The sequence below is a fragment of the Carassius carassius genome, chromosome 8 (genome assembly GCF_963082965.1).
Source record: "Carassius carassius chromosome 8, fCarCar2.1, whole genome shotgun sequence".
NCBI lineage: Eukaryota > Metazoa > Chordata > Actinopteri > Cypriniformes > Cyprinidae > Carassius > Carassius carassius.
The window spans coordinates 23,899,441-23,954,966 of NC_081762.1; the positions used below are offsets into that span (position 1 = coordinate 23,899,441).

The 55,526-nt window shown below is 37.8% G+C and overlaps 2 protein-coding genes across 2 annotated transcripts; both read left to right on the forward strand.

Annotated features, from left to right (window-relative positions):
- The first annotated feature begins 1,851 nt into the window (after positions 1–1,851).
- On the forward strand, positions 1,852–42,616 carry LOC132145594 (partitioning defective 6 homolog gamma-like). Its single transcript, XM_059556723.1, has 3 exons — positions 1,852–2,162; positions 10,912–11,134; positions 39,609–42,616. Exons 1-3 carry the CDS (start codon positions 2,091–2,093, stop codon positions 40,616–40,618), a joined length of 1,305 nt encoding a protein of 434 aa, XP_059412706.1. The 5' UTR covers positions 1,852–2,090; the 3' UTR covers positions 40,619–42,616.
- Positions 42,617–43,332: 716 nt separating this feature from the next.
- Positions 43,333–51,284, forward strand: LOC132145595 (biogenesis of lysosome-related organelles complex 1 subunit 4-like). Its single transcript, XM_059556724.1, has 5 exons — positions 43,333–43,674; positions 49,758–49,829; positions 50,064–50,165; positions 50,249–50,383; positions 50,911–51,284. Exons 1-5 carry the CDS (start codon positions 43,384–43,386, stop codon positions 51,004–51,006), a joined length of 696 nt encoding a protein of 231 aa, XP_059412707.1. The 5' UTR covers positions 43,333–43,383; the 3' UTR covers positions 51,007–51,284.
- Positions 51,285–55,526: the final 4,242 nt, after the last annotated feature.

A 55,526-nucleotide genomic window follows, 5' to 3' on the forward strand; every position in this document is an offset into this window, starting at 1 on the left:
TTTTTTTGGAGGATCACGTGTCACTGATTAAAATATATATTAAACAAATTATTTGATCATTTTTTTACATTTATAATTGTTTATCTCCCACTCACTGTACATTGTTTTTGAACATTAACAAACAAATAAATAAATACATGCATAAATACATATCCACTTCCCTGGTTCTCAAAAGCTGAGGTCATCATAGTTGGGAAATTTACTATTTTCTAAACCACAAAAAATATAATTTGTTGCCCCAATAGCAAAAGAAAAAATCCACAACAGCATTTTTTTTTTACTTTCTAAAAAAAAAAAATGAAAAAAAAAAAAATATATATATATGTACTACAAAATAGTAGTTCACTTGTTTAAAAACCACACAAGAAATAAGACAAAAGACACTGAATGACATAATAATCTAAAAGAACCATAACAGTAGATGACCATTCTTAGAAAAAGAAAAGGTACAAAAGCTGTCAATGGGGTCATACCTTTTCAAAATACAGTGCACCTTTGTATGACCCACCTAAGGGTGCATATTAGTACCTGAAAAGTACAGTACATAGGCTATTACTAAAGTGAATATGTGGCACATATAAGTACCTTTTGATGAGTAGCTTTTTTATAGATGTACAACTTTTAACAGATAAAAAAACAACTTTAGCCACTTTTAAACAATGAATTGTTTGAGAGGGAAACAGCTACACCCGGACCATGTCAAATCTGGGTTAAGACAGTCTTACTGCATTATCAGTGATTTCACTGAGTGAAAGAGAAAATGACCCGCGAGAACACAGCAGGAATGGAGTATAAATAGCAAAGCGCTAATGTGTGTAATTAGTGCGTCTGTCTGTACCTTTAATTCAGTAAACGTCCGCTGCTCGGTTGACCGCGAGGCAGGTTTATTGTGCAGCAGTGACATCTAGCGGTCAACAAGAGAACAGTCAGGAAACATCGGATCGCTCACAGGAGAGGATTCAGTGAATTCCTGTCAGAGCTCCCGCATGGAGAGGGATCTGTAAGATAAAGGCCAGCTGATTCCTTTGATTAAACGTACAAATATCGGCAGTGATGAAGGCTGTAAAAGTTTATTTACGAAGTACAGTCTTCATTGCTACTTTTATAGTGACCTCACTGTCCCAGGATGTTTAAGGTAGTTGTGAGATCACGGACAAACATAAACGTGTCTTTTTTATTGGCCTGTGGTATGTTTGCCTGAGAAGTTGCTAAAAAAACAGTCCTGAGAAGAGCAGCTGTCGCTTCCCTGCAATGCCACACATCCAAACATTAGCATGAATATAATATTAACCAGCTTCTTTAAAAGACGAGTGCTCTAATAGTTCCTTAACTGTATGTATTATTGAAATCCACTTTTATATGCGATAGCTAGTCGGGCTACTATGGCTAGCTCATTAATATTTATAAAGTCTTGCTAAAGTTGCTTGGTAACCTTTTTTCTAGCATCACATGACGTGTTTAATTAATATTCATGAGTCAAGCCTTCGGGGGGGGGGGGGGTAATTGAAAGGACTCCCCACTTTCTGAAAACAGCTCCTGACTTTCTATTACATTTCTATGGATGGGTGGGGAATGGGGATGATGAGGAATTTAAGTTTTAGTTTTAAAATGTTAATTTTTTATAACAAAAAATAAAAAATAATAATAATAATAATAAAATAATAATGCCTTAACGTTTTGTGTTTAACTGAACATTCACTTAAACCTCACCCCGCCTACTTCTTAGCGTTCGGTTTTCAGCCAATCAGTTAGTTCTACAGTAATAGCGTCACGTTACGTTTAATATTCATAAGCCAATTCTTCGCCATAGTAGCACCAATGGACTCGTCGGAGAGGGCTCGATGATGTCATTTGTGAAAACTTAGCCCACTCCCCCAGTGAGAGGCGCTGATTTGTCTTTCACATCATTTTTCTGAATAAGTTTTGTGAAGTGAGCGAGACACAGCGCGACAGCAAGTTAAGAAAAACTGTCACACAGCCTCCGAGGACTAACTTTTCCTCATTTTGAGAGATTGGACGTTCATTAACGGGACAGGCTTATAAATCGAGCCCATCATCCTGGACGTGCTGAAAAGTTTCAAGCCAGCGAAATGAACCGGAGCTTTAACAAATCGCAATCTTTGCGTAGCTTGAACATGAACGCGGTGGAAGTGAAAAGCAAGGTGAGTTGTGTGAAATGCATACTTGAAAATATTTTACGAGAATAACTTCGCTGCAGTTACACGATGCTGTTTTTAGATGAGAAAAGTAGGAATGGCTAACTTTGGTTAGCCCATGTCAAATCATATTATGCCATGTAAGAACTAGTCTGATACTTTTGAGAATTGCGTTTGGTTTCATCAGCGGGTTTTGCTTCACTTTAGTCGTCTCCAGTAAAATGAGTTACAGCACAACCGTTTTGGCGCTTGAGCTGTCACATTAATAGAAAGTGTTTAGAATTTTCATGACTTTACTTTGCATCTCCAAAAGAATAAAAAGATGCAAATGATCCAGCACAAGCCTCTCTCAGGACTGTGTTTGTGTAACGTTAGTCTGCTGCAGCATGTGGCTCTCAGATGGGAGATCTCTGCTCTCGGAAGATTCATTGTGTGTTTGTAATCATCTTCACATCAGGTCAAGTCAAATACTGTCCTCATTCCCAGCTGTCCGAAAATAGTATCCAAACAACATGCGGACATATTTACACATTTGACAACAGCAAACCTGAGAGCTGATTCATTGGGATGGGCTCTATTATTTGTCAGTTGGACAAAGTGAAACATTTTTTTTCTTTCTTGTATTACTCACCAAGTACATACACCAGCGGTTAATATGGGTACTTTATTAATCTAACAGGGAAATGGGATTAGTCTATCTATCTATCTATCTATCTATCTATCTATCTATCTATCTATCTATCTATCTGTCTGTCTGTCTGTCTGTCTGTCTGTCTGTCTGTCTATCTAGGGCTGCACGTTTAATTGAACGCGATTAATCGAACTCGAACGCAATTAATCGCGATTGTCGTGCGCATTTAGTCAGTAAAGCCGGTTCTGTGATAAGCAGTAAATCTCCATTACCTACTGTCAGGAGGAGCAGCATTTTTCTACACCAAGCCGTAGTTCTCTGACAAACTATGCAACATTGCGTCCATAATCACAGACGATATAATTGTAGGATTATGAAATCGTTTGCGATAATGACTACTGATTGTGTATCTTCTCTGTGAACTATGGCTCTGTGTAGTAAATGCTGCTCCATCTGAGAGCACCTGAAAATACCACATTTAATAACATGTTTTAACTCTAAATTCACTTCATAACATTAGTCGAGTGTTTAAAATAACTAAATTTGTAAGATGATGTGGCTTCTTAGAATAATTAAGGCACACACAATTTCATAGTATTCTAAGCAGTGAAAAAGACTATGTCGATTAGCATTTCATGATAGATATACTTTATTATGATGAAAATTATAATAAGAAGAACTCCGATAAACCATGTATTCCCGTAGTCGTGTGTTAATTAGTCGCGTTGAATCAACAAAAGCAGTCAAATATTCTGTTTATTCATCTATCTGTCTGTCTGTCTGTCTGACATCTATTTATCTGTCTGTGTCATCCATCCATCCATCGATCCATTCATGTTTGTGTCTGACATTCTATTGTGATAGTTCTCTTGAAGAATAGCACGAGTTTCATTTATATAATGATGATAGATTTATTATCACTCAAAGTGGAGTCGTACAGACCTTTCATGTACAGTAATTGTTCAGTTTGCCTGGGGAAATGCCTGACAAAGCTTCAACCAACCCTTCACAAATAGAAGTAACTCTATATTTGTCACCGCTCGTGCTAATGGTGCTGTGGACTATACGTCTGTTGCAGCCAAGCTGATGGAGACAGTATCTGTCAAAGTGCTGTCACTGAGACCCATTGGACCTGGATGATTCATTACATGCCTCTGCTTTTCTATTTGAGTCGTCTGTCACTTCATTCATTCTATATTAAAGAGTGGCTGAAAAAACAAACAAACTCCGCTTTCTTTTTGACTAGGCTTTGGCTGGAGAAACTTTAATAATGTGGTTGCGGATGTGATGGTCCTAATTGCTGGAATGCATGGGCGATGTGCCCAGATCCAGACTCCATTGTCTGTTAATTCGCCTCTTTTATTCAGCTGTGCTCTAATTCATAACAGGGGCTAAAAAGATCTGCTACTGTTGTCAATAAAAGGAGCCACTGTTTGGGGTCTGTAAAGACAAGAGTGCCCCATTACATTTCTCCTCTCTTGGAAGAGCCAAATACCTCCATATGAATGTTGAAGTGGTGCGGATTAACCCACTCTCCCACTGAAACCTGGAAGAACTAATACTCGCCCCAAAAACAAAAGCATCAATGAAAGGATGTGTGAAACCACAACCTGCGAGGCAAGAATGCTGATGAAGCTGGTATCTAAGATCTTTCTACTATGATGTTTGGAACATTGTGTATCAACCACATCTGTGTCAACATTGCAAAGGATGCATTACTCACCAGTCATGCGATAATCATCGTTGTGATGTCATTGATCTCTCAGTATCACACGTAGTGCTCTTTATGATGTCATCACCCAGTTCCTTACATCTCAATCAGGAAAGGCTTGTTTGGAGAGGAACTCTGCTGGTGATAAGAGTGCATGTGGGGGTTTCTATTCCTTCGTAAGGAGCTGTTTTTTTTCTCCCAGTGCTTTATATCTAAAGAAACCCCACTAATGTGTCTAAGGCTTTGTACACATTCCAGAAACACTCCCCCGACTGCTCTTTCACTGCTGTTTTCAACTGATCTAGCTGGATCTCAGTTGGAAATGTACTTTTTGGAACGCTATACTGACATTTGATAAGATTGGGTTTTGGATACTGTTTAATGTCACAGGAGTATTTAACACAAAGAGCTGTTTATAGCACTGTGTTTCGACTTGCCTGAACCTGTCGGGGTTGGAGGACTGATCGAGATTTTTTGCTGTTCTCATATTACTCATGATTTGATGTTAGAACTTGGGCAGGTTGGGCTCTGTTTAGGCTTGTATTCTCAATGATTTGAGGTCATGTTATTGTTTTTGGTCTTGAGTTTGCACATGGATGACAACGGAGTTGTTAAGCATGGATTCAGATTTGCACTGTGTCCAAACCATACACGATAGGATCACAGAGCGTTTGTCTGTAGACACCAGACGTGATAAGACCACAAGATTTGTCAAGTCTATCACAAATCCCCACCAATCAGACAAACACTTGCACTTGAAACAAAAATATAAAGAACGGTTTAATCAAATAAGCAAATATTTAACCATTTTAACATTATCAAATATACAGACTCATTGACTGATACACTATTTGTAATGGGAAAACACTTGTCACTGGTTCCCTTAAGTTTTCATGATCTGATGTAAATTATCAGTTGTTACTGTTATTACGACACTTAAAGGGATAGTTAAGTGCATTTACTAACGCTCAAGTTTTTCCAAACTTGTATTAATTTCTTTTACCTGTTGGACACGAGAAGATGTTTTAAAGAATGTTGTTAACCAAACAGTTGATGGTAGCCGTTGACTTCTATAGTATGGAGAAAAATCCAATGGAAGTCAATGGGTACCATCAACTGTTTGGTTTCCCACATTCGTCTGGAGATGATGAATGGGTTAAATCCTCATACTTAGGTTGTGGGGTGGATGTAGGGCTGGACGATTAATTGAAAAGTAATCGAAACTGAAATTTAGACCCTCTAACCAACGTAATTTTCCCATGTCAGTTATTTCGGTTATTTCCTGTTAATAATTCCCCCTTAAAATCGTGTGTAGCCACATGATTCTGCCAGTCAGTGGCATAAAAGCAAAACACGGAGGTGAACGCTGGTTCAACACATAGTGATGTCGCGTGAGCCTAGAGTCTTTACTAAACTTTTGTCAGTTGTATTTGTTTTATGGTTTGGACGTTTAAGCGATTAGACGATCGGATGTGTATTATATCGAGCTACCATGTTCACGCAGCTTCATTGTGGCACGAAAACTCATAGCTGTGAAGATCGCGCGCACAGAGGAACGCAGTTGTCAGTGCTGTCCTGTGATTTATCACTAAAGTATCTTAGAATCTCAAATCTTATTATAGCATATTTTTCTACTTTTGAAGGAACTAGGCTATTTACAACCCCCAGCTTCACAGTAATATAGAGACAGTATGACTAATTCACACACGCAATCACTCATACTGGTACTGTTTACCTTTCATCTTTATTTATCTCTTACACCGAGCAATAATATGTAAGAAATGTTAAGAACATAGATAAAATAACTGCTGATAGTGAGCTATGATCGTTCTTTCAATAGGAAAAAATATCCCATCTTTAATAGTTGATCTCAACCGTCTGGCTGAGGCCAGTCTAAAAAGACGCTCAGGACAGTTGACAGAACGCTGCTGCGTGTCGAAACGAAAGCTTATCATTTTCACGTGTTATTAAGCCTTGCCACTTGCAATGTAGTTATGTCTTAAGTTAAAGTAAACAAAAAAAAGAGAAAAAAATTGTATGTGTTGTGTATTATATTGGATGCATTCATTGTCTCTTAAAGTGGCCGCGCCTAATAGGGCTTAATCGTTCATTAATCGTAATCGAGGTAAAATGCTCAATTAATCGAGGTTTTGACTTTAGGCCAGGGGTCTCCAACCTTTTTGTGAGTGAGGGCTCCCTGAAGGGATAAAATAGTCTTGAGGGCTACTTGTTTGATATAGGCACACACACGCGCACACGCACACACACACACACACACACACACAGTTTCAAGTTTTGAAAAATACAACAACAAACAGTAATATTGTTAAATATTATGACTATTGAATATATAATTACCGTTTATACCCGAATATAAGACAAGTTTTTTTGTCCTAAAAATAGGCGTTTTTGTCCTAAAAAATGTGGGGTCGTCGCGATATAGACAAAATCACGGGGGGAAAGGGAGAAAGAACAACGGCATAAATATGAAATAGTGACTGAATTATATACTTTACATACTTGTATGTAAAATTAGAAAAGCAACATAATATCTGTGTTTAACTAAATTAAAACGCTGCTCCTCTGCCGCGCGATACGCAGAGAGAACAAGAGAGGTGCGCGCACGAGACGCAGAGCGAGAGAGAGAGAGAGAGAGACAACAGAGAGACAGAGAGGTGCGCGCGCGCGCGCGAGACGAAGAGCGAGCGAGCGAGCGAGAGAGCGAGAGAGACGTGCAGATTCCAAATATTTTAAATTATTATTTAAATTATATTTTATTATGTTTTAATGGTATATGAAATGTCACCAATAGTTATTTTCTCATTTTATAAAATTATCATAAAAAAAAAATGAAAGATTACAATTCAGGCTATTTATAGAACGTGCTCGGCGGGCGACTCAGAGACTCCACCCCGTGGGCACCACGTTGGAGACCACTGCTTTAGGCCATAATCGTCCAGCCCTAGGTGGATGTTTGCATATGTGTATACCATTGAGTGCATTTTCACAAGTAGTCAACTTGATCACACACCTGCCACCACAGAGGCCCTCCGAGTGTATTTCTGCTGCTTCACATATATATTTCATGTGCTAATGACAGGTTGCCATTGGCTAATGTGGCACTCTCATCTTAGAGGCATAATTACACAGAGCAGCATAGTCCACGAGTGAATGCTGGGATGCTGCAGCCCAGACCATTGTTGTGAAAGACAAAGCGAGGCCTGTGTTTTTCAAGCTGGACCCACGCATTGAGTCAAGACTCACATCTGCATGGTAGTCACATGATCTGAGACATAACCTCAGCTTGACCCTGTTAGTGATGGTGATATGCCTCCAACGGACAATTTCCTCGTTCTGTATTTGAGGGCAGAGTGTGTCTCAAGGAATTTGTTTTGGTTGGACAGAAGAAATACTTAATATGTTTCTAGATTAAAGCAACACTGATCGCAGTTTTATGTCTTAAGATAAACGCTTCTAAAGCAGTGCAGGGGACACAGTAACGTGTCCTGCGGAAACGGACCTTGGTGTGTGTTCTGAGAGAGGAGATCTGTAGGGTCCTAGGATTCCTGCGATGTGGAAAATGTGGACCGAATTGCAGAATTCAGTCATAAAAATGGAATTTACTGTATAATGTGGAAAGTCACAGAATTTGCTAAATTTTGGATGAATAGATCAAAAGTAGGTCAGTACACTTATATCAAAACACGATATGGACTAGTGTCTGTGAATATTAAGCCGCAAAATTATATTTAAAATATGAATCCTGCATGTTTTTGTGTGTCTCTGTATGAATGGATGGAACAGACATTTCGTTTTTCGGTTTTGTTTACATACTGAACTTTTAATACATAGCTTTTAAATTGTAAAAGTTTCATGAACTGTCACTCACATTTTTGAACATAGACTTTATAGTGCACGATCCAAACTTAAATTTTAATAATTCATGAATGAAAACATTTTGTAACATGATATTGATGTACCATTTACATGGTAATGCAATGTCTGATTTTAAAATGGGTTTTAAAGGATGAATTTTGAGATTTTAAGTTTTCAGTCGATATATAATTTCTGATGATTTCTAAAATGTGATAGAGAAAAACGCAACGAAGAAGTCTTTTTTTAAACAAAGGTCAGAACAGAACTGTTATGATGTAGATTTTTGAGGGTGCACTCTTGTCATAAATTAATCTATTACTTTTCCTACATAATTTTTTACAAAAAACATTGGTAAAATATATATTTGGGAGCCTTAGACCTTTCCAACGATATATAGTTTGTCATGATTATATTATATTTAATTGTAATATAGTGAAGTAAATGTAGGCGTCCCATATACGGGCAGGGTGATGGTTTTTGGTTAGTTACATTTAATTGAACCAAATCTTTAAAGAGAAAAAAAAATGAAATCCAGAAAAATAAATGAATTTGGAAAAAAAAAATAAAGCTGATTTCATAAGTCCCTAGATTTGTTGGATTTGTCCATCTGCTGCGTGGCTCAGCTGCAGTGACGGGGTGACATCCGTTCCTGTGTGTTGTTGTGGAGGTTTGTGCTTACTCATCACCCTGCATTGTGTGTCTCTCTATTGTGTCTCAGGTCCCTGTTTGCCTCCATTTCCTCATTACAAACAGCAGAGCTGCCAAGACAGCCGAATAGACAGTTAGAGGCCTGCTGAAAACACCCTTTATCTCTCAGTGTCAGTGTTTTGTGATTCCTGACACGTCTGAAGGCTAAGTAGATTAATTGGAGACTAGTAAGTAAAAATAGGAGAAATAAGTCTGCAGTTATGATTAGGAGGTGAGATGTATTATGTCTACCTCGAGTTGCAAGTTGAAACTGGATAGGATGAGGATGGTGTGGTTTAACCTTGAGATTTATAGCTTTGGTTCCCATGGTCATGGGAGAAGTTTTCCAAGACTGAAAAAGTCATGGAAATTTCTGTAGTGAACCTCCAATTTTTCTAGTAATGCTTTGGTCAAAAGTTCTTTTTTATCATCTAAATGTTGTGGTGAAGTGGTTTACATTAATTTCAAATCGTTTATGCATTGTTTTGTATTCATCTTCCTTTCCTATCAAAATGCTTACTACGGATGGGAAAATGCAGAAAGTCGAGCCTGATCCAATTTTTTTTTTATGACAACGAAAGTTTTTGAGGCAGTGTGTAAACGTGATTGACACCGCGTGAGGTTGTATTTATTTTTTAACGTGCGAGAATTTCGGACGAAAATTGTGTGCATGATCTTTACCCCAGAAACCTAGCAATCAAAATAACTTTCTGTTTCTGAAAGGCGTTTAAATTATTTAAACAGCCATTCAGATGTGTGTTTGCTATGGTGTTCATCACTGTGCCAAATATTTAGATTTAAGCCTATTTATCTTCAGACTTATTTTTTACATTTTAATCTGGACTACAACATGCCCTATATATTGTTTTTGAGTGTTCTGAGTCTTTATTGTTCGGACAAATTTTACATTAGTTAACATAAACTGCTTAACATAAATTCTTCTAAACATTCATTAGGTTATTCCAATATTAAATAACACATTAAGTTCAAAAGATGCAAATGTTTATCAATACCGTGCTAAAAGCATTATCAATTATTCGCAACATGAAAGTTTGATACCGGCATATCCCTATTCACGAATGTGATTCATACATACACGTGTTTTGTAGAAATTAAGCACGAAGGTTCACCCCTAAACCTAACTGTCAGTTGGGCGTAAGATGATTGTTTGACGATGTATAAATAAGATTGCACAAATTCGTACAAATTAGCCACCAGTCGCCAAAACGTAAAATAGTTACGAATTGCCAGAGTGTGTTGGGTTGAAGCATAAAGACTTTTTATTCTCATGTTCTTAATCATGTTAATGTATGTGTTAATGTTCATGTAATTTGTGCTTTTTACATTCTTACAAATTTGTAAAAAATCATTTTAGATTTATTTTTGTTTCAGTTTAAGATTTTTACTAATAATTATAAATTCTTGAACTAAAAATTTTTTTTTACGAAAATTGAGGAAAAATAAATTTTGTAACAAACTGAAATAATTTAAAATTTTTCCATCTAAAACTTGTTTATTTCCACTATATATCAGATAACAAATATTTTTCTCATGTTCTTATGCAGGCTACAGATTCACACTTCAGTGGATTTAATTTGCTAAAGGTTGCGCATTTTGTGGAATTAAATATTCATTAACTGCATATCTGCCAAATTCCAAAGGTGTACGATTGGAAAAGGAAAGAAAGAAAAATAGTTAGGAATATATCAGCTTTGGTGATATATTGGTCACCGCTAATCCTCATCTAGTAACAAATGTCTAGAAAGATCATTCAGAAGTTTCAGAGCTTTATTAATATCAGTGTAGCATTGTTTTGTACCAGCATGCTGACTTCTGCATTTCTTTTGCAGTATGGAGCAGAGTTCCGGAGATTTTCAGTGGATCGATTAAAACCTGGCAAATTTGAGGAATTCTACAAACTCATCATGACCATCCACCGGATTGCAAACATGGAGGTGATGATTGGATATGCTGACGTTCACGGAGACCTCCTCCCCATCAATAATGATGAGAACTTCAGCAAGGCGGTGTCGACTGCACACCCCCTGCTTCGAATCTTTATCCAGAGACAAGGTACAAGCTCCCTCTCACTTCCCACCCACATCCCTTTATTCTGTGTTCCAGTTCTTTCTCGCTCTGTTTGTTTTTTCGAGGTGAATGTTCCTGCTTCGCATTGTCTGGTGACTCGTCTTGGATTGCCGGAAGATCTAGTCGAGTAATCAGACTCAGGGATACCTTGCATAGTAAAATGGGTTTCAAATTCCCCTGACCCCAACAGAGAATAGGTCAGTTAGGGGTTAAAACCAGCAGAATGTAGAGTATGAATTTAGCACATACTTGCATAGCGAAGCAGGGATATTCAGCCCAACATTTCTGTGGAGAGTCGAAAATACGGGGTAAACAGGATCAAGTTGAAGCACACTGTACCAAACGTGGCCCCGTGTGCAGCTATTATGTTGTCAGTGTTTCCCTTGCGTGGGCCGTACACACTGATGTGTGTGTGATAGAGCCACTGCGGTCTGAAGATAGCTTTCTACAGGAAAGGCTGCTGGTTTTGATGGTAGTGAAGAGAGTGACAGTTCTTTCCTGTGGAGAGACTCAGACTCTTCCTGTAAATCCCAATGGACCCTTAAAGACAAATCAGCATCCTGTTGAATGTGTGTTGGATACTTTTTCCTTTCAGTATCTGAGAATGTGTGTTCAGTTGCAGAAACCGCTCTCTTAAATGATTGGTATTAGTGATAGGATGATATATGTAGTCTTAATTTTGAGATTGGCTATGGATATTTGCGTCTCCTTGAATTAGTTTTAGTTTTGCCACTTTGCCATTAAAAAAAAATATTGTAGATATTTCATGGTTTCTGTTTGTAAAGTCAACATTAATTGCCCCCCATAATTTGACCAATTTCTGAGTTAAATCATATATTCAACAGGATAAAATGTTTTTTTTTTTTAATTGACCCTAGGAGTTTGATTGACATGTGATCTGACCAATCATATTGCTGAATCAGCCATTTTGTCTGACAAACAAACCAGACAGGAGATTAGATTAACAGCGGTGAACTTGGTACTGGCGTATTGAAACACCACAAGATGAAGATACCTTCTGATGTTCATTCATGTTTATTCTGCACTATAACTAGTAAAGAGGAAGAGATGATAGATTCATGTGCAGCTTGAACTGAGGTGCTACAGCAATCTATTACAACACATTAAAGATCCACAAAACGTTTTTTGAGAGCACCATGGCTCGTTGGATGTAGCAAAAGTGACCAAGGGGGTCACAGTTACAGTCTTTGCAAAGGGTCAATTGGGGATTGATTGATTGATTGATTGATTAAAAAGTGGGCACAACAAATCAAAACAAACTGGTTGTGTTTGCCAAAACAATTTGCTGTTTGGCGTTTGCTAACATTTGTTAAGTGACATCTCTTTAGAAGATCAAAAGTATATATACTAGAGCTGAAACAACGAATCGATTTAATCGATTAAAATCGATTATTAAAATAGTTGTCAACTAATTTAGTCATCGATTCGTTGCTAAATAACTTTTATTTGCCGTAAGCGGCTCATTTCGTGCATATTTCAAATCTGCGGTGACCAAAGTGTGGCAGTAATGAGCCACCGGAGGTTTTACTCAGCCAGTACAACAGGAGAAGTAGCGAATAGCCAATAGCTGGCCTTGTTTTATGTCACGTGCTTCCCGAGCAGCGTCTCTGCAGCCATAGACATCATATGATGTCTATGTCTGCAGCATTCAGCGTGATGTGGGAGTACTTTACATTGAGCCTTTAAAAAAGAAGAGTAACCTGTAAACTCTGCACTACTGCACTGTTTAAGGGGACGTTCACATATCGCGTCTTTTGCGCGCTCAAGTTCGTTATTTCCAACACTGCACCGCATCGAGTTAAAAACATTTAAACTTTTCAGAATGCCGCAACCGCACCGCGGGTCATGTGACAAGAACTAACCAATCAGCTTCATCCTTTCCCGTAACAACGTTAAAAGCTCAGTCAAGATGAAAGGAACAGCTGATCATAGTTGTATATGGATTTCCATTTTGAAATAAATTTAGTAGCAGAGCTACTGCAAGCGATTTTTTTGAGCTGCAAATCCATTTATCCTTTGCTGAAATTTCCGCGTCTTCAAGGAGAGAGCACGTCATGGTTGCTTATCAAAGGCAGACGCCTCAGGGGCGCTTTGGAAAGAAGGAGAAAGCGGCGCGCCTAGCGTTTTCCACGCGTTTTTAGGCGCGATATGTGAACGGCCCCTAAGACTTTCATTTGTGCAGATTCTCCAGTACAATGTTGTTTGCAAATGTTTAGTCGTAAAAGCTGATAACATTGCTTTTTAATTTTAACAGTTAACATTTAAAGCTTTACAAACATGTTCTGTGATCAGTTTGTCGTTTACCAGTTCAAAATTCAGTCGTGCTGCCTAATTATGACTGAATGAGAGAGGTAAATGTAGATATTTGAAATGCACTTTTTTTTCTAAGTATTCACTGCTCTTCTTCACACAGCAGGTTTTTTGTGTGTGTCCTATTTTTTTTTCTGGACAACCTTCTGATGGATTTTACTTTAAATTGTGAGTTCCATTCAGGTTTCATGCCATTGGCACTTTTTTTGAAGGATTGTTTACAATTTCACAGCATAAGCTATAAAGCTGTTTCCCAGTAAATAATAAAATACAATGCACTGCAATTTTATTCTGTTTTATCCTTATTCTTCGTGAAAATATGTTCTGAAAGATTCCTTAATAAGCTTTGTTCGGGATGTTAAACTACTTTAGGAGCTCTAAGGACTGCCATGGTGAAAACACTATTTGAAATCTCCTTGTAAAATTTGCTAGAGTATGGGTCAGTGTTTTGATTGCAGAAGAGTTCGACAAAGGATTACTAACACAATAAAACAACTCCAGGTATATTTTTAATGAGGATATGACAATGCAAAATGGTTAAAATCTCTTAAATCTATGCTGAATGATAAAGACCATTTATTAATAATTTACTTGGGGAAAAAATGGAAAAAACTAAAATATAAGTACATAAACCGATTAATCGATTAATCGTAAAAATAATCGACAGATTAATCGATTATCAAAATAATCGTTAGTTGCAGCCCTAATATATACACACTACCTTTCAGAAATTTTTAGGTCTGTAAGATTTTATTTACCATTAAATTAATTTAACATTAAATACAGAAAATCTGGAGTCTCTAACTCAAATCCTCTAGCACCACCAACAGCTCAAATCTGTGCTAATGTTTATGCTAATAACATTGCAGAAGGATAGGATCATTCTATTTTGCCCTGATCCCTTGGCTCATGCTGAATCAGAAATGCTGAAATACATACTTTTTTTTTTTTTTTTTGGTAAACTGGGCTTTACTGTTCATTTGAGTGTTCAGATCAGTCTGTTCTCAGAGGAACTGCAGCCTATAGAAAGCAGGTCACAGTCTGCTGGTATGGAGGGCATGTCAAAAAGACAAAAGAACCACGTGAAAAGAGACATCTCAGCAGGCTGGGTCTTGCTTAACTTTCCACATCCACAGATAGGACGCTTCTCTCACCCTGCTTTAAAGGTATGAACCCTGCACTGCAATTGCATACTTCACATCTCTGTAGTTGCACAACCGTAGTCCAGTAATGCCTGCAAGGAAGACGCTATGTATAGTTAAACGCCAAGAACAACCTTCAAGCTGTTTTCATTCTTTGACAGCTTTTGCAGGTATTAAGGCTTCTCACACTTATTCATTTTTTTTTTTGTGATCAGATTTACAAAGTAGAATACAGAATACAGGCTGTTTATGACACCTACATAAACAGTGATTTAGTAGTTTATGTAGAAGGATTTAACATTTAGCAGTTCTTGCTTTGGTGAAATGCCTTGAATGTGGTCAAACCGTTCATGTGTGTAAAGTGTTACTCCTCTTGACGGCTTGGCTTCCAGTGTGGCTTACGTAAGTCGTGTTTTCTTGCGACAACACAAGCTTTTAAGTGGTCAGCAGGATTTGTACTATTATGCTAATTAGTCTCTTTACTCATAGCTGTGAGTGCCATTCAGCGCTCATAGTGACCATTGTGAATGTCGAACAATGAGGTGCTTTCTCATGGTTTGGCCATCTTCTAACCTGAGCGTGAGTAAGCCCTTAATATGCCCGATGTACCGGAGAGTCCCAGCATTCCCGTCACCCATGTGCTCCTGACATAGACATGGTCACATAGATAGACGGTGAGTCAGTGTGAACGAGAGGTTATCCAAAGCAGGGACACTCAACTTTAGCTTTGAAATGCATCATCACATTCTTGTGAAAGGGGTCCATAGTTCACCCAAAAATGCAAATTCTACCATTTGTTTATTTACCCTCATGTTGTTTAAAACTGATTTGACTTGGATTTGACACTTGATTCATATGAATTACTTTTGTGATCTCTTTATGAACTTTTGGGAGCATCAACATTTTCCTAGAATGGATTTCAGTGGATGGACCGAAATCTCTCAGGTTTCATTAAAAATATCTTCATTTGTATTTTGAAGACAAATCTTATGGGTTTGGAACAACATGAGGGTGAAGAAGAAGCCAGAATTTTCAGTTTTGGGTGAACTATCCCTTACACTATCAAGTCTTAAAAGCCTTCAGAAGAGCATAATAGAGTTAATTGTACGTGATGTATAACCAACTATCTGTTTGATTTTACTAAAAAAGCACTGGTTGATAAGTCATTCATTAAGGAATCATTTGGACTACATGAGTTGTGCATTAAGTCCTTTAATCACTAAAAGAACTGAGTCATTTATCTCTGGAATCAGACTTCACTGGTTGTGCAAGGCATGTTGCAGTAAATCATAAAAAACAAAACTGTTCCTAACTCTAGTCTCTCTCTTTAACTTTACTAGGCTACAGAATAAAGACTGATGGGCCATGTGTGTTAAGAACAGCAATGTACTTAACATACATGGACAAAACGGTTTCTTTTAACTGCCCCCTGGAGCTCTGAGAACTCACAAACTTTATATTTCTCTTTTCTTCTTTTCTTTTTCCACTCTCTTTCACTCAGAGAGGTCACCAGTGGAGGCTTCCTTTATTTAAATGCACTATAAAGATGAGAGAAAAGCAGCGCAGTCAGTCTTGAGTTCAGTCAGACTGGACTTGATCTGAGGTAGCAGACACTGACTCGGGACGCTCTAAATCTCAGTTAAGTCCTAGAAGGAGATCTCCCCCCTGCTGAGACAGACACTGGGGACCACTCCAGAGCACTGCACCTGTACCTGCACCTGTCCTGAACTGTGATTGGCAAAAGGCATAGTAACGCTCCCCAGAACACTTCCAAAATGAATTCAACGGGTCATCTTGTTAATGCTATAAATTCATTACAGCAATAAAAGAAAATTTCATCATAAACAAGAACATGAACAATATCACATTAGTCCACAGAAATGCCAAAATGACATTTCCCTTACATTCAACTTCCAAAAGTTCATTCATCTTTGCTATGTTACATCCATTTAGTTGACTAGTGCTGTGTACTGTATTAACAAAAACATAAAAGGCATTAATAAAAACACAAATATTGACAAGCTACGCAATATCGCGTTCTTAATCATATCAGTAATGAACGCGATACAGTGTAACTTGTCAGTGATGGATGGCTCTGTGTATTAAATGCATCTGAATAATTTCCATCTGAAAGCACATGATGGAGATTTACCGGTACTATTGATCACAGAACTGGCTTTACTGACGAGATGTGCATGACAGTCACATGCAATTTATCATGCAGTCCTTGTTTGTTGTGGAGTCCTAAGATGTGGAGTGTATTCAGAGCTCTGCCATTACTGTCTAGAGTGCGTGGAATGATGCGCTGTGATTGGTTGTTACTGTTTACGGTGCGTGGAATTGTGCGCTGTGATTGGTTGTTACGGTTTACAGTGCATGGAATTGTGCGCTGTGATTGGTTGTTACGGTTTACGGTGCGTGGAATTGTGCGCTGTGATTGGTTGTTACTGTTTACAGTGCGTGGAATTGTGCGCTGTGATTGGTTGAGCGGATATATCACATTCTGCAAAAAAGAGAGAATGGCGTTTGTTGCGGTTTGGGGAAAAAAAGGAGAAAACATGATCTAATAACTCAACGAATATCACATTTTGAATAAAATTAACCAAACTATTCATATATGTAATTAGCTAATTTTAGCTAAGTTGCTTCAAATACATTAACAATATCTTTAAGGAGACACTCTTTTCTCTCCTCTGATTGGAGGATTGTTTTTAGTTTATATGTAATAGTAATTATACGGAATGGAAATGAGTAAGATGCAGGAGTGTGGGAACATGACCTAGAAGTTTTATTTCCTTATGTAATTCACGCCATCATATCTGGAGCAAAACTTTGCTGTCTTGTTTTGACGTTTTTGACTTCAGTCAGTTCATCTTTGTCAAGCAGCATCTGTCGCTTACAGAATCATTTGAATCTAAAGTATATCTTTTTTTCTTTTCTTTTTTTCATTACAGTGAAAGTTTAGAGAATAAAAACACAGACACATGTTCTTTGTTTATTCAAGCCCAAATTAGAAAGGGAGTTGATTGAGAACACATGTCCTGTCGGAAGTCTTCCTAGCGTGCTACGACTTTATGATCAATGATACTTTATCTTATTTAGACTGAACATATGAAGACTATGAATGCAGTTCACTCTGTTATTGTTTACTTGTGAGTTATTTTTGTGGTTTTTATTTCTGCTGGTCAATCATAACCATAATTGACCAATCATGCTAACATCTTAGAAAGTTAAAGGTTAAGCTCAATGGCATGCTGTTGACGACCACAGACAGTAATTTTAACTTCAGTCCCTGCGTTTGTAAAAACTAACAAACTGTTTTGTTGAAGTGGTCTAAATCAGTGCTGGGTGGATGAACTTCTGGTTGTGTCACAGACGTTATTCCTGCGGGTGCACAGTTCTCTATGTAAACAACTTCTTTCTTTTTTTCTGGTATGTTTGTGCAGTTTATGTGAAAGTTACAGAGTTTGCAAGTCATGACAGGCGTTGCCAAATTGGAAGTAACTTTGTTTGTGTGATATTTGTCTTATGGCTAAACTTTGTATATGTTGCTGTTTCTTATATCGTAGATTTCCTCTTTAATTTAAAATTGCTGTTCATGTTAATGCGAAAATATGACTCCATGTCTTGACATTACTCATAGAACATTGTATTAAAAAAAACCTTGTAATTTGATACTACTAGTCAGTTTGTTATTGGTTTGTTTAATTCACACTTCTTTATCAGTGTCCGTTCAAATTTATATGTAAATTAAGAAAACTGATGGCACTGTAATTATGCAAATAGAAGAATTAGAAAGTGCAATGTCTTCAAACTCACTAGTGAACCAGCATAAACGATTTTTATGTCATGATAGTAGGGGCCTAGGAATTATTATATTTATTATTATTTTTTCCAAATTCTACTTTTTTATTTGTTTGTTTGTTTTTTGTGTGGGAATTTATCTGTTTTAATGGTTTGATTACATTTCAACAATCAAAATGGTTTTACCAAGAGAATTTTTTTTAAACTTAAAAACTTATTAATTTGTTAAAATCAACATATCATTTGTTAAAATTTGCAATTTATTTACTTATTCAGAAATTGTGTTGTCACTTAAGTCTTCTGCATTGTGTCTTATGACTTATGATATATTAATCTTTTAAAATGTCGTGGCCTAGTGGTTAGAGAGTTTGACTCCTAACCCTAGGGTTGTGGGTTCAAATCTCGGGGCTGGCAATACCACGACCCTTGAGCAAGGCACTGAACCCCCAACTGCTCCGGGTGTGTGTTCACAGTGTGTGTGTGTGTTCACTGCTCTGTGTGTGTGCACTTTGTATGGGTTAAATGCAGAGCACGAATTCTGAGTATGGGTCACCATACTTGGCTGAATGTCACGTCACAAATAAAATTAGAACTTTTTTTGCAAGCAAAGCTATATGAAAGAGGTTCCGTTTTTACACATAAATTGTGATTTTGTGAATTTTTATTTTCCTTAAATGTTTTAAACTGTAGTATAATTATTGGTGCTATTAATAACATGCGAACTTCATATTTCAATGAGTCATTTTGTGCTATAATATTCACAGACACTAGTCCATATTGTGATTTGATTCATCGCACATCCATAATTAATTTTGCCAATTCTGTGACTTTCCTTTTTTGTATTTTAAAGTAAATTCTAGGGATGCACCGAATATTCGGCCACCGAAGATTTTCGGCCGAAAATGGCCCAAAAGAGCATTTTTGGTTTTTGGCCGAAAGACTTTTATCACCGAAACAACACGGCCGAAATGTTGTGATGATGACGCAAACAGAAACCGCGACCTGAACGTGCACCTGCATAGCGCAGACCACGAGCTCCCCGCGTCATTCACTTCACACCAGTGAGAACATTCTCTCTCTTCTTATTCCTTTATTCGCAGCACTAAAGCGTCTCCTAACAAAGAGATTGAGACGGACCACGAAGTGAGAACAAAGAAAGGTACAGTCTTATAGAGTCTGTTAGCACACGTCTCACTGAGATCTTTTCGGATCCTCTGCACTTCATCGCGAATGTGCTTGATCCGCGTTATAAAGATCATTACTTGGATGCGGAAATAAGGCAGCGCGCACGAGAAATGATCCAGGCCGCGCTGGATGCGGAGAACCCGCGTGGAGACGGAGAAGCGCCAAGCGCAGGAGACAGATCAGAGCGCGGAAAAAAGACTCGTCTCTTGGCATTCACCCTCGTTGTCTGATATTTTCAGTGAAATTCTGCAAGAAAGTGCCTCAAATAATAATACATTGGCTATTGTTCTAGTTCTTAGGCTACTATATATGTGACATTTTATTTACAGTAGCCTATATATATATATATATATATATACACACACACACACACACACATATATATATACATATACATACATAATATCAGATTGTAGCCATATTTCTGCTAGATTTCTGCTTTAATTTGATAAAACAAATTATTTATGCCCTGCCCCTATTTAAATACACTCTCTCAAATATTTCTCAAATGTCAGGCAGATGACAAGCTCAACTGCTCAACAGCTAGATGGTTATCTGTCTGAAGTCCCCATCCCCAGAAGTGATAACAGTCTTGCCTACTGGAGAAGTAATGCACTTTCTAGTCCTACAGAGAACAATTTCAAATGCACTTGACCTAAATGCACTTTGTTTTTATGAGAGAACAGTTCATTTTAAAACCTTTCTGCAGGCCAGTAGGCCTGTACATTATTATTTAATATTCACATGAGTGGGATACATTTTTAGTTTGAATTTTATTTTATACTGTGCATTGTTGCAATGTGCTTAATAAATATTGCATAATTTGTAATTATGTATTTTTATGTTTTTTTATAATTTATGTAATTGTAATTATCTTTGAAACTTTAATATTAATTTATGCAATTGCAATGTCTTAATTTTAGTAAAGTTAGTACATGGTCATAGCAATAAATGCAATGGAATAATTGGCATAATTTCTTTCGGTGTTTCGGTTTCGGTTTTCGGCCTTGGTTTTCTCTTTTTCGGTTTTCGGTTTCGGCCAAGAATTTTCATTTCGGTGCATCACTAGTAAATTCCATTTTTTTTAAGACTGATTTCTTGTGATTCCATCTGCATCACGGAAGTCATATAGCCTTATGATAGTTTAACGGTCTGTATGAATGAGGTTATTCAAGTTCACAGTGACATACAGCAGATACATCAGGGCAAAGACTAAATACAGGACACGCAGAACTTCAACAAACAAGAGCCTTTCCTATCTCTGGCTTGTTCCTGCTGTTTTTGGAGACACACAGGCTAAACTAGACTGAGCCTCTCAGACAAACAGAAAGCTAAGATTGAGGGAAATGTAGATAATGGTGAAGGAAATGTGGGTCATGCTCTTTTAAACAGGGTTTTGTGTTGCCAACCCAGGATCACCTGAAAAAACTGACTTGTCTTAATGGAGAAACCACATAGTTTCTGCATATAGCTTCTAAATTGTGCAACTTTATTTTATATATGCCTATAGTTTGACATTTTTAATAGCATAAAGTCACTTTCTGACTCCTAAAAATCTCAAACAATGAGCTATTGTGGTATTCTTTCATGGCCAAAAATGAATGGCATTTTGACAGCATGGCAGTGCATTTGTCTGTGCTTGTTAAAGAGGGTAAAAGCGTCTTTCTTTGCATGCACTTGTAAATCTGCCTTTTAATCTATACTGGAATAATCTTCAAAGTCTGCCCGCTAAAACGGCAGGAAATTGCTTTTCAAGGCATTCTCTGGCATTGCTAGTTTTGAGCACTTTTACTGGCTAATTTTAGAAGAGAAGCACTTTTTACATTTCTTCCAAAGAGGGGGAGCTGAAAACAGTCCATGAGGGAGGACTTAGACAGTGAATAGTACAGAGGTGTCAAGGAATATGAGTCATGGAATATGTTAATGATAATAGTTTTAAAGTATTTGGTCACTCTGTGAGGGCATTGTATGGAAAAGAGCAGCTTGGAGATTATGTAATTTTCCATTTTAATGTTACATTTACCACTCATTGTGCTTTCACACAGGACGTGTTTGCAGTCCAGTACTGATCCGCGACTGTTTAGTCCACAAACACAACATTTGTTCATTGTTTTGATTTCGTATCATGTAAAAAAATATATATATAATTATTATTATTTTTTCAGCATCGTAAGTCTTTTATCACAGAACAATCTTTCATATAGACATTAGTTTAAACTCAATAAATATAAACAACGCATTATTCATGCATTTTACTTCTAGGTTTGTATAATAAGCTGCTCAAGCAAGTGGCAAAACATTTAAATAATAATTAGCCTACTTGTTCAAATATTTAAAATTAAAACACCACAGACAGAAATAGTCTTGTGCATTTTGCATTTAAATCTTTATAGACTCAGTACGTTAACAATCGCTGCACTGCTGCAGACGATGCACCGCTCCTTGAACACCCTGACCACAACCTCGTGCAGCTGGAATCCATTAATACGCACAGCAGACGGACTGTGTGAAACAGGCGTTATAACGTAACACCAGAGTACTACTGTGTTTACCCTCACCACATCTCGCAGTCGCTGTTTAGAAGTGCAACATTGTAAAGGGTCCGTCTGAAACATTGTGCCGCGGCGCAGCATAACGTTCGTTCCGAACGCTGAGTTATTAAATACACCGGTATGGTGGTATATTCAAAATTAACATCATAACGAAAATATACAGCGGTTTTCGGTATGAACCGGTTTACCGCCCAGCACTAGTTATATTAAATTGCATTCTTTTTCTTTTTTTGATCTTGTCTATCTGACTAATAATTGCAGAAATTTTGATTTCAGGTTTCACATATCTGTAACAAAAGAAAATATCTCCGTAGCTGTGAAGAATTTCGCTTTTAAACTCAGTGTGTAAATCTTCCATTAAATTGGTGTTCACACAGTCTAAACTCTTCCTCCTCTCTCTCTTCTGTGTGTAATTGTTACTTTTTTTGAGGAGAGTGAAGGGCAACCCACTTTAAACTAATTTCAGTAGCATTTAGATGGTCATTGTTTCGCACCCAGGTCTCAAATATCCTGCTCGAAGTGTTAGTTGTCATCCATGTATCCATAAATGAGTTAGTTTTCCTGATGTTCCATAAGTGAATCCCTTAAATAGTGGTGCTTTCTACAGCGTAAGGGATAATAAATCCTTCTAGAAGGTTCTGCTGTGTTTTTCTTCTGTTTCTGCAGCGGCAGCCAATCGCGGGGAACCGTTTGCACATCTGGCTGGTCCAGGCAGTGGAGCCCAGGGGCTTCTGGGAACTCTGTAATGAGAGAGTGCCTGGCCGTCCGTGCACACACACACACACACACACACACACACACACACACACAGAGCTCACCCACAGCTGTTTGTTCTCTCCGTGTGCCGCCACCACCATGAGCAGGCCTGAAAATCACTGAACTCACATCTCAGGAGTAGAGATTAATCTCCCCTCGCTGTGAGATTATATGACATCCATGATTCTTTGATATGCTGTTTATTTGTGCCAAAAATCATGCTGTGACTCTTACATAAGGACAGCATTGGATTATGCAATTCACGTGCTGCTGGCGAGCGAAGGCCCTGGTCAGAGGGCCGGTCCTGCTGAGATTATTTTTGGCTTTTGTGGAGCACGAGCAGGATTGTGTGCTGTCTCTTTCATATGGGGGAAAATAAATAAATAATAAAATGCCACTAGAGGTTGAGTTCTTCATATGCTGGCTGAGTTTAAAGCCTTGGTCACAGTAGCACGGCTTCACTTCTTTTGTGTGCCGTTACTCTGGATAACGTGCTGCTTTTGTCTGCACAGTGGAGAGGAGCCTGAGGCGGTGCCATTGACAGCAACGTTTCTCGGAAACATTATACAATAAATGTTATTCAGAGATTGCCTTTATTTATTTTTTAAGGGAGACAGCAGCTGTTTAGCCACTCTGTGATACAGCAGTGTCTCTGTCTGTCTTTCGAGTAAAAATGCCGACCTCTCCAAAGCACTATTCATAGCATCGGGGTCCGACCCCCCAATTTTGTTTATGCTGAGCATTAAGTAAATTTGTTTGGGATAAAATTTTATCTCGTGTGAAGAGAAATACTTTTTAATGAAAATGTTATTTATTTTAATATCTACATTCATTTATTCATGCATTTTAATATAAATGTAAAGCGTGTAATTTCTGCGTCACTAACGTGTGACAACACTGATAATACCGATATCAACGTGGGGGCGGGAGCATTTTCCTCGCTTTCCTTCGCTTTTAAATTTTACACTTTTTAAACTTTTTACTTTTTACATTTTTATGCTTTTAAATTTAAACCTTTTACTTTCACTTTCAAATAACGTCAATTCGGCATATAGCAATTGTTAATTTTTAGTTTGTTTGATTTTTCCCTCTTGACATTGGTTTCATTCGCTTTTAAATAGCTTAAATTCTAATTAGCGGCAGTTTGGCGTCAATTGCTTGAATACAACAACAAAATTCAACGTTAAACTTACTTTAGCCTATATGTAAAACATAGAACTTTTATTAACAAAACAAATAAAAACACTATGTTTTAGGGCAGGCTATGCCTAATATAAAATAACAAATAACTTGCATAAAGTTTAAATAGGAATGTAAACCTGTATAATATATAACAAAATAAATAAGAAAAAAAAACGTTTATTAGCAAAACGAGTAAGAAAGCTTGGAGGCATGTGATACACCTTGATGTCAAATAAAATAAATAAATGACACAAAGTTTAAATAAATAGAAAATCATCAAACACTGTGGAACCAATTAAATAAGAAACGGATGTTTAAAAAAACTTCAACCTTAATAAACCGCAAAAGTCAACAGGCTTTTTAAAATTCAAAATATTGCCAAACAGGTGCTTTTGCATTTCATTTCGAAACTAAATCTTCTGCCATCGTCTTGTTTGTCTCACCTCACTCTTCTTGTCAGTCAGCTCTCCTCACTGGTTAAATGAAATCTGATCTGTATATGCGACATTGAGCAGCCACATTAAGTTTTTAATTGTAGTCTGTTCTTTTACTGAATTAAATGATTTTTATGTTGCGGCAGTGTTTTTAGCAAGAATAATTGGATTTTTATTTGTTTATTTCCTTAATAATGTCATTTAAAGTTCAAGTTTCATACACTTCCCATCATATTAATCAGAAAAACAAGTAGTCTGTTGTTCAGCAGAGGTCTGAAACTCATGATTTTGAAAAAAAGAACTGAACTTAATTTGGTCAATTAAAATTTAAACTGTTCTTGCCACAGTTATTATTATTGCTATGAATGGCTTTTTAATCTGGATCTCCAGATTATTTTACAACATCAGACATGAGGACTGTCCTTTGTACTAAGACAAACCTTTCCCCCATTGTTCATCCAGTGTTCATTTATTGAGCTGATTCTGGTCTCATTTTGTGCGGTTACCGCTGCTCTGTTGTTCTGCCAAGCGAAGCCTACACTGGAGCCACTGGATGACTGCTGTAAAATGTAGTTGATGTTGTGTGGTCCAGCATGTGTGGTAGGTTTAAAGGATGATGTAAAAGAAGGCGAGAGGGCAGAGGGTGGAGCGGACTCAGTGTGAGCTCTTTGTGTCACACAGGTGGATTTTAACGGAAACTCTGACACACGTCTTCCTGCTGGAATTTCTGAACAGGCACAAACACCGCTGACGTTTCAGATTCACCTTTGGTACTTTTTGTCAATTGTTGTTTCGTTTTCCATTCTAAGGAATGGATTTGTTTCTTTTGATTTGTGTTATAAAGGGCCTTTGTTTTAGGTGTTCTGTAAACCAATCATAATCAAAATAGTCTTGTGGCCTGTAATGTCTTTCTGTTTTACCCACAAACCTCAATGCTCATATTACAAAGGAAACATTTTCCAACCTTAATGAAATTTACTGGGTTTAATGCAGTTTAAGCTCAGTCGATGGCATTTGTTGCATACTATTGATAACCACCATAAATAACTGATTTGTTCCTCATTTTCGTAAAAAAAAAAAGTCGAGGTTAGGCTGAAGCACATACAGTGGAATTAAATCAGGATCATTTTTCAAGGATTTAAATGTGAAGTTTATAATGTAAAACCACTTAAGTAAATTTTTCTGGGAAATTAAAGCTTGTGTATTATTTTATCTGCAAAGATTTATTTTATTTATTTATTTTTAACAATAAAATGGTTCATATTATTCACAACTTGTGGTTATACTGTTAAAACAGTGGGCATTTTTAACATTCACAATTTGGTATCACTTTTATGTCTGAGCTGAAAAAAGGATGGACAAATCTAAATTACTTTTTGTGGTAATCAATATTTTGTCACAAGTGCTGTCAAATGTTAAGTTGAATCCAGAAAATTCCTTTTTACAGTTGCAATGAAACAGTAAAGATCTTTTTTTGTTTGTTTGAAATGTTATTATTATTTATTTTTTTGTATTACGACGTATTTTATTGATATACGTCTGAGTGTAACAGATTATAGAAGAAAGATTTAGGACTAGGACATGAGTTTATTTATCAGTTTGTTGGTTTATATTTTATAGAGCCCTTAAGGGGACATGGTGATTGAAAAAAAGTTGACTGGAGGAAAATGTATATTTTAAATGCTTGTGTTCTTACACAACATGATTGTGTTCTCCAGGATACTTTGCCTTCACTCACAAAACGCAAAAGTATTGCGTTCCCCAACAAACATGGATTCTCTTGCAAGCACTGAAATAAAACTTTCCTTTCTAACATTTCCATAACAGAAGTTTTGTGAGAAAAAAAAACTGTTTCTCTGTGGAATGCAGAATATTTGCAAGAGAATGCAAAACCAATGGAATTATAATTTCAGTATAATTCCATAGGATCGTTAAGATGTGTTCTTTGCAGGTTAATGATCAGGTTAATGACATTTTGTTACAACATTTTCTGGACGAAACTATATACAAATGAAAACGTATATGTGGATGAATCATTTACAATAAAAAATTATAATTAAAATGTGCATTTATACAAAATGGATGGGGTGAAAATCTATTGTCCCAACTTTCAAAAGATTTGTGCTTGGCCAGTTCTTGGTTCCTCAGGAGTCATGCTTGTCTTGCCTGTTACTGTTCACAATAAGGAAACGTTTTAGAAAGTTCAGCCTGTTGAGAACTTGCACTGGCTTCTTAGTGACTTGACTGCACACATTGTTTGAGTTCACTTCGATTTGGCATCACTCAACACCACTGTATTGGACACAAACAGGGTTATACAATACACCTCTCTTGTGCCTACTCCCAAAATAAGAAAAGTTACTCTGCAAGACTGATTCCTGTGTGTTGTCCAGTGTCTCATTTTTAATCCTGTTGTTGCAGAGAGGAAGGAAGTGGCATTCACCAGGATTCTGGAGGCTATAGTTGTTTATAGCCTGGAGCAGAAATTGTGGCCTCTGGATTCAGCCCAGTGCCGTGTGGTTGGACTGAGATTTGAGGTTGCAGCCCTGTTCAGGGTGTGTGCACCCGGAGAGGTGCATTCTGGGTGACGGTGGTTTAGCCACTCTTCTGAAATCTAACTAGAGGCGCCTGGCTGAGCAAGAGTAGCTGGTTTTTGCAAAGCTTATTCCTGTTCCTCGCTGATTAGAGCTGCTCTCTGGGACAAGACCAGACATGTGGAGCACATGAGCTGTTTATCCTACCACAGTGCCGCTCTTCAGGGGATCTTCTCGCTTTGATTCAGCGTTTTAAAGACATGTGTGTGCTTGTTTATCTGTGATTATGACTTCACCATTTGAAAAGCAAATGGGTCAGTTTTGAATCATGTGGACGGAAAAGTTTACCTGACGTTTCTCTTAAACCGACACTGTAATCAGAGCTCTCTGTATAAAGTGACTGTTAGTTGCATGACTAAAATGTAATTTAATTACAGCCACATATACTCCATTGTGCCATTTTTCAAGTGAACAACTTTTAGTAATGCATGTATTATTAGAGTTTTTCCTCCCTGCATTCACAAATTTCTCCAACCTGCTGAGAATTCTTCACATTCTCATTTGCAGACAGGCCGTCTGGGCCATTTTAGACTATTTGGGGTAACAAGACACAGTCGTCTTTTGTCTTTCTCAGTCTCTCGTCACTGAATTCTCTGCCCATATCTTATTTTCTTAGAGCCATTTCTGTGAAAACTTTGGAAAAGAAACAACTCGTAGCACACTTATAATAAAAGGGGTCATATGATGCGATTTCAATTTTTCCTTTCTCTTTGGAGTGTTACAAGCTCTTGGTGCATGAAGAAGATCTGTAAAGTTGCAAAGACTAAAGTCTCAAATCCAAAGAGATATTCTTGATCAAAGTTAAGACTCTGCCACGTCCCCCTAAAACGCCTCGTTCTAACACACCCCCACACGTCTACGTCACTATGTGGAAATATTTGGGTAATGCCGCCCAAATGTTCACGCAAAGTGTGGGGTGGGGGGGGCAAGGCATCAGACCCCCAACTGCTCCTCGGGTGCCACAGCAAATGGCTGCCCACTGCTCCTGGTGTGTGTTCACAGTGTGTGTGTGTGCGCTCCCTACTCGCTGCTGTGTGTGTGCACTTGGATGGGATAAATGCAGAGCACAGATTGAGAGTATGGGTTACCATACTTGGCTACACATCACGTCACTTTAAATTGAATATCAGTGGTTGGTGTGGCACAGTGGTTAAAGATCTGAACTAAAAAGTTATAGGTTTTTGCACCACCAGGACAATCCATGAGTCATTACCACTGCGTCCTTACAAGTTCTTAACCTCAGGTAGATGATTGTCCCGGTAACAATTTAGTGTCTGCTAAATTACTACTTAGTCAAATCAGACGGTCACAGTAAACAACCTGTGACTAAAGAGCTGTCTAGCCTAGTCCAGAACCTTCTAGGTAATCCTTATGGAAAAACAAAGATTGAGGAAGTCAGGGGCGAAACTGTATAGTCTTTTTCCAGTGGATGAGGGGCAGCTAGTGATCAGTCAATCAATGGTGAAGCAATGATGCCCATTTTCCACCAAGATGCTGTTGCTTGACCTGCAACCTTCTAGTTTTCAGCAAAGCTCTTTTACATCTGTGCCACACCACCCTCTGATTTCCCCGGCATCTGTTTCTTATCTCCATTTCTGTGTAATAAATGAGCTGAATCTCAGATCCAGCGGTACACTCAAGGTTGTGAGAACTACAGGAGTGACCCTGCCGCCCAGCTCATTTAGGTGGCCTTAATTACAAAGAAGACTTTACACCCCCACAGTTACACAGACACACCCAGGCTGTTTATGGATCATTCACAGACCATTCATGCTACTGCATCATGTGGTTTTTAGGAGGCTGAGGGCCAAATGTATATTAATTGCTGACTGCACCGTCTGGATACGCATCCCACCTATTGCAGTTGCATCAGTCCCCCGTCCCTCATTTACCCTTGCCCTCCCTCCATCATTCCTGCATGCACGAGATGAGGTGGCTGGAATACTCCCCATCTTCTGTCATGAGTCTGAGTGGGTTCACAGAAGTTCACATGGACTGTACTATCATCCACGTTTGAAAATGTTTTCTTCTGCTTTTAAAGGATTAGTTTACCTAAAGTAGTTCTGTCGTCATTTACTCCCCCTAATGTGGCTCCAAAACCCTCTGAATTTATTTCCTGAAACACAAAAGGAGAATAGGACAATATAGGACATGAAAGAATCATGGTGAACAGTGCAGTCTTGTGCACTATATTCCAAATCCTTTTATGATATAATCACGTGGTTTTGATATCTGGTGAGCAGATTCAAATTCATTTTTAAAACACTGAAGATTTTCCACTCCAGAAGGAGGTTAATCGTTAATCAATTACACAGATCAAATCAGTGAGTTAGAGAACTGGATCGTTCCACTTTGTGAACCTCTCATTCAGACTGTTTTGTAAGCTGGATCAACTGATTAATTGAATAGACCGTTATTTGTATTTATAATCATAAATGCAGCAATGAAATCTGGTACAAGAATCATCTCTGTATTTACATCCATTATTTGCACTTTTAAATATGTGAAGCCCTTAGCAAGCCATCCTAGATGTGTGACTTTCTTCTTTTAGATGAATGCAATCGGAGCTTTATTTAAAAAATGTCCTGGCTCTTCCAAGCTTTATAATGGCAGTAAATGGTGGCTGAGATTGTGAAGCCCAAAAAGTGTATGCATCCATCATAGGAAGTGCTCTACACTGCTCCGGGGGTTAATAAAGGCCTTATGAAGCAAATGAATGTGTTTGTGGAAGAGAAAAATCCGTATTTAAAACTTTATAAATCTTAATCGCTAAATTCCGATAATTGTCTTACTCCTGTTCATGAGAGAGTACGGTTCCAAGGGATGTTGTAGGAGGTATAGATGTAGCGTAAGCTCCGGAGAGAAGGGATGAATGTGAAAGCGCAGAGGAGAGAGAGCAAAACTAAACACCGGTCAGGAATTAGAAGTACAAAACAAAAATCTGTAAAGAGAAATTTTGAAGGATTTCGATATAAGCCATGAGGAGGCTGGAGTCCCTTTGCTTTAAAGAAAGGATTCTCAGCGTAGCTTCCACTACACCTACATCCTGCATCATCCGGTGGAATGCCACTCTAGTGAATGTGTGTATGACAGTTAAGGCCCTTTTTACACCAAGGACAATAACTATAAAGATAGCGATAAAGACATGGTTTTAAAAATCATTCTAAATTTTTAAAGAATAGCAGATTTCACACCACAGCTTTAATGATAAAGGCAAAGGCACAGAGAAACGATATTGTTGGAATCACTTCCCGAACAATTTTTTTTCAGCTGATGAAAGACAAAATCATTGACACCCAATCACAATCAATCCTACTATCTAGCTCAAGAATTTAAAGCGGCAAACGTGTGTGCACTTAGAATAAACACGAATATCATGATCTTTATAGTTATTGTTCTTGGTGTGAACAGGGCTTTAGCAGAGTTGACTAGTAATTCCAATGTCGGCTAGCAGCAGCAGTTATGTTTAATCGACTGGTTGACTAGTTTCTAGTAAAACTGTCCTTTTATTCTCTGACAAGTAGGTGGTATTTCTAAATAATGCAGTATTTCTTATTTTCTATAAGCGCCACCTACTGTCAGAGAGTGAAATTGTATTTTTATTCAGAGCGTTTGCCTCTTTTGTATTAAACAAATATATAATGTGAAAATCATGCCATGAAAACATTCGTGTTGGTGTGAACAGGATTTAACATGTTAATGTTACATGAATGTAGACTGGCCCCTGTAAGTTTTCACTTGTAATTTCTTCTCATTATATTGTTAACATTAAGCTTATCAAAAGGTAAACATACTTGACCACTGATAGATTGACTGCAGACTTTAGCTGTCACATGAGAGCCAAAGTTGTCTCAGGAGACAATTTAATCTGTCATCTCTCACATATATGAATAGATACAAACAAATTACATCTTAAAAAAAGCTTTTGAAATTAGCTTTGTGTGCATGTGTCATGCTTCACAGGCAGTAGCCCTCATGTACAAGGGTAATGAATCTGAACTCTTTGTTTTGTGTTTGGTTTGTCTTTTTGTGTGTAGGGGGGATGGGGAATGGCTTTTTGGAAATCCTCTTTAAATCCTTTCATCTGCAGTGGTTCGACAGACCACATTCCTCATACCTTCCCTGCCTCTTTCATTGCAGTCTATTGTTTAAGCCATCCTACAAGATGTAATTCTGAAATCATACTAGCCTTATTAGCGGTTTGCCGATGGATTCCTGTAAGCCAATTTGGCTTTAGCTTGTTGAAAGAGGGGTGTGGGGGAGGTTGTATTGTGGATGTTCATTTAAAGAAAACAATTAGACTCTGTGAATGGTGGGACACCAATGGAAGCCACGTATATAGGTCAAAGACCTTTAAAACCATAAGCTCCCCCTCACTGTGAAGGCACCTGACAAATAATGGCACTAGAGCCGGGGCCTTATCTCATTGGTTGCTGGGAGACTTTTCGAGCTGTCATTTACGTTGATCTGATCCCACAGTTCCACTCTCAGCTGCTGACAGCCAAAAAGTGATGAAGGAGGGTAATATACTTGCCTATTACATGTACCATGCAATAAATTATGTATATAAGTTTGGCATCCGAAGACTTTTTTGATACAAGTAAAACAGTAAAAAAAAATTTTTTAGGGATTCCTTAAAAAGGCGGATGAAATAAGGATGAATAGAAATTTTAAAAGCATTCATTTAGTACTTATAAAGCACATATTCTGCATGACCATATTCTACATCCCTAATCCTACCCATTACCTAAACATAACAACTACCTTACTAACTATTAATAAGCAGCAAATTAGGAGTTTGAGGCAAAAGTTGTGGTTAATGGTTTGTTAATAGCAACAATAGGACCTTAAAATAAATTGTAGCCAAATACTTATTAAAAGTATTGTTCAGCTGAATTCATACCTTAAAATTCATTTTTCATGTAACAGCTGCTTTAGCTTTTAAATGTAAAAGAGCCAGAAGAGAATACTTCTAAATTTGTTGTGCAAGGGATTGTTGGCAGCAGTAGATGCAAACAGCACTGATGTTCACTTCGTAATTCCCCTAGAAACAGCACTGCATCAGGGCACATGTGGCATCTCCATTTCAAGATAGTCTGTTTTGGGACATAATTTCTCTCACGTTCTATTTAGAATGCATTGGGACATTGCGCTGGTTTCAATATTTCTATCTTCTGACTTAATCAGAAAGCAAAAAAAAACAAAACTGCATGGCCTTTTCAAGCAGAATCCGTGCACTGAAGCCTTTTCTGTTTTGCTACTGTGTCTGAAATACTCAGCCATATGTGTTAAGTTGTCGTTTGCCAATTAGCAAAGACTTTTATCTCCAGTTGCTTTACAGTCCACTGATTAGTGGGGCGGTCTCAACTAAGTTGCCTTAGGTTAAGTGGTTTGTGAAAGGGCACAATAACAACCAAGCACAACTGTGATGATGGTAGTAATTCTCTACTTTTTTTGTGAGAGAACCTGCATCTTGAACCAGCATATTTACATCAAAACATGGTTGTTCATTAGTGTCGTCCACCTAATAGTATTGATTTAGTCTGTAATTCTTTGTTAGATAACAGATTCAACTGACCGACTGTGAGGTCAAAACAGATCCATCTCTCAGCAGAAATCTGTGGGCCACCTGCAAATCTCTGCTGCCGTGCGGTTGAGGAGTTCAGCTGTGAATGTGGGAGAAGCCAGTTAAACCAGATGCTGTTCCTCCGGAGAAATTCACAGCATGAGGCGTTTGACAGGACCTTTGGCTGAACTTGCTGTAGCTGTTGACTGTGTGACCATCAGGTGTCAGTATGTTTTTATGATGGAACATGAAGTTTCATTGTTAGATTTCTTAGTTCATTCATAATTTTGCTTTTTATTAAGGTATTAGATAGTTTACTTTGGCATTCTGAAGTCCAGTATATGTTTTTTAATGTATTTAGACCTCATCTGTGTGGGTGGGTGAGTGTGTGTTATACGTGTTAGACGTGTCTACACGTGAGGATCATCATGGCAAACAGAGGCAGCAGAGCGAGGCGGAATCTGAGATCTTGGCACACATTTCAGCAGGTCTCATTCAGGAAGTGGGTTGTGAAAGGGTGTGTGTTGAGTACAGGTGTGGAAGACCAGCCTCAACCTGCCCAGACCTTCAGAACACTTTCTCAATAACAACAGGAAGAAAGACGCCCGTACTGATGATGCATGACCGCCTCGTGTGGTCGACACTCCTGGCATCTTAAAAAAATGTTTCTGTTGAATCTTTTACTTAAAGACTCCTAATACTTTACCTGCAAGTCTTCGTATTTGTGCGGGAATGTGACTTCAGACCCTCACCAAAAGTAAACATGAAGAAACTGATTCTTTCAGGAGTTCTAACTTGCCATGAATGCAGTATTTTCTCATTATTTATGTAAAGACTGCAGCATCATTTTCTCTCATAAACCGCAGCATAATTCAAAGCTTAGACTCTGCAGAAAAGCAAATTGCAGTGAAAGCATTTTTTGCTGTGGTTTGGAATCATTTTCATCATTGGTTTCTCAACATTGTTTTTGCCTTGCATTGTGAATAGTTCATCCTTTTTGGAAGATGAGACAGCTATGTAGTTACCGTTTCCAAACCAACATCCATTTTCTTCTACATTTACCATTGTTTTTATTAATTTGGCCTCTTATGAAAGGGCATTGTACTTGAATAGTTGCAATATACATGACTATTCTGAAACAAAATCTTAAGATTTGTGAACTTCAACCTAAATGCATTTCCCTAGAAGTTTCTTAGCTCGACTTGGGTGCAGGGATTCTTTTCACCCTTTTTTTCTGATTAGTCTAGTTTTTCTTTCCTCCACAAACAGCTTTAAAGAGACAGATTAACACCTTAATCCTCCCTCATTCCTGCACCCCCTCTAAACCCGGTGCTGTTTGGTGTCACCCGTGACACTGAGAGATTAGAGAGCAGATCTGGAACGTCTCACTTAGCAGCTTGTTTGGGGGGTTGGGATCATCTCAAATGCAGGATGAGGTCAGAGCCAGATGAGGACTCACCCGCTCATCACTGATGAGTCAAACACACACCTCATGACCTCTGGGAGGGCTGCAGGAATACAGTGTAGCAGATAACATATCTGTGGATTAGGGAAAGGGAGATGTAGAATAATATTGCCCTGTCCGTTTGCACTGAATGTGCCTGATTTGGTTTTTAATACATTGTTTTATTGGCATTGCATTATTAGCAAAATACACCAAAGTGTCACCTTACCATAGTAAAGCGGTAAAAAAATATATATTCTGTATAAAGATTAGTGCCACAATGCCAAGGATCTGCAGGTCATTGACAAGGGGTTGCTATGCTGTTTCTATTGTATTCTGAATGGTTACTTTGTTGCCAAGTCAAAAGCATCCCACCCCCTCTAAGTATCCCTGCAAATGGCTAAATCTATGTCAATTGTTTGCCTATTTTATCACCCATCAGACATAAATTGTAAGTTCAATCCCTTTAAAACAGACTGGGAACCCAGAGTATGAATACCAATAATGATGACATTTGTGTTGGCAATATTTTAAAACAACAGTACAAGAGGTGCATTACAAGAAAGAGCAAAGCTCTCAGACAACTGTAACTATAAATCTTTCAAAATGCAATTTTATTTCTTCTATTAACATCTTTTGTACTTGAATGATGATTTGGCTTATCACAGCTTGTCATGCTTGTGTTGGGAAGAGCTTTTCAACTGTACAGATGGTGATAGGTGCCTACAAACACAAGGTTAACGTAGAGACAGTATAGCAGTGTTTCTCTCCATTATTGAATTAAAAGAATAGTTTACTCAAAAATACCTGCTTAAGCTCAAGCAGGATGCTCAAGCCATCCTGGGTAAATCTGCCTTGGTCATCTTTTTTAGATGAATACAATCAGAGATATATTAACTAATATCATGACTCCTTCCAACTTTATAATGGCACTGAATGCTTCCTGAGCTTCTGAAGTTCCAAAAAACCATCCATCCATCATAAAAGTAATCCATATGACTCCAGTGGGTTAATTAATTCTTTCTGAAGTGAAGCGATGGGTTTTTGGAAGAAAAATATCCATATGTAAAACTTTATAAACCATTATCAACTTCCGGCAACTATCGCTTTCACCAGTTAAGACATATAACAACCTTTTGAGTTGTTTGGCTATACTGTAGATTTTTGTTCGTATCCATTAAAAAAATGTGCCTCAACATTTGTCAGTTCTCATCTTAGCTTCTGTTACGTCCGAATGGCTTGAGGGTGAGTAAATTATGGGATAATTTTAAGAGTGACATAAGCTTTGATCCTGGTACTAGGTCTGGAGACCCCAGCAAAAGCAAGTATTTTTCTCATACAGAATCAAATGATTTTTCAACCTGGGCCATGTTTTGTCTTTGTTCAACAGGGCTGAAACTGATCAGTTTCCTCTTACTCATGCATATGAGGTCATACATGTACAACCGACACACATGACTTCATGACATAAATAGGGCAACCAGTGCATCCTGAACCATATTCTGCATCCTGACTGTCTTCCTCAGCGCCCCACATCTTTGTTAGCCCTACACTCACTTCATAACCAAACATTTACTTTCAAACTCACTGCTATACGTGATCAGTGGTAATAGCCTTTATTTACATTTCCATGGATGTTACGTACTGGCAGCCACAGTGATTATGTCATGTAATGATAGGACATGCTTAGTTATGTGTTGGGCTTAAAGGACTCTTGGCAGTCATGTCCTAAACTTGGCCACTCTTGCAGAACATATGGGGGGTAGAGAACAAGGTTAAACACTGAGCATATGTTTTCGTGTAGAGATGGTTTATGTGTAGAGCTGCATTGGGAAGCATGTGAATTGCACAGTGGACATACAACCTGTACATTTGAGCTGAATTCCTTCTTTACCAGAGTAGACTTGGTGGAATGTCTAAAATAATTTTCGTAGTTTGTCTACTTGTTAAAAGCAGTCCTTATGCAACATCGCAAAAGCAAGGGAGCTTAATCTTCCGTCACAGTCTCCACCCTTCACCAATGCCTGCTAACTTCTCCCAGATGTGTATGTCACTGCACTGTGGGTAACACGAGTTAAAACCCGTAGGGGTGTGTAGGAGCCTGCATAGAGAGCTCTGCTGAGTGTGCACTCATAAAGGAGGGGCTTCCTCCTTTAATCTCTCTCAGGGTACAGAAAGAAGCCAAAAGCCATCACTCCATTCATCCAGGGAAATTTAAGTGCAACGGTTTAAAGCAAACACAGACGGACTCTCCCAGGGGACTCTGTCTGTGAGCCATTACCCCTGATTCTGCACTGTGGTGAACCCTTGAGTACTTGTGTCTGCTTTATATGTATATAATCAGATAATATATGCAGTTTAAGTTAGAGTTCCCTTTCTTTATTCTTCTGGTAGTTTGGTGATGGAAATCCATGTTCTCTTTGTCAGGGTAATATATAGTCTTCTCATCGCAAGCTGGTTGGCCTCACAGCCAAGGTATTGTCATGCAGAATTGTGTTCACACTGTTGATTTCTCAATCAATGGTAATGCACATCACTTTATTCACACGTGGCTTCTGTGGATGACTCCCACCAAGAACATTCTTCCCAAGCATGACAGTGACAGCAAGCACAAATAATAGAACCCAGACAGGAATTTGGGCAGGGTGTTTTGGAAATAGGAAAGTAGATCGCATTGGCAGTTTCTCCAGAACACAGTAGGAAATGCAGGAGAAAATTAGAAAAGAAACTGTGTTGGTATGCATAATGACTGGTCGTAAAACTCTTTTGAATCCTGCTTTTATGAGCATTTGTAAGAAATCCAATAGAACTTGAAAAGAGACCCTTTCAGTGTGCAAGTTAACGAGAGGTAGGACGACATGAACAAAGGCTTGAGACCTCACCCACTCCTCTTTCCCACACCCACCCATGGGTGATTGAGGGGGATCATACTGCTACGGTCAGCTGATGAATTATGCTTCAAATATGTTGTGGGTCATCTCGGTTAAACAACTTCTGCATTCCTAGTTGAGGCACTGTGTAGTGGAATGTAGGGTTTATTCCTACCAGGCTCACCCACCACATCTCCAGTGACCCCTGACACTGGGACTGGGCCCCTTCCCATGGAGCATAGTCAGGTAAATGCAGTGCCAGGCACAGCACTGAAACATAACCTTAGTCATTTGAGCTGTCTATTTCAGAATGACAACATATGAGAGATTCTTTCTCTGGGCAGAGTTAAATTGTTGTACGCCTTGTTTCTCTTAACAAATCTCAATGCCTTCGTTTTAAAAATGCTGTTCTATAGGGCTGTACAATCAATCAACGATTGTCATGCGCATCTCTTCAGTAAAGCTGTTCCCGTGATTAGTAGTAAATCTCCATCACATGCTTTCAGATTGAGTGGCATTCACTAAACCAAACCGTAGTTCACTGACAATTAGGCAATATCACGTACATAATCGCAGTTGAATCACATCCGATTTCGAACGCAATATCGCCTAGCTTGTTAGGGAACTACGGCTCTTTATAGTGAATGTTGCTCAATCTAAGAGCAGGTGATGGTGATTTACTACTAATCACGGAACCCGCTTTACTGACGAGATGTGCATGACAATCAAATGCGATTAATTGCACAGCCCTACTGTCTTATTTAATGCATGTTTTAGGTGGATTTCTGGATATGCTACTTACAGCAGTGGCTAAATATCACGGCAATTCTGGCTATTGATATAAGGCCATCAAGCCCTTAGTTTTTTTTTTGGAGGGGGGTTTGAAAAATCACGATAGTTTGAAAATCAATGTTTTTCAAAAAGAAAAAGAAAAAAACTGTATAATACAAATTAGTATTGTATACAATTTCCACAATTTAGTGCCTAAACCTTTAATGAACAGATTTGTGGATTGTGGTTTGCAACATTTGTTTGTATAAAAGAATGTATGAAATAATTATTTGGGCATGTTGTTCATCAGCTATTGACTCAACATCCCTCTTTTATGAAAACTGCCAATTAATGAAACCTTCTTGGGCAATATTGTTGCCTTTCTTGAACCTGTAGACTTTGTTTTTACTGTCTGGTAGGCACTGGGCCATTCATTTTCCCCTGGAAATGTCTGGAAACAGCCAGCTGTCCTTTGATCACTGAGCTGAATTTGTTTTCCCATCATGCATCAGTGCAGTGAGGATTACTCTGTCAGGAGTAGTTTAGGCTTGGTGACTTATTTGTTTGCCCTTACTCTCAGTCCCATTGGAGGTTAAAGATTCCACATTGGGTCTGTGCCGATACCAGCCCGTATGGGTCACCGGGAGACAAAATGGAAAATCCAGTGGAGTCCAGTTTCTCCCTGGCAATCCTAAAAAAACAGATTCATTGCCCCAATTCCAGGACCCAGCTTCCAGGATCTACTTTGTATTTGCTTACTTACAAACTACAACTTTTATCAGTTCCTAAGTTCCTACATGTCCCGTTAGTTGTTCAAAGTTCTTCTCAGAAAAAGACATTTGAGGGTGGACATTTGGAGAACAGTACCCTCCTAATGAAGGCCAGAAGCAGAAACACTTCAATGTGTTTCCTATCAAGAGACTTGCAGTTGTGGCTGAAATTCCAGGACATAATAAAAGCCTGTCTGGACTCAATCAAAATAATCAGGCCGACAAAGAGCCAAACTAAGAAAAACTGCGGCTGGATGCTTTGAGGAGAATTCAGGAGCTTTGTAAAAGCATTTTTAAAAATTTATTTGAGAGTAATTGAACACAAGGTGGCCATTTTTTTTGCCTGTATTTCCCTGAGAACTCATGCTGGGAAGTCAGTTAAACTTGCACTGGAAACTATACCTTATATCCACAACAAACAGTCCAGGTGTGGTTGCTGTCTGACTCAGCACAGAGGGGGGTGTTTTTGAAGCAAGTTATGTTAGTGTTCAAAGAGAAGCTTCATTAAAACACTCTGTGCTACTCAAGTTATATTCTATCATTAGTCTCACAAGCACCTCACCAAGGTAAGCAGGTCCCTGTCCCTATGGGGGCATTTCAATAATGCATTTCTGTTTTAAGATGTGTTGTATCAGTAGGACTGGATCTCTTAATCTACGTGCTCCAGTAACATGGAGTTCTCACAGCAATTATCAGCGTACATCAGAACATGCAGATACCTTCATCTCTGCTGAATACCTTCAACAGAGACCGTTGTTTTCTGTCACTAGTTGCGGGTACATTTTTGTAATGATGGCCTCATGTTTTGAGTTAACTTGCCAGAAAAAGCATGTTACATCATAATCCATGGAGCATCTGAGGGGTATAAACCATCTGGCAGGTCTGATTAGATTTGCATGCTTGTCCTCATCGACTCCATATGAAGCGTTACTTTTCTAACAGTACTAAGTTTAACAAACTTATCCAATCTCTTGCTTTACCAAGTTTCTGTACATACTCTAGGCTTAAGCTTCAAATGCAAAAGTATTAACAGTTTTCATTCTTGTTTACTCTTGCAGAAGAGGTTGACTACAGCAACTTTGGCACCAGCACTCTGACCCGGAAAAAGAAGGCTGTGGTCACTCTTCGCAACGACCTGAACCGCAAGCGGCCCCACATCCGCATTGGCTTGCCTCAGGATTTCCGTCCCGTGTCGTCCATTATTGACGTGGACATCCTTCCTGAATCTCACCGTAGAGTTCGACTCTACCGGCATGGCTCGGACAAGCCCCTGGGATTCTACATCCGTGATGGAACCAGTGTCCGTGTCACACCCCACGGCTTGGAAAAGGTCCCAGGTATCTTCATTTCCCGTATGGTACCTGGAGGCCTGGCCGATAGCACAGGCCTGCTGGCCGTCAATGATGAGGTCTTGGAGGTCAATGGCATTGAGGTGACAGGAAAAACGTTGGACCAGGTGACTGACATGATGATCGCGAACAGCCACAACCTTATTGTGACCGTGAAGCCGGTGAACCAGCGCAACAATGTGGTGCGAAGCAGTCGTATCTCAGGAAGCTCTGGTCAGTCATCCGACAGCAGTGGTTCGGTGGGATACCCCGCCATCACTGCTCTCACCGGTGCCACTGCCATCTCTCATGGCTACAGCCCAGAGGATCTGGAGAGTGATGAGGAGTCGGACATCGTAATTGAGAGCAACATTAAACGACCATCACGCCGCTCCAATGCCTCGGTAGCTTCAACTGCATCCCGGTCCCAGACGCAAATGACCAACTTGACACCTCCCAGCCCCCCTACACAACCCCAAATGAGGCCACCATCCACCGTGTCCACAGCCTCTTTCCACTCTCAACCGAGCTTTAATGGCACAGTGCACAGTAGTTTGAGTAACAAGTTGCACAAGGACCTTACCCTCCAACACCACCCCTACCACAACAGCAACCCTGCTATGCGGGAGAGCAACGGCAGCCTACACAAAATCCTCAGCAGCATGAGGACAGACCCCCGTCACAGCCTGGTTTTACCCAGAGGAGGGGTGGAGGAGGATGGCACGGTCATCACTTTATAATACATGCAGTCACATAAAATCCAGCCCTCCCAGAGACTCTGCCTTTCAGCCTGGGACATCAGACTTGACTTTGAACCTCAACAGACTTTAAGGGTTTCAGAAAATGTATAATTTAACAGAAACAATATCTGCAATTTTATTCGTTTAAATGTTTGCTTTCCCTGTGTTGTAATGTCAAAAATGTTTCTGATTTGTTAGTATGCATCTCTTTTTCGAAGCAGAGACACTTTTTTTTTTTTATCTTTGTCTATCAGTGTTTCTCTGTTTTTGTTTAGAGGTTCACTTTAATCATGTTACCTCAATAACTCTTGGGACCAGAAATTGGGTTTAGACCTGTGCGTTCTGTTGTCTTCTGTTCACGGTTTGTATTTGAAAACAAACATTTGCCCCAAAAAGCCAGTTGCATTAGGCAAATGCCAAAATGAATTTACACTTAATCAGAAACACAAACTTTTGTTTGTCTTGCTCAATCCAAGTTAATAACTTAAAAGTATTATTATTAATTATCATAACTTTTAGTGATAAATATGTATCTGCTGTATGTTTAGTGCATTCATATGCACTAAATTTACTATTTGGCAGATACCCTCAGAATGTTGGTTTTCCAAATATATGAATATCAATCACGTCAGCATTCAAAAAAAGGCTTTTTGGAAATTGTGGAAAATTTGTTTAAAATATGCTGTAAAACATTAACTATTATGTTGACTTTGGTCTTGTAGGGTTACATTTGACTTTAGGTATTTCACACTTCTCTTCTTGTGAAGACCTTTTGACTTCGGGAGTCCAACAGAATGTGACTCTGTTGGTTCTCTCTGTGTTTCATTGTACACATATTTTCTGTCACCTCACTGTTAATGAAGCCTCACCTCTGACCTCCACTCAAATCCCCACAACAGAACAGAATGCGGTCTCAAAGTAGTCAGTAGTATTCATATTTAAAGGCTTTTGTGTTAATGCAGCCACTGAGCATACTTAAAGGGATAGATCACCCCAAAATAATAACATTAATGTTACAAACATGTTGTTACAAACATGTATGAGTTTCTTTGTTCTGTTGAAAGATGTTTTGAAGAACCAAACAGTTGACATTAGCCAGTGACTTCCATAGTATTCCAAAGTATCATCTTTTGAGTTCAAAAGAAGAAACTCATACAGTTTTGGAACGTGAGGTTGAGTGAAAAGATTTTTTTTTTTTTTGAAAACTGTCCCTTTAAATCCAGCCAAACTTCAGGTATTAAATGCACAGTCTTATATCATCCTGTTACACAGTGGAAATGCACAGTTCATACCCGGTAATTTTTTTTATAGAAAGAAAGTCTGTGGAATCATTTTTGTATATAATTTAAAACCACTGTGGATGTACAATCTTTTGCTTTTAGGTTGACTGCATCGTTTTTATCTTCTTGAACAAAGACTTACCTTCATATCCACCATTTTCGTGCCTTACCGCCCCTCCTACAGACATACTTCACTCAAACAGACTCTGTATTTGGATCTGACCACTGGAAATATTGTCATTTTGGTAAAAGCAAGGAAATGGTATAACACGTGCGTGTGCGAGTCGAAATACATTTGTAGGGAGTCTCCATCTGCTGGACACTGCTTGAACTGCGTCTCTTTTGCTGAAAATCACATTCTTTGTTTTGCCTTAATACTTTTCCATTGGTATCACTGTTGATGGTTTGGCTCGTCTATATTTGTATCCATTAACAATAAATACAAATAAAATTAATCCCAAACAAGACGAGAAAAAAGGGTACAGCAGATTGTCTTAAGTCAGTCGTATCAGAACAGGTTCAGTGTCATATTTATGTTTTAACACAATAAATTTCAGTGTCTATAAATGATCCTCATAGCACAATATATCAGTCAGGCAGTCAAACCACGTTTAAAATGGTAACCTTTTTCAGTGCAAAAAAACCACATGTGAAAATTGTCTATTGTTTTTCTTAACCCTTTTTTTAAGTGCATAATAAAATTAAGATATGGATAAAATGCATTTTGTAGTTCTTTCATTACTTCCCTCATTCTATTCTATTCTATGTTTCATGAACAGTTGTAAATTAAATAATATTATATGTGACTGGACCAGAAAGACCAGTCATAGGTAGCATATGTATATTTGTAGCAACAGCCAACAGAACATTGTAATTTTTATTTTATGCCAAAAATCATTAGGATATTAAAAAAGATAAAGATCGTGTTCCATGAAGATATTTTGTAAATTTCCTAATGTACATATATTTTTAAAAAATTATTAATGTGCATTTTCTAAGAACTTCATTTGGACAACTTTTTAAGGCGATTTTCTCAGTATTTTGTTTTTATTTATATTTATTTACTTATTTGCACCCTCAGATTCCAGATATTCCAATAGTTTTATTTAATATTGTAATATTGTCCTACATCATACATCAATGGAAGGCTTATTTGGTCAGCTTTTAGATTTCCATCTTACAAATTTAACATACAAAATTTTCACATAAAGGCCTACCAATACCATCGTTGGCCAGGAAACGCCAATGCCAGCTAATCTAATATAAAATTATACATATATAGCTATACAATCAATAGTGTAACAATTACATAATATAAAAAACATATTTTTACAAAAACGTTTTTTTTTTTTACCCTTGATGTCACATGACATGACCAGCATGTGGCCGAGCCGTTCTCTGACTGGCTGTTAAACCCGCGCATGCGCACCTGCTACCCTGCTTTCACTTCCACATAAACAAGAGCAGTGCAGTGGACGGCGAAACATGGAGCATCGCTTTGACAGGGCGGCGGTGCTGTCACCGCTGGAGGAGTCCAGCGCGGAGGTGAGCAGAGACAGCGGTATCGTGTCCCAGAGCGCCAGCAGCCTGTCTATGGTGAGCGAGGCCCTGAGCAGCGGCTCTGTGTCTCAGAGCCCGAGCTTCGGCGCTGCAGTGGCCCAGAGCCCGAGCTCAGCGGCCGGAGAAACCCAAGCGGAGCAGACACAAGACGACGAGCTCCTGAGACACACCGCCAACACTTACTCCTCTTATATCAGAGCCAGCGCGGAAGAAGAGGTGAGGAAACGAGAATGTCGAGCCTGTTTAAAATAGAGGAATGCCCAAACACCATATTATATATATATATAAGATAGTAATCTGTTTTTCTGAATATTAGCATATTATCCAACATATTTAAACAAGAGTTTTATATATATATATATATATATATATATATATATATATATATATATATATATATAATATATATAATATATGTAAGATAGTAATCTGTTTTTCTGAATATTAGCATATTATCCAACGTATTTATATAGATAGATAGATAAATTATTAGAATTATTAGTAATTTTTACCGGATACAAAATGATTTTAAGTCCGTTATTTCTATCTTTTGCTGTTTTATGTCCGTAGAAAATATCAGTTTACATTTCCAAACATTAATTTTGCTCTTAATTGTAATAATAATCCAGTGAGATTTTTGTCTTACAACAGCCATTGCTCCACACAGATATCTGATCTGGTGTCAGTTTCAGAAAAAAAGGACAAAAACCTCTTGGGTATGTTAACCCTGAAATGAGGGAAACTCTCCGTTAACTGTGGTAACTTACTCTATGAACCTAACCTGGTCGAGATCAGGGCCCATGTGTATAAAACTTCTCGGAAATACTCTTAAGAATAGACTTAAGCTTTTACTTAAGTGTCGAAAAATTCTTAGTAAAAGGTAGTAGTTTTTGCTGGAGAGTGGGGGACTTTTCTAAAGAAGCTAAAGGCAACTTTCAGACTGACACTCAAGTGTTGTGAACTGAACACAACACAAAATAGCTGACCTCGACCTCTGAATCAGCCAATAGTGAGCCTGCTCATGTGAAATCACAGCAGCACAACACTGATCATTTCATGTAATTACAATAAAAACATTTCATTAAGACATATATTATAATATTTAAATGTATTTTTTAAAATACTTTGCATTTGTGCAAAATTATCACTAATTATTACTGATGCTTAATTTTCTATTGGTATGTCTCCTTATTTACAGTTAGAGGAACGATCATTAGTTCCATCAATGGCTCCAACAACTCCAGGAAAGTCCACAATCCTCAGAAAAGCGTTTTTATTTTTATTTTTTTTATTTTGGAGCATGGTTTGGCAGTAAGTTGGAAAGTCAATGAACTGCTATATAGTAGTTGTCAAAAGTGATGTCTGACATCTTCAAATTTGACATCTTTTGCAAGCATATTGCATAGTTGCTAAGAGTCAGTTGTTTTATTTGTGATAATAATGCAATGGAACTTCAAATTGTGCTGTCATAATTTTTGGCCATGCTGTCTTACAAAGAAATTACGAACATGCAAAAACAAGAGGACCAATGAAATTATAAATAACTTCTATTGAAGTCAGTGTGACCGTGTTGCCAGTTTAGTGGTTTTGTCACTTCCTCACCCCTCCCAATCACTCTCATACTGGTCTATATTTATATGTATATGGATCAGTGAACTCACATTTATGATGTCAGCAACTTTCAGTTGAAAGAAGTTGGCAACACTGGTCAGTGAAATGTGGGGTCATAGAAAAAAAAATAATAATAAAAACACTGAGCAGTGTTGACCTCCACACATCACTTTTGGTCTCTGTTGTGTCTGGTGGGGTTAGTGCCACAATATTTAAGACCCTGCTTTCTGTGTCATCACCAGAGCATTACTGCAATTTTCCAGCCAAAAAAATATAATTTAATTACTACTTTAGTTTCTGCAGTAAGAGCATTGACTTGTAGATTGGAAGAAGTTATTAAATTTCTTCCTTTGTCAGTACTAAAAACAACAACTATCTTTCTGTAGATGAAAAACAAGTGCATTTAAGTGCATTTTACATAAAACATGTAAAATTGTCCGCAATAGGGTAAAAAAAATAAATAAAATAAATCTTAATGTAAATGAAACCAGCATATTTTTTTTATTTCTTACCCCACTGGCAGATACTAAGCAAAATAAGAAAAATGCACTTAAATAATCCCCCTATGCAAACAAGACTAAATACCTTATGTCTTTTTATGTAGAAAGCACATCCTGATTTAAGAATATTTTGACTGGAAAAAAGAAGACAAAAATTCGGAGTAAGAAAAGCATTTTCATCATGCAGACATGGTCAAAGAGACAAAAATGCAGTCTCCCTTTTTTACAGGATCCCGTGGACGAGGTTTTTTTTGTCCGTGAGATAGGCTACCATAAAAAATTTACCTCTGATTAAGAAGCTTTTTGGTGGGAGCTGTTGCCATGGTGAATCATAATTTCGGAGCTCCATTGATCATGAATTCTCATAGTCTTAGTGCACTAAACTCAGAGTAAACCTACTCAGAGTGGATTGAAGTAACACAATTTAGCTTTTCTGAACTCGAAAACTCAAGAGTTTCCCATCTCAGGGAAAGACTATGGCGTTACATGTGTGCCTCAATCCTGAGCGAGTAATTGTGCGTTTTGAGCACAGAGAACTATATTTTGCAAGCACATTACATTATATTTTGAACAAAAAAAAAATTCGCTCGAGCAAAGAAAAAACGAATCCGTGCTCAATAGATGTATTTGCTTGTTTGCTATTATCCATATTAACGTGCAGTAATAACTCCTCTCACGCAGTTTACTCGGGTGCTCTCTCACAAACTTATTCTCTGCGCTCCTGTCAAGTCTCTCTCTCAACCTCTTAATACTGTGCGCGCTAAACTCTTGACACACGCTCGCTTAACTTACAACAGCGTTACAAGTGTGCCACAAAATCAACCAATCGGAAAATTAAAGGTCAATTGTGATTGGCTGTTGGTCTCCAATCAAATCGCTAGTAGAACCAAAGCCCGTCTGGTCCATGTACGTTTTGATCATTTCATTTCCTATTTAGAATTCAATAAAAAAAATTTTCAATAAAAAAAAGTCAAAGCTCTTTACATTCTTTGCATGTGATTTATCAACACCTAGTACATCTTAAAATATACAGCTCATGAAAAATAAAAGTTCCAGATGGACAAACATTAAATGCGTTAACCAGTGTAAATAAACTATATCTTAAAATAAATTTGGAGGTAGGTTGAAAAAGCCAGAATGGGAAGTTTTAAGTAGTTGTACAGCTTGAAGTGTGAAGTTTATTCTTGTACACGGATATGGCATATTCATGGCAGTACTCATCTATTTATTTGTCATTTAAACCAGGGGTTCTTAACCTTTTTGATGTCGGGGCCCAAATTTTATAGTACAAAATGGCCCAGGGCCCATTCAAATATTAGCACTGTATTGGTTTATTGATCTCACCCTTGGTTTGATTTGTATTCAATAACTAAATGAAATCCACTTGCAGTTTAACAGTTTATTATTCATGTGTATACAAATCTGCAGATACAACAAGATGCCAAACACACAACAATTCATGGAACAAATCAATCTGCATCAAGAACAAAATTAAAAGGCTCAAGTCAGGCATATTAACACACAAATCAGTTAGATTTGACAAATTTTACTTACAAAAAATTAATTTATATAAATAAAAAATAAATAAAATAAAAACAATAATGTTTTGCTAAAATAATTAAATTAAAAATAATATTTTTCTAATTAAATAAGTTGTAAATGAAAATTGAAAAAGTGCAAATGAAAAAAGAAAAAAAAAAGCTTTTTCATGAATGTGATACTCTATCACAGTACTGTTACAATCTTTCATAGACATTAGTATAAACTAAATTATAAGCAACGTATTATTCATGCACTTGATTTCTAGGTTTGAATAATAAGTTGCTCAAGCAAGCAGCAAAACATTTAAACACATTTAGCCTAATTTTCTTGTTAGGATATCACAAACATTTAAAATTAAAACTCACCACTGACAAAAACAGTCGACTCTTCTGTCTTTTGCATTTAAATCTTTATTAGGCTACAAGCAATTCTACAGGTCATAATGAACTTAGTTTTTCTGGCTCCATAAAAGTGCATATATTACGTTGCCTTGTTTATCTAAACGTGCTCTTTTTCTTGTTTTAAACCTAGCCAAAAAGCCATATGTTGACTGCGAAACACACTAGGCTTTAATTGTATAAATGTATTGTGAAATTACTGCATTTACCGCGAACAATGCGCTGTCACTTTAATTAAGCGCATGCAGCACAGCAAAAATAGACTCTGTTTGTAAACGATCGCTGCACTGCTGCAGACGCACTGCTCCTGGAACACCCTGACGGACTGCAACCTCGTGCAGTGTGAACGCTGAAAGCCGTTAACATGGGTGCGTAAAAAAATACGCAACGCATACGCACTGCAGACGGAGTATGTGTTAAACAGGCGTAACTTTTGCTACAGGCTTTGGTTGACTGAGTGTCTTCTTCTGCTTATTAGCGCTTGTTAAACAACTAACTGAGGCATTACTGCCAGTAGTGGTGGGATGGTGTATTGTAACTATCTTATGGATAACAGTGGTCAATGGTGTATTCAATTGATAACTTGTTTGGTCCTGTGGCCCTATGGTTAAGAATAGGTGATTTAAACTAATGTAAACAGAAATCCTGTTGCCCCCTCTAGTGGACATTAAGTGTTAAGGCCTTCATTGGTCAGATAACAAAAGTCACTAGGATTTTTTGGGAAGTTAAGTCTGACCAGTTATACACCGAGTCTGACGATCTGAGCTGAATTTGGTGAAACATTAAAGTTCTAGTCAGTGTCAATTACTCTTATAATAAATAATAATAATAATGTTCAAATATATGTTGGCTTTCTCAAGCCCAACAAAGAAGACTAAGAAGAGAAACATCATTCAATTTAGTATGTAATAAAACTAATATTACCAATTTATTTAATAAATCTAACTATTAATTTTCACAATTATTTATTAATGTCACACACACATACCTAGTGCCTTTAGACTTAAAAGACGAGAGTAATAAATGTTACAGACATATTATCATGGAACTGTTCAGTCTATTATTAATTTTTATTTCCATTTCACTGTTATCCAAGGAGACAGAACTATTTGCACTGTTTTTATCAATGGGACAATATTCATACAATACTATAACCTAGAAATAATTTAAAGGGGTCACTTGCAGGTCTCAGCAGCACGAATTATGTGTCCAGCAATATCTGAGTCAAATATTATGCTAATTAACGGTGAGCGGTGGTTTCAGACATTACAGTGCTTCACTCGCACTGACTCTTATTCTGCCTGAAAGAATGAAAAGACCGAGTTGAAGGTGGAGCGATTCGACCAATCAGATGAAAGCAGCGTTTCAGCACCGCCCACAAGTGCGAATGAAATATTGAAGCCATAAACCGATTTGTAAACCCCAAACGACAAAATGAGATATCGAGCCAAAAACTAATTTTCCGTTTGTTAAACTAAACGGAAAAACGAATAAAAGAGCTTTCAGGCTTTCAGTATATAGCTACTCCCATTTGTATAATATCAGATTCCTCACAGAACACTTTATAATGATAATTGTAGACATACAGTCCTGTACAGTAGATAAAGCAGATAATACCACATCTCTGTTTTTAAACCATGTTTGCTTGAGAAAGTGTGTGAACCAGAACATTGTCTGTTCATATGACGAGATAATTGAAGTCAGTTATTTCAATTCATGTGATTTTAGCACTTGTGCTCTGTTGAAGAACTTGAGCCTGGCTTTGGCCATAACTCCGTCTAAAAGGTTTAGGTTTACTAGGCTGCAAATCAATGCAAAACATTTAGGTATTGAATAGAGGACAATATTAAGACATTTAAAACCACAGTTACTTTGCTTGGGAGTGGTTTTCTAACAAAACTCACTCAAAAACAGGTCGTATCACAAAGAGACTCAGGGGAACATGACATCTGCAGGAGAACGTTTTGATGACGGACTAAAGGTCTTGTACTCGTCTTGTTGGAGCACAGTGTTGTTAGTGTATCAGGCCTAATTTGCTAAGTGTGATATGGGATAAAGAAAGACGACTTGTTCGTTGTGCTGCTGACTGAATTATGTTAAATTCCTGACTCATGACTGCTCGTTCATTTCTCCATGCTCCGCTGTTATTTTACAAAGTAGTATGTGAAGCAACTGGTTGTCCTTCTTAATGTTTAAATGGCATTATATCATGTGTTTTCTTGATGTCTGTCATGTATTTGCTCTGCAGGTCCTGTGCTTGGAGAAAAGCCTGGAGGAAATGCTGACACGAGTCGATGAGTTTGTTGGTATGCTTGATATGGTAAGATCAATATTTTTCTGCCCTTCTTTGAAGTTGTTTTAACTAATTACTGAAGTCAGTACTCAATGCGAAGCCACGGAAATGTTTCAATGCAACATGTAACCACGAAGCAATTTTGTGAACTAGAGCTAAAACATTTTTGAAAATCATTTTTCATCAGTTGAAATTAATTTGTTGCTAACTGAAAAAAGGGGTTTAAGAAAAGACTACAGATCTTTGTTTCTTTTTTAACAGATTCGTAACGACACCTCACAGGTGGTCAATGAGAACCTACCACAGATACAGAGAAAATCTGAAGAGATGAGAGAGATTTACCGAAAAATTGACAAATTGGAGGTAATAATAACTTTAAGTGCTATCTTTAAACCATGTGGATGAATTGACATGTTGTTGTTTCAAGTGTACTGTCTAATTCGAAGGCCTTTGTCAAAATGGTTGGAGCCAGTGTCAGTGCAATGGAAGAACAAGTTACTCAAGTCGAAGGTGAAGTTGGGACCCTGCCAGGCACCTTGAAAAAGTTCCTCCGCACAATGGCCGTGCCAGGTTTTTTAAATGTGAGCTCTTTATAAATGCATGCATGCCTGCCATATTATTTAGCATACTTGAAAATTATACAACAGGTAACATAGGGTGACCATATGAGCCATTTTCCCGGACACGTCCTTGCCAGGATTTTTATATTGCCTAAAATATCCAGATTTTGGCTGTTTGTGCTGTGAAGATCGATCATTGTGTGATATTCATAAGAGCTATAGAGAGCAGAGCAGACAGCTACTTATGCATTAAAATCACTCTCTTGTACTTTGGTGTCATACAATGATCGGTGCGCAGCGATACTTCAAGTTGAATGATCGAACAAACACCTAACATGTACGTTTATTTGCATTGCTTTGATCGTTCTCTGTAGATCTCACCTTCTCACACGCCACGATTGGTTGATTATGTACCATACCTGCATGTTATTGGTCAAACTACTTTGAATGTTTTAGGCAATGTAGAAATCCTGGCAAGGACACGTCCTGCGAAAACGGCTTAAAAAATGCCTTACCCTAGGTAACAATTTTTCTTTTTTTCTCTACAGAAACCTGCTAGCCCAAGAAGGCAGTCACAAAAACATCAAGAGCTTCCCAGTGTATTTAAGACAGAAGATTACTTTAAACCTCAGTCTGAGCAGTGAAAGAGACTGTCGTATTGACTTCATGAAGCACCAATCAAGAGCAGTGCTGCCTGCTTTGAGATGCAAACACCTGGGAGTGCTAACACAAACATTTCACGGCCACTTTATCTGCAACTTACTCAATCAGTCCCACGAAGCCAACTGTTGTTTTAGTAGGCAGTCTAATGGCAGCTAGTTTTATAACAAACAGAAGCTTTGGTTTTAAATAATGTTTTTTTCTTGAAGTGCCTCTCCAGGAAGTCTGACACTGTTTCTTATAGTTGGGAAAGCATGTTCAAAAACGTTTCTATGATTTTTACTCCTACGTGTACATAATTTGTACAGCTTTATAATTTTTTTGCTCTCTGCCTTTTCTTCCAGTGCTTGGGATCTATTTGCACTACTCTCACTGTCGCTGTTTATCACTGATCTGTCTTATTAAGATCTGGCACATGTTGACAATGAATCTGTAATGAAACGACTCGAGGTTGTTCTGTAGCATTCAGTGCCGCACTCCTCAGCCAAACAATAGCCACAACAGACATTGTTTGTCATGGACCATTTACTTTTATACTTAAATGGCCATGGACAGCTGTGTTATGCTAATTGTTACATTATTGTGTCTAATGATTGTCTATTTGTAATAAATTTCCAAAAGTATCCTATCATATAGTGACTACATTACATTACTGCTCAAAGGTTGTTATTGGTCAACCGATCATCCTTATAGAAAGTCTGATAGAACGGTTTAGCAACTTAAATTACATAAATGCATCTCTAAAGATACAAGAAATCACTTAATCAAGCATTCATTCATATTATATTGGTCAAAAGAAGTAATTCCAGTAACTCCACATGATCACGCTGAATGCATTTTCACCAGTTTCTCTTTACTTTATTCAGTTTTTAAAAGCTTCATATGGTGAGAACTGCAAAATTGTTTTTGTCCAAGAGACATTCACTTTTTCAAAAGACATTAATTATTTTCTTAATCCATCAAAACAGTCACCAAAACTTGAGGCCAATGAACAGATTTAAATACTCTTTCAAAACTGTACAACTTAAGTTCAAACCCTACCATTATACAAGACTGAAAAACAGCGATTTTCTACATTTTCTACAGTTATATTTAGATTGAATATATACAGTACAGACCAAAAGTTTGGACACACCTTCTCATTCAAAGAGTTTTCTTTATTTTCATGACTATGAAAATTGTAGATTCACACTGAAGGCATCAAAACTATGAATTAACACATATGGAATTATATACATAACAAAAAAGTGTGAAACAACTGAAAATATGTCATATTGTAGGTTCTTCAAAGTAGCCACCTTTTGCTTTGATTACTGCTTTGCACACTCTTGGCATTCTCTTGATGAGCTTCAAGAGGTAGTCACCTGAAATGGTCTTCCAACAGTCTTGAAGGAGTTCCCCGAGAGATGCTTAGCACTTGTTGGCCCTTTTGCCTTCTGTCTGCGGTCCAGCTCACCCCTAAACCATCTCGATTGGGTTCAGGTCCGGTGACTGTGGAGGCCAGGTCATCTTGCGCAGCACCCCATCACTCTCCTTCTTGGTCAAATAGCCCTCGATGCCTTCAGTGTGACTACAATTTTCATAGTCATGAAAATAAAGAAAACTCTTTGAATGAGAAGGTGTGTCCAAACTTTTGGTCTGTACTGTATATATACACAATTTATATATATATATATATATATATGTGTGTGTGTGTGTTACAATTATATTATCAAAACAATTTGATGTAGCTGAATCCCTACACTGGTGTAATTATTTTCCATTTTATTACCGTCCATATAAAAGGGGAATAATTTAGTACGCTGAATAATAAAATAATAGGAATAGCCAAATTTTGTACAGGGTGGTGACCCATATAAAAGTAGTAGCCTAACATTGAGTGTATTTTTTCTATTGCAAAGAAAAGAAGACATGGTTTAATACTAGCTGTTGTTAGTGTATTTATGTCTTCTTTTTTTATAAGTAACAAATTCTGCTGGTTAGGTGCTGACGACCTTTGTTAGTTTTATTACAGAATAAGTCGATTATATAAAGTGAAGTGTCTGAAATGTGAAATGTACTGCTGTGCCAAACTGAAAGTTGGGAAGAAGATCTGTGTTTTTATTTTATTTAATAAATACAGCGATGGGGTAGAAATGGTTAACAAAACTTTAGCATAAAGCGAAAACATTTTTGTGATAACGCTAAGGAATCATTAAATCTTTGAACAGGTTCATTAATGAGCCAAATGAGAAATGAATCACTTTCCAACTCTTCCGCGATCTTTACACACGCTACGCTGACCATAGACATATAAATACCAAATTTCTCAATGATGGTAGATTATTAAAGTTGTATTATTTCGATTTGCCCCCAGTTTTCAAAGGGAATGAGCTGTGTTCTGACCCGAGGCACAAGGGGAAAAAAACTCAAATGTTGGGCCTGAAGACAGAGAAAGAAACAACTTAATTTCATTTAATATACTTTCAAGTTACATTACATGCATATGTCACAGTTATACTACAAAGGGTTGATAAATGTGAACGTTATCGTATTTTTATCCAGAAAAACCGCCGCTCCCCCGTTTACTTCCATGTAGTTTTAGGGCAGTCTTCAGGGGAGTCCTGCCCTCACAAACATGGCGGACGAGTTGACGTGCCTTGCATGTCATGGAAACGTCGTGACGTTCGACCAATCAGCGTCATCTGCGGCTTCAGAAGAAACGAGGACAAGAGCAACAGAGCACGGAGAGGGAAGAGCCAGGGTTGCGCATTTGTTGTGGAACTTTTAGATCATCTCCTATTGCTGCTTTGCAGGTTGAGACTGGAGAACTTCCGATGCGGTTAAGATAATGTATGCGTACTGGGCAGTGTTGGGGAGTAACTAGTTACATGTAACGGCGTTACGTAATTTAATTACAAAATTATTGTAACTGTAATTAGTTACAGTTACTACGAAAAAATAAGTAATTAAATTACAGTTACTTATGAAATTTTAACGATTACAAAGGGGATTACATTTGAATATTTACGCACATCCACATACAGATTTAACTGATTTCTTTCCCAAATTGCACTGACTATTCTAAGACATACCGCCCTAATAATTTCCGGGATGCGGAAACACAGTCTGGTTTTTAGAATCCAGTCATAAAAACGGAATGCCTAACGCGGACGGAATATGCCACATTTTGGTTGACTAAATCAAAAGTAGGTCAGTACACTTGAATCAAAACATGACATGGACTAGTGTCTGTCAATATTAAGCCCCCAAAATGCAGTATATGACTTGCACGTTCTGCGTGTCTGTGGAAATCAGACGCGGACTGGACACCGGGAGAACCGGGACAATTCCCGGTGACCTGGCAGCCGATTTTGCCCTCTATTCTAATATTGTTATTGTATAATTGCACGCCGAATGTACTAAAGCGATCATTTGCGAATCCGCCATTTGATAATTAAATCTAATAAGTCATGAAGTGTTAGTTGTGACTCGCGCGCTCTCCGCGCCTCCGCCAAACGGTTTGGATCAGACTCCGAGTAATCAATGCGAGAGAGAGAGAGAGAGAGAGAGAGAGAGAGAGAGAGAGTGAGAGTGAGAGAGAGAGTGAGAGAGAGAGAGAGAGAGAGAGTGTGAGAGTGAGTGAGAGAGAGAGAGAGAGAGAGAGAGAGAGAGAGAGAGAGAGAGAGAGAGAGAGAGAGTGGACAGCTGGAGCAGAGAAGCAGAACTCCTGTTCAGGGTTTCAGGTCAGTTTCATCTGTAAAGATGCTTTTTTGTCTTTGTTTTTTTATTTATTTAATCAAGCAGCAGCACGTTGCTCATCAGTCATCACTCAAAATACTATATAAAGGACATCATTATTATCTGTTGTAATGTTACAGTAGTAATTTAGCTGAAAAAAAAAATTCAGATTTTTTTATAGGTTTAGGGGGAGCTACGACAGACAACAACAACACAACCCTTACGAAAATTAACATTTGAATATTTAACTATAAATCCAGAGAAAATAGTTACTATTGTTTAACTGTGGTAACCAAAAATGTAAAATTATTTTACAAATGTATTTAAAAATAAATACAAATCCATTTGCAAAAAAACAAAACAAGGTTATTTTACTTTTATATAGGCTAATAAAAGCATGTTAACTTTTGTAAGGGAAAAACATGACTCGTGTACAGTATTAGGATTTTTCTATAAAGATATTATAGTATTGTAGAGTATTGTATTGTAAAGTATAGTTTTGTTCAATCTTGAGTATTAAAGTCATGAGAGAGATGGATAACAGGGCAAAATAAAGAGACTGAAGAGAAAAATGGAAGTGAAGGTGCAGTTCAGGAGAGAACTTTTAATTATTTTGCATGTCCCGTCCCCAAATTAAAGATTTAAACCTTTTTTATGTCAGGTCCATACAAAAAAATTTTTTGTCCATGAATTTGTTTGTATGAGTTTAAATTTTCCAGTCTGAATTTTTTTCCCAGTCCGCCCCTCCTGTAAATTAATGGCAAAGACATGGTTTCATCTACTA

Bases quoted from the DNA above. Each gene is read 5' to 3' on its own strand.
- LOC132145594 (XM_059556723.1), top strand. From the start codon at position 2,091: ATGAACCGGAGCTTTAACAAATCGCAATCTTTGCGTAGCTTGAACATG. The intron at 2,163-10,911 runs GTGAGTTGTGTG...TTTCTTTTGCAG, and splicing joins CGGTGGAAGTGAAAAGCAAG to TATGGAGCAGAGTTCCGGAG. The intron at 11,135-39,608 runs GTACAAGCTCCC...TTACTCTTGCAG, and splicing joins AATCTTTATCCAGAGACAAG to AAGAGGTTGACTACAGCAAC.
- LOC132145595 (XM_059556724.1), top strand. From the start codon at position 43,384: ATGGAGCATCGCTTTGACAGGGCGGCGGTGCTGTCACCGCTGGAGGAG. The intron at 43,675-49,757 runs GTGAGGAAACGA...TTTGCTCTGCAG, and splicing joins GAGCCAGCGCGGAAGAAGAG to GTCCTGTGCTTGGAGAAAAG. The intron at 49,830-50,063 runs GTAAGATCAATA...CTTTTTTAACAG, and splicing joins TTGTTGGTATGCTTGATATG to ATTCGTAACGACACCTCACA.